A 72089-nucleotide genomic window follows, 5' to 3' on the forward strand; every position below is an offset into this window, starting at 1 on the left:
CCCCAGTTCCATCGATGCATTCAGGGGTGGCAACAAATTCCTCTTCCCTATGGCCTAAAGCCTGAAGTTCTTTATACATATTTTGAAAGACTAACCTAACTATACAAAGATAGAGAACCCCAAGCTTAAGCTAAACATACTTCTTGACTGAGAATATCCATCTTGGTATAGGCTTAAACCTCCATTAAGTTTTCTATCATTTTCCACCAAATTCAGTCACATCCAACCTAAGAAAGTAGAGTTCTTGGTTAAAAATAATTTTGTAAAATTGCTTTTCAAATCCACCATCTGCAAGCTCTCTGCCAATAACTGTTTATTTTTTTTCAAGAATCAATTGCACTCTGAACAAAAGACTTTTCCATTTTAGTCAATATACCATTCATCGCACACAGATAATGTTTATTGTTGAGACTTAAGGGACCAGAGTCAGCTTCTTTCATGGGGTTACCTGGAATCCATCCAAATAGCAGGGCTTTGGAGCATCATCTCCCAGATGGGATTTTCTGCCTTCCCGCAGTCCTAAGATAAAGGTGAGTACTCTGGGTGACATTTGCTGACTCAGCCTTGGGCTCCTAGTTAATACTGCCTAGCGATTCCCTCAGGGAATCATCTTTGGTGTGCACAGTGAACTTATTATTCTCAGGACAAAGGGAAGCCTGGGAAAGTAATTATATTGTGAAAGAACCATGGAAGGTGTGAGGACTTAAAAATCATCATCATATGAATCCCCCAAACTTGAACATTCATTGATTCATTCAACAGACACCTATTCAGTCCCTACTGTGTTACAGTCACCGTTCTAGGCATAGAAAGGGATGCTGCCATCCTGACGCCTGCAGTCATTGTGGGAATCAGAGAAGTAATATACTAACACAGCAATATATAATTGTGGGATGGATATGATGGATCATATGGGAGAGCGTTCAGTAGTAATGGTGAGTGCAGACTGGGTTGTCATCCAAGGCTGTTCAGAGGAGATAGTATTTTAGCAATGGCCTGGGAGGAGGGAGAGGAGGGAGCCTGTTGAAGAGCTGGAGTGCTCTCTGGGCAGTGTCCTGCATGTGTGAAACAAGAAAGCCTCGGAAGGGGCCAATGTGGATGGAGTCCAGGAGATGGCATGGAGATGAAGTTGGAGATGTAGGTGGGCAGGTGCTACAGAGCATATGGTAGGCCCCCATGGAGAATTTGAGCTTATTCTAGGGAGTAGAGGAGAGAGGCATTATCTGATATGGCCTGAGCCATATCTCAATTCACAAATTAAGGCTGTGTTTCAAGGGTGCTCATCTGTAGCTTTCTTGCACACACTCTCAAAGAGGTGACACTGGTGTAAATTACCGACATATTGTTTTGAGCTTCCTGGAAGAAAACGTGTCTGTGATACATCATATGGTGAAAGGTTGCCTCCTAAATATGCCCCAAAGGCTCATCATGATCAGAATACTATTGCTTCTCAAGCCACATCTCTTTGTACACCCCAGTCTCATATTTCTTGCTCTACTCAGACTGAACTGTGGTTTCCCAATGTACTAAGCTACGCCTTCCCCTGGGCCTTTGCACATGCCATTCCGTTAGTCTGTAAAACTCATCTCTGTCATCATTTCTTGGTCAGTTCCTTCCTACCCTTCAGGTGTTTTTTTTTGTTGTTGTTGTTATTGTTATTGTTCAGAGGCCAAGTCTGTTGGGAAGCCTTTCCTGCCTTCCCAAACCTGAGTCAGGTGTGCTTCTCTATGCTCTTAATCCTCCTTGGGTTTGCTTCTCTCATTCTCTTCATCCCTGCTTCTTGAGTTGCATGTTAAAATATTTACCCTTCTCTCCCACCTTGGTGTATGAGCTCCATGAGTTATATGGACTTCAGCTGGTGACTGTGGAAGTCACCAGTGCATTTCCATGTATCATACCTGCCTGGTACATTAGAAATCTCTAATTACATGTGGAATGAATAAATGAATGAATGAGACAATAGCTCCATCCCAATCTCTCTCTCTCTCTCTCTCTCTCTCTCTCTCTCTCTCTCTCTCTCTCTCTCTCTCTCTCTCTCTCTCTCCTCGCACACACACACACTTCAAGTGAAGACAAGCAGCATCTTTAGCATAAAACACGATACCACCCTCCTTAACAGGAAGAATCTCAGAGCCACTGCCAGGAAATCTCTGCGCGGATAAGAAATGGATCTACATCATTTGTGAAACTGGAATTATCTGAGGCGGGTTAAAGGTTTGGTCCATAGGGCTCAAGCAGTAATAAATCTATATTTCTTGGAGGCTTAAGATAGGATGTTTATTAAGCTACTTGCTGTTCGATAAGGCAAGATTGGATTTGGGGGGGTCTTACTGGAAGAACCCTCATTGTAAGCTCCTGGGGACAGGGTTTATTTGCCCAAGGAACACGTAACACTGTTAATCTCTGATGATTTTAGAAAGGTGAAAGCTATAGACAGGTGTTCGATCCACTAATCCATCTCCCATGGTTTACTATTGATTGAGTTTGGCTTGTAGTGGAAACTTTAGTGCCCTTCCACAAAAATCATTTTAAGTCCTGGAGAGTATTGTGCCTCTTCGCAGTCACCTGTCAGAGTGGTGGTTGCTCTGGCCTCAGTGCACCTTCTACCTGTTTGTGTGTGTGAGGAAAAAGAGAGACCCAGAGCGTGAATCCAGAAACCCGGAGAAAAAGAGTCTGAAATGAATAAGGGCTTATTGTAAACAATGGTTCTTTGGACTCTTCACAATGGCTTTTGTTTCTCAGGGAGTGCTATTATTTATGTTAGGATTAATAGAAAGAAATACATTCTTTTTACTTGTGAGTTCTGTAGAATACTACTGGGTTCCAGGATTGATGTGTGGGAATTAGAATGAAGAATATATTGTATTTAAAAGGCACCAGCTATTGGCCCTGGCTCAGCAGTTGAGTGGCGACCCAGGAACCAAGAGGTTCCCAGTCAGGGCACATACCTGGATTGTGGGCTTGAACCCCAGTAAGGAGTGTGTAGGAGGCAGCTGATTGATGATGTTTATCTCTCATTGATGTTTCTATCTCTCTATATCTCTTTCTCTCTCAAATATAAAATATTAAAAAAAAGACACCAATTGATTTTATATGAAAGCAGTTACCTTATCACAATGATGAAGACTCACTTTCCAGGCAATTTGGACCTTTAGTGTGCCAAGGTTACTTAAAAGAAGGTAGAGACCAGTGAACACAAGCCGTTTTATTATTTCACAAGGAAATTGGGCAGTATTCGGTTATAAGCCCGACTCAGGGAGAAGTACTTAAACACTTTACACAGCACTAATTTATATTATTTTCACCAATCTCCTTCAAGAGCACCACTCCCATCTCCATGACAATGCACATAATAAACAAAATGAGTGGAGAGGTTGCTGATGCCTTCTTCATTTGAAGTCTTATCTGTGCTTGTTTGGGGATGCTACCAATAGGCCAGCATCCTGAGTCCCATTTTTATCTTTTCCCCCTTTTAGGCTCTGAGGACACCAGAAGTGTCTCTATTCTGAGAGAACTCTAGACTTTAGCCAGATGTTTAGAAGCCTTCTAATATATTTGGTTTGGAATAACAAGGACATCATCACGTGCACCCAGTGCCTTTTAGCTTTGGGGGGAAATGGTCTGAAGTCTGGCACGGAATGTGATTGTGGACAGATTAAAACATTTTGTGCTCATCTCAGTTTACTCCATGCTATACTGTTATGCAGCCTATGATTAATATTAGGCCTCAAGCCCCCGGTTTGGCTCAGTGGATAGAGTGTTGGCCTGCGGACTCAAGGGTCCCAGGTTCGATTCCGGTCAAGGGCATGTACCTTGGTTGTGCGCACATCCCCAGTAGGGGGTGTGCAGGAGGCAGCTGATCGATGTGTCTCTCATTAATGTTTCTAACTCTCTATCCCTCTCCCTTCCTCTCTGTAAAAAATCAATAAAATATATTTTTAAAAAATTTTTTAAAAAATATTAGACCTCAATTGTTTCAGGTTTTTGTAACCTTAATTAACCATTATTTCTCAACAGAATCATAAAAACTCAAGAACTCTAAGGAAAGAACCTCTGACTCAGTCCTCTAGCAGAGGAAATGTGAGGCCCAGAGAGTAACTCTCTCACTCTATGTATCTCATGGTCTTGTCAGAGGAAATGCATGATGCTTAATTTGAAGGTTTCTGTCTTCTCAGAATTATCTGGGATTTCAGTGCAATTTTTTTTTTTTAATTAACAACAGTGACAGCAACAACAAAAATGTAAGCCCCAATCAGGTACTCATTGTGTTGGTTAATGAGTGTCTTCTTTCCAAGCCAAGATGTTTATTTACATGGTGTTTATGCTTTTATTTCACTGTATTCACCAGATATAGTGACATCTACTGTTAGGAATATCCTGACACATAAGTTACTGAATGCTGGGCTAGACTCATGGTTTTAGAGACTCTCTGGCAAACCACTCTGACCCAGCCAGGCAGAATCTAATTTCCCCTTTATCCACAAATGCTGTACCAGCAAGTAGGGAAGAGACAGCTCCAAGAATCCTGAGATTTGATTAATAGAAATTGTGTTATAACTTGTGATTAGATTCCTGGGCTAGGTCACAAAAGCTTATTTAATTTACAGTTTTTGTTGCTGTTAGGGTTCTTCATGTGTAATAAAAAGAAAATATTAATCAGACTTGCCTTAAAGCAGGGGACTATTTATTGGCATAGATCTAACATCAGTGATAGCGTGATCTAGGGGTTAACTTGACAGTCCAGAACCTAATCTTTCTCTCTTCTTCTCCTGGCTCTGCTTCATCTTTTTGGACTTCGTTCTTACACACTCTCTCTCTCCTCCAAAGGAGGCAGGTTGATTGCAGCAGATCTAGCCTACATTCTTGTTCAAATGGAAGAGCAATATCTCTTTTGTTTTTATTTTATTTTTTAAAAATTTATCTTTATTGTTGAAAGTATTACAGATGTTCTTTTTTCCGCCCCCCCATTGACCCCTTCTAGCCTGCACCTGCCCCCTGCTTTAGGCCTTCACCACACTATTGTCTGTGCCCATGGGTTATGCATATATACATATAAGTTCTTTGGTTAATCTCTTCCCACCCATCATCTACCCACTGTGCCTTTCCTCTGAGATTCAACAGTGTGTTCCATGTTTCTCTATCACACCACGGCGTACTATGCAGCAGTAAAAAAATAGGATCTCTTACCCTTTAAGACAGCATGGGAGGGACCTGGAGACTATTATGCTGAGTGAAATAAGCCAGGCAGAAAAAAGACAAGTGTCGCATGATCTCACTCATATGTGGAATCAAAGGAACAAAATAAAACTGAGGAACAAAAAAGATCCAGAGGCAATCTCTCTTTTGAAATATAATGAATTGACTGGCTGGATGGATTATAGGTTTCATCCTTGGAGTTTGGAGGGAATACATACTCAAAGCACATAACACGGGAGTAAAGTCTACAATAATAAAAGGATAATATGCTAATTCGACTGGACATCATTCCAGTTGAAGCCGGGGCCAGAGGGAAGCCAGCCTGGGTCCCAGGTGCCAGAGGGAAGCCGGTGCTGGCAGCCAGGAGAAGGAAGTCCTATTCTTACACAAATTTCATGCATGGGACCTCTAGTAAGGAGATAAAGTTTCAAAAGGAAACCAAAGTAAAATCACTGAATAAGAAGAAATAGCTAATAGCCAAAAAAATATCTACTCTGCTTGGCCAAAGGAATTTCAAAGTTATTTTTGTTTTGTTTTGTTTCAAGACTAAGCTCTTGTATAGCTTTCTATTGATGTATAACTAGTATGAAATTGACTGGAAACCAAACACTGTGATACTTCTTTTTTTAAAAATTGTTTTATTGCTTAAAGTATTACAAAGAGTATTATATATGTTTCCCTTTTTTCCCCCTTGACCCTCCCGTAGCCTCCTATGCCCCCCAGTGTCTTGTGTCCATTGGTTATGCTCGTATGCATGCATACAAGTCTTTTGGTTGATCTCTTACCCCCCCCCCCCCGCTCCCACCCCCCAACCCTGCCCAGGCTTCGCTGTAGTTTGACAGTCTTTTCGATGTTGCTCTGCCTCTGTATCTATTTTTTGTGATGCTTCTTTATATCTATCCCATCTCTTTCAATTGTGAGTCTTTGGATATCTTGAATTGATTTAGAAAAACAAAACAGTTTGACCATTAGAACCTTAGGACTTGTCTTCTCAAAAGTGTGTTTATCACACACACTAGCAGCATTACAACCACCTGAGAACTTCTTAGAAATGCAGAATTTCAGAGCCGACCCAGACCTACTGAATCAGAACCTGCATTGTAACTCATATTCACACTGAAGCTTTTTCATGACTCTTCTAAGATTTTTTTCCCTTTATTTCTGATTTTAAGCAATTAGATTATGTTGTAATATACCATAATGTAGTTATTTTCCTATTTCTTGAGCTTGGAGTTCATAGACCTTCTTAGATCAGCATATTTGAAAAAATTTTAGCTATTATTTCTTCAAATATTTTTTCAATGTTCCTCTTCCTCCTTTATCAAGAACACACATATATATATGTATACAGTTGTGCTACAACTCACTAATGCGAAGTTCTATTTTTTTTTTTTGTAAATTTTTTTCCGTGTTTCATTTTTGATACTTTTATTTCTATGTCTTCAAATTCACATCTTTTATTTTTTTAAAATATATTTTTATTGATTTCAGAGAGGAAGGGAGAAAGAGAGAGAGATAGAAACATTAATGATGAGAGAGAATCATTGATTGGTGTCTCCTGCATGATCGGGGATTAAGCCAGCAACCTGGGCATATGCCTCGACTGGGAATCAAACCATAATCTTCTGATTCTTAAGGTGACGCTCAACCACTGAACCACCACGGCTGCGCATGAATGTTTTCTTCACCAGTGTCTCTAAACCACTGTTAATTCTATCAAGTATATTTTTTTTTATCTGAGTCATTGCATTTTTCACCTCTAGAGGTTTAATTTGGATTGATTTTAATGTATTTTTCCACATCTGTCTTTAACATGCTTATGCTTTCCTCTGCCTTCTTCATTATATGGAATAGATTTATAATAAGTGTTTTAATTTTCTTGAGTGCTAATTCTATCATCTGTGTTATTTCTGAGTCTATTTTCATTGGTCGATTTTTTAAAATCCTCATCATGGGTGCTATTTTTCTGCATATTTACCTACCTGGATTTTTTATTAGATGTTAGACATTGTAGATTTTACCTTGTTGGTAGAATTTTTATATTCCTTTAAATATTTATGTACTTTGTCCTGAGATATGACATAATTTATTTTGAAACAGTTTGATTCTTTCAAGACTTGCTTTTAATAAACTTTGCAAGGTGGGACCAGAATAGTAGCCTTTAATCTAGGGCGAATTTTGTTCTATGTCCTCAGAATCCATGCCTTTCTGAGAACTCCATCTGATGTCACGTGTATTACAAGAATTTTCCCTCTCTGGCTGGTGGAAACATAAACTACGCCCAGCATGTGTGAACTCCAGGGATTACCCCATTTCCTTTCTCTGGGTTCTGGTAGTTTTCTTGCACATATGCACTGATCAGCACTCAGCTGAAAATTGGAGAGAAAATCTCTGCAGCTCTCTAGAGCTCTGTCTGTCTCTGCAGCCCTCTTCTCCCCAGTATTCTGCTCTACAAAACTTAGCCACCTTGGTCTCTTAAATTCCCAACCAAGTTTTCTCAACTGGACTTCATTTGCATTCCCCTTTCCAACACTGTGGGCCTCTCACCTCTTTCCAGGTCTGATTGCCAGGGCACTCACCTAGCTGGTTTACCTTCCGGTAGGGATCACTGTCCTATGCTGCTTGTTGTCCAATGTCTGGATACTGTTGTTTCATGTATTTTTTTCTATATTTATAGTTGTTAAGGTAGGATAGTAAATCCAGTCTCTGTACCCCCCCCCAAATTAGCCAAACTTGAAGTTTCTGAACATTCAAGCTCGAGAAACATTGTCTTAGAAGACCTCGCCAGCCTCAGATTTAATGAGCCCAATTACTTCTTTTTTTTCCATATTTTTTCTTAGTTGTTCCCCTTCCTCTGAAAAGAGGTTTCTGAAACCATTTGCTCTAGATTTATGAGACCATTAATAAGTTTGGTATTCTTCTTTAGAGAGCCTAAATACCTTGATACATGTATAATCAGGATTGTTTCCTACTAAAGAGACATAGAGGATAAAACTGATATTTTAAGGCAAATAGTTGGGGCAACAGAAAAAACAAAGAACATTTAAAGAAAAGCCATTAGGCACGTGTGTGACCGTTTAAAGCCATTCTGCTCTGAGAGTAGGTCAGATAAAGGGAAAAGGGCAGACCTTGGGCCCATCACCAGTATTAATAGTAGACTGATTCATTATTCATATAAATTCCCATTAGATGCTAATACCATATTTATGGGAAAATGTGGTCTGAGTTTGAAATAACTGATAAACTTTTGGCATACATACAGCTCATTCCTAACTAGAAGATGTCTTTACTCTGTTATGTATCCACACATCTGCAAAATAAAGACAGCCTTTTCCAGCCTATCCTACATTAATATCTAAGGAACACCATTTCTGCTTCTCCACTTCTCTGCTACCACTCTTGCCAAGCCAACATCATCTCCCACTTGGATTAGGCGATGGTAGTCACCTTATTCATAATCTCTTATTACTGAAGTCCTTTGTCCATATGATCAGCCAGAGTCATCTTTTAAAAGCTCATTTCTGATCCTATTACAGCTCTGTTTAATTTTTCTAATGGGTTCCCAAGGCACTTAGCGTGAAATTTAAGCTCCTTGCCATGGCCCCTTCTGGCACCTGGCTTCTTTTCTCACTAGTATTGCTTGTCTCCTCTGCGCCAAGCACACTGTCTTGCTTCCTGTTTCTTTCTGGAGTCAGGTCCTTTCTTCTCTCTGCTCCAGGTCGTTGTTTTCTGTCGCAACATAGTCTTCATCTAATTCTGTTCATGACTGTCTCCTCCTACTGACTTTAAGTCTTTGAAGAGCTCAAAGACTCTTGGGCCAATTTGGGCAGAGAACAGGGACTGGATTTACTCTCCTGCTTTAAAAACTTTAAGAGAGGGAGAGAACCAAGATGGCGGCATAGGTTAACGCCGGAGTTTGCTGCCTCGAACAACCACTTCAAAAGTGAAACTAAAAGACGGAGGGACATCACCCAGAACCACAGGAACGCTGGCTGAGTGGAAGTCCTACAACTAGGAGGAAAGAGAAACGCATACGGACACTCAGAGGAGGCGCAGTGCTGAAGTCAAATACTGAGGTGCGGAGTGCATGCAGAGCGGGCTGGTGGCTGAAGGCGCAGTTGGCGTTTTCAATCAGGAGGGAGTCGCAGACTCTGAGCTCCAGATCCGGGCAAGTCTTTAGGGACCCAGACTCAAATGGGAGAAGCGGGACTGTCTGGCTTCGGTCGGAGCGAGTGCAGCTTTCTCTCCGAGGTTTGCAGTGGTTGCTGGGACTCAGAGAGGCAGAGCCCCTGGGGACAGGACTGAGAGCAGCCATAACTGCTCTCTCCGGTCCACCCTGTTGATCCCATGCGACCCACCTGCCCCGCCCAAGCCCCGCACAGAGGCATTTGCCGGATAGCCTCAGGCAAACGCCAGATTAGCACCTCCCTAGAGGACAGAAGTTCTCTCACTGCAGACACAGCTGATTCTCACAGCCACTTGGCCTGGAGGTCAAATCCCCCCTAGTATTAGCTACAACAATCAAGGCTTAACTACAAGACTGTGCACAAAGACCACTAGGGGGTGCAGCAAGAAAGCATAACAAAATGCGGAGACAAAGAAACAGGACAAAATTGTCAATGGAAGATATAGAGTTCAGAACCACACTTTCAAGGTCTCTCAAGAACTGTCTAGAAGCTGCCGATAAACTTAATGAGATCCTCGAGAAATCTAATGAGACCCTCGATGTTGTGATAAAGAACCAACTAAAAATTAAGCATACACCAACTGAAATAAAGAATTCTATACAGACTCCCAACAGCAGACCAGAGGAGCGCAAGAATCAAGTCAAAGATTTGAAATGCGAAGAAGCAAAAAACACCCAACCGGAAAAGCAAAATGAAAAAAGAATCCGAAAATACGAAGATAGTGTAAGGAGCCTCTGGGACAGCTTCAAGCGTACCAACATCAGAATTATAGGGGTGCCAGAAAATGAGAGAGAGCAAGATACTGAAAACCTATTTGAAGAAATAATGACAGAAAACTTCCCCCACCTGGTGAAAGAAATAGACTTACAGGTCCAAGAAGCGCAGAGAACCCCAAACAAAAGGAATCCAAAGAGGACCACACCAAGACACATCATAATTAAAATGCCAAGAGCAAAAGATAAAGAGAGAATCTTAAAAGCAGCAAGAGAAAGAAAGTCAGTTACCTACAAGGGAATACCCATACGACTGTCAGCTGATTTCTCAACAGAAACTTTGCAGGCCAGAAGGGAGTGGCAAGAAATATTCAAAGTGATGAATACCAAGAACCTACAACCAAGATTACTTTATCCAGCAAAGCTATCATTCAGAATTGAAGGTCAGATAAAGAGCTTCACAGATAAGGAAAAGCTAAAGGAGTTCATCACCACCAAACCAGGATTATATGAAATGCTGAAAGGTATCCTTTAAGAAGAGGAAGAGGAAGAAAAAGGTAAAGATACAAATTATGAACAACAAATATGCATCTATTAACAAGTGAATCTAAGAATCAAGTGAATAAATAATCTGATGAACAGAATGAACTGGTAGTTGTAATAGAATCAGAGACATAGAAAGGGAATGGACTGACTATTTTTGGGGGGGAAAGGGGTGTGGGAGATGCGGAAGAGACTGGACAAAAATCGTGCTCCTATGGATGGGGACAGTGGGTGGGGATTGAGGGTGGAGGGTGGGGCGGGAACTGGGAGGAGGGGAGTTATGAGGGGGAAAAAGAGGAACAAATGTAATAATCTGAACAATAAAGATTTAATTAAAAAAAACAAACAAAAAAACTTTAAGAGCTCAGAGACCCCTTAGTGAAGCCTTCCTGACCTCACTACCTTCCCTGCACTGTCTATCAAATGGGTTTGTATAATTTCCTTAATTATTACAAACACATTACGATTTGGAACTTTATTGGTTTGTCTGTTTCCTATAGGAATGTTAGCTTAATGAGGATAGGTACCTTATCCATCTTACTCACAGTCATACCCTTATGCCTAGAATACTGGTTGGCACATGGCAGCTACTTGCTGGGTATTGCTGAATGAAAGAACCATAAGACCACCTTTGGTGCAAAAAATATTTAAGCTAATTTAATTGATATTAAACAGTTTGTTTGTTTTTTTGCACCAATTTATGTCAGATTTGATTGCCAAAGGCTAATCTAAATTACTGGCACATAAATTAATTAAATTTCTATCTTTGGCACTCTTACTATTCAGCTTAGTTAATGTATATACAATTTTAATATGTTTTGGTATGTGTTTTTCTCATAGTTCATTAAATATGTTTAGGCTCTAGAGCCAAGAATCTATGATGAAAAATGACATTCTTCTTTCGGAAGTAGATTCTACTTATGTCCCTGGTTCTGGAAACAAGTTGGAATGGGATACTAGAATTTTAGGAGACTTCAAAATCATGAAGGAACACATAAATATATGAGCATGTATTTTTCAAATATACATACACAGGCATACATTACCACATTCCCAACCATCAAAGATATGTGTGTAACTTTCATATAAAGTCACATGACATACTTAAGGGGAAAAAAAACATAACTTCCCTTTGATGCCTTTAGCAGAAATAAAGCATATAATCAGTTATTTGTAAAGATGATATTTTCAAAATTTACACTGTGAACTACTGCGGGGCTTGTCAGAGCATAACAGCATGGTGGGGATTCCCAGAACCTAGAAATTGATTTAGGGCCAAGTTTTATTTCGTTTTCAGACATCTGCTTTCTTCCTGACATGTGCTTTTCATGGGGCTGTAAAGAAGACTGAACTCACTGAGTTCAGTGGAATGGAAGGCTGAATAGCCCCGTTCTAGGGCCTCTCATGCTATTTTGGGCATGTGTTGATTTCAATTCAAATGATTCCCCATTTGTGGTTGCCTATTAGAGCAAAGATTCAACAGGGTCTTTTGGTAACCATGGAAGCCACTAGCTCTAGAATAAGTTATTTTTAGATTGCTTCACTGAATAAATTTTTCTTACTTCCCGAGAGGAAAATAATGTAACATCATCTTTATAACATAAGACCACAGTTATGGAAACAAAAAAAAGTGATGTTGAGAAGAGATCTTAAATTGCCTCATTGTACTGATAACCCAAATTTTGGTCCAAATGAAACTTGGGAAATTACACTAATGAGTAGGTACTTAGGAAAAAGTGGGAGTTATCCAAGAGCCCTCATTGGGTCTTCAAGTTTCAGAATCTTAGTTCTATCATTTCTTAATTTTTTTCCTACTAATCTGAGGCGCAAGGGGAAGCCTTGGGTAAATCCTGCTAATAATTCAATCGAAGAAACTGAGAAAGCAGTTATACCTGTGACTCTTGGGTCAATTAGGGCATAGTGTCATTCCTATTGGTTGTTCAGTTCAGACTTGGGTCTCTCTTTCAGCCCAAGTTTAAGAAGAAGAAGAAAAAGCGACTGTGATGAGATAGCATTTCTAAGCAATAAGCTCTTGCTTCAGTGCTATCTTTGAGAATCTGCGTTGCTAGAAAATTCTAAAAACACTAATTATGAGTTCTCCCCTGACCAAAGGACAAATCTTATATTGCTTCTGGAAATGTTATTAATGTTATTTATAGAATTTATGAAGCGACCCAAGGGTGCATTCATGGGCATTGGAAGATGCTTAGAAGAAGCAGGATACCAGATTCCTTTCTAATTAGGTCAGCCAACACTAGAAAGTGATTACATTCATAGTATTTTTAATTTTACCTGAATAGTCTTTTTAACAGGACTTAGAAACAATGGAGTGTTAGCCCTATAAAGAACCTTTAGCATAGGCCCTCATTTCTCAAAATGAGAGGTAGCCACAGCAAGTTAATGTCTCCCATTTCTCTTGGTGTTCTTCATGTCATTGATGAGTCCAATAGCATGTCAGAGGGGCTCAGTTAACATTAGTAGAATTCTAGTTACACATAAAATGAAGTTCAAATCATTTTCATAGACGCCAAGGTGGCCTGACTCCTGCCGATGACTCCTGTCTTATCTCCTTCTACACTTTGCCTTGTTCACCATGCTTCAGTAGACCAACCTTTTTTTCCTTTCCTGAAAATATCAAATTTGTTCTTTGCACTTTCTGATGACTCTGCCTGCCTGATTTTGAATGGCTGGTCCTCATCTATTCTGGGCAGAATTTTAAGAAGGCCTCCCAGATCCCCACCCTCTACTGTTCAAGCCCTGTATTATCCCCTCCCCTTGACTGGGTGGAATCAGTGAATATGATGCTGCCTAACATCTATGATAATGTTACTATTGATTTGACAGTGAGTCAATCAAAAGAGAAACTCCTAGGTGGGCCTGACCTAATCAAGTGAGTCCTTTAAAAGAAGGTAAAGTGTCAGAGAGATGCTTTCCCATTGGACTATTAGAAAGCAAGTTGTGCCCTGGCTGGTGGTTCAGTGGTTAGAGCCTTTGCCTGTGACCAAATGGTTAAGGGTTGGATTATGATCAAGGATACCTACCTGGGTTTCAGTTCGATCCCTGCCCCCAGTTGGGGTGTCTGTGGGAGGTAACCGAGCAATGTTTCTCTCTCCCCTCTGTTTTTCTGTTCCCCTTCCCCCCTCTCTTCCAATCTCTCTAAAAATCAATGGAAAAATATTCTCACTCTTCAGGTGGGGATTAAAAATATTACAGTAGATTGTAAAAAAAGGGGACCATGCAGCAAGACCCTAAGGATAATGTCTAAGAGCTCAGAGTTGTCCCCAGCTAACAACTAGCAGGAAAACAGGGGCCACAATAATACAGCCGTAAGAAAATAAATCTGGCTGACAACCAGTGAGCTTCGCAGAGAACTCCAAACCTCCGATGAGATCACAACCTCTTCTGGTGCTTTGGTTTCAGCTCGTGAGACCCTGAACAGAGGACTTAGCTGATTCCTACCTGGACTCCTCACAGAAACTCTGAGACAGTGAATTTGTGGCAACTTGTTATGCAGCAATAGAAAACTGATACATCATCTCTCCTTTCTTAGCTCGTGTCACTGCCTCAGAGAGGCCTTTCCTAAGCACTCTATTGCTAGGCGCTCCTGTGCCCCCCATTACCCTGTCTTATTCTGTGCACTTCACAGAATCTGAGGTCACCTTATTTGCTTACTGGCCTGGTGGTGGTTGTATTCCTCAGCCCCTACTGTGCTGTTGTACACACAGTAGGCACTCAGTAAATATTCCTTAAATGAAATCACTGAATCTAAATTAAGTTTTTATCAGCTGCCCATGACTAAACTTCTGAATGATTCCCTGGGCCACCAGGTGGCAGATAATTTAGAGAATAAAGTAACTCGAAGAACCTTGGCCTGGTGACAGAACGTCAATTCTCTCATGGCAGTGTCGCCATCCAGACTTTAATCTAAAACCATCTGCCTTTATTTTTCTTAACCTGGTCAGTTGGACAGCACATCTGCCGTTGCTCATGTTGCTGTAGCCAAATTATATGATTAACTCTTATAAAACAGGAGCTTAGACGCAGAATGGATCGACACCGTCATCAACTGTACAACCAGCCACAGAGTGTCATCTTGACTACTCACTGTCATTGCCGTGATTTTTATTTTTCCTGTGTGGTTTCGCTTTGGGAGTGAAGATCTGGTTAATTTGTTCTCTAGCTTTTAGTTGTTGATTTCCTTTCTTGATGGCTTTGGAGCAGGTGTTCTTATGCTTTGAGAGAATGGATTATTGTCATAATGTATCTCTCATCATAACTTTGCTAACCTGACACACTCACTATTATAGGTACCCAGAGGACTGAGGACCTGGCTGATCTGGGAGCCAGTTTTGCATGCAAGCATTTCAACACACAAAGAGAGTTTTATTAGAATGTATAGGGGAGGAAAAGAATAACTTTTCCTCTACCCTTTGAGTTCTTGGCTGAGACCCCATGTAGTAAAAGATTAATGAAAGGAAAACAGCAGACATTTATTAGCATGTATATCTTATGTATACATGGGAGACACTCAGAAAAATTGATTAGCTTCCAGAGATGGCCCGAGCCACCATCTCAAATAACATCTTCAGCTAAAGACAAAATAAAGATGTTGGGGGTTGGGAAGGCCAGTTATGGGAGTTTACCAGGAAAAGCACAGTAAATAAGGGATAGGTTTGTTATACAGTCAGTGCCTTTTCCACTAATAGAGTTCCTTGTGATTTATTTATTTATTTTTAATTTATTCTTCTTGTTGAAAGTATTACAAATGCCCCCCCTTTTTTGCTCCCTTGACCCTCTCCACTCTGCTTTGTTCTCCTCCCCAGGCCTTCCCCACACTATTGCACTATTGTCTGTCCTAGGCTATGCATATATGCATATAAGTTAATTGATTAAACTCTTCCTGACCCCACCCTGAGACACTTCAGTCTGTTCCATGCTTCAATATCTCTGGATCTGTTTTGTTCATCAGTTTATTTTATTCATTAAATTCCACATATAATGAGATCATGTAATGTTTGTCTTTCTATGACTGGCTTATTTTGCGGAGCATAAATACTCTCCAAGCCCATCCACGCTGTCTCAAAGGATAAGAGCACCTTCTTTTTTGCAGCTGCATAGTATTCCATTCTGTAAATGTACCACAGCTTTTTTAGCCACTCATCTACTGGTGAGTACTTGGGCTGTTTCCAGATCTTAGCTATTATAAATTGTACTGCTATGAACATAGGGGTGTATATATTCTTTCTGGATTGGTGTTTCTGGCTTCTTAGGATATATTCCTAGAAGTGGGATCACTGGGTCAAATGGCAGTTCCTTTTTTAATTTTTTGAGAGAACTCCACACTATTTTCCATAATGGTTATACTAGTCTGCATTCCCACCAACAGCGTACTAAGGTCCCTTTTTTCTCCACATAGAGTTCCTTGTGATTTGGAGTCATCCTTCTTATCTCGATGCAGAGGGAAGCACACTTAAAAATGGAGATTTCCTTTATCAATGTAAACTTTCCTTACTGAAGGGTAACTTCTCTGTTTTCATAGCTTCTCCTGTGTAGGCTGTTTCTCAAAAAAAAAAAAAAATCAGCTCAAAATAATCTTTAAGCTAAAGAGATGTATTCTGGGTTGGTACATTCCAGTTCCCGTCAAATGTAAGAGTCACAAACACAGAGACCTCATCTGGGGGTTTTTTTGGTGGTTGTTGTTGCCTTGATCCCTTGGAATGGTGCCAGCCATACAACAGGTACTCAATAAAGAGCTTTGAAGAAACGAATAAATACATGAATAAAATATCTCACCAAGTCATGGCAGATCTGCTCTGTAGGATGCCTCCAGTGGGAAATTACCCTCTTCCATTTGGAGAAGCTAATCACTCAAGTCCCATTCGGCTGTCATCTCCTTGGATGATAGCTATTAAAATGGTCATTTATATGTCTCCCTTTATTAAACATCTACCCTGTGCCTGATATGGTATGAAGTGCTGAGGACACAAAGGTAGATAAGACTCCTGCCCCAAGTAAATTGAGTTTTGTGAGTCTTATCTATTACCACCTGCTTTCAGGATTGGGACATAATGTAATTCCAATAAAGAGGCAAAGGTTCATTGAAGTGTAGACCCAGGGAATTCTGAAGATGGTCTTAGTGAGTGTCTGGGTTTGTACTATTTATATCCGTTTCCATGGTTTTATTAGCTAAGGTAATGCTAGCTGCTGAAACAGATAAGCCTCAGTGGCTTAACATAATAGAAATGTATTTCTTGCTCATTTAATTTCCAAAATGGATATTTCAGAGCAATTGGCAGTTTCATCTAAAGTTAAGATTTAGGAATCGAGGTCCCTTCTATTTTATAGATTTGCCATCTTCTAATGTTGCTGCTTAAGGGGAGAGGATGACCTCCTGGATCAGGCCTGGAAATGCCACAAATCATTCTGCCCATGATCCGCTGACCAGAGCTCAGCCACGTGGTCACACCTAACTGCAAGGGAGATGCAATGATGTATAAATGTACACTTGCAGTCCATTTATGTTCACTAGAGCATAAGGGAAGAGATGATTTTTATGTATCAAGCTAAAAGAATATTAATATTTTTTTCTTTAAAAAGATTATCCTGGTATTTTTTTTTAGTTAAAAATTCTTTACTTCCAGGATTTAGGTATTTTGAATGGATTTTTAAAAGGGGGAAACATCATTATATTAATAAATCAAAATGCAGAAAATTGTCAGCCTTTCTGAGAAAAAAAACTTTCAGATACTTTTAAAAATGTAGTGACTTTAGTGAAGGAAATGTAGTAAAGGCATGTTCCAGGAAAAGAAGAAACGAGGTTTGGTGAATAGCCAGCAAGCCTGTCAAACCGATTCTCTGGTATTAAGCAAATTCCCTGAAGTCCTATCCATGTGGAGGGATAAAGAGCCAGGAGTCAGAATAATTGGGCTTTGTTTGTTTTCCTGTTGCTTGTCAGCCTGTGGACTTTTTCCAGGTACTTATACTCTCTGGGCCTCTGAAGATTTATGCAAAATGGGAACAAGACACAGACATCACATATTTGCCATATCTTTGTTTGGAGACTGAATAACATAATGGCTGTGAAAGTATGTCATGAAGTGCAAATTGCAATGTAAATGCAAGGTGATACCTTTCTTCTCCTCCTCCTCACCCTCACCATCAGGATCATGGAATATTAGGTTGGCATCAGCTTTATCTTGAACCACTGTCTGTCATCTTCCCTTGTCGTATTGAAATCCTTGCTGCCATTAATAAGTCATGCCATGCCAACGCCATGCATTAACCCTTGACAGACTTATTGAGAACCTAATAATAAACAACCATTGTTACTATTTTTTGAGCTCTGACTCAATGGCTGGCACTAGCCGAAGCATGCATTTTACCCACATGATGTCGCATTTGACCTTCCCCCGCAAATCTAGGAGGCAGATTCTATTATCCCCTCCCATTTTAACAGGTGGCAAAAACAAAGCTCACAGAGGCGAAACCAGTTGTTTGAAGTCACATAGCTCAACACTGCAGTCTGACTCCCAAGACCGTGTTTGTGGCTACAGTACTCTGTTGACTCGTCATGTGGCTGTTATATACAAGGCACCGAGGGCTTCCATGAACAAGAAAACATGATTCCTGACTCAAAGGAGCTTTCCTGCTCTGCACACATCATTTCTTGTGTCTGTAATGCTCTCCCTACAGCACCCCTTTCTACTTTCTCAACGTAGTTAAGTTCTTCTTACCCTGAAGAATGAGGTCAGACCTCACCTTCTCCAGCCTCACCTGACTGCTCAGGGACTTCCTTAATGGTGTCTCATATGTGCTTGTGAGCAGAGGCAGTATTGCCTGTTGGTGAAAGTCCTAGGTTTAGATGCAGACTTGGCTCCAATTCTGGCTGCATCACTGCAAAACACTGTGATTTGGGGTAAGTTACTTCATTTCTCTGGGTCTTAGTTTGTGTATGTATAAAATAGGATTATTGTAAGGATGAAATCCAGTAAGAAATGTTGACTAGTTTGGCACTTGCGTGTGGTTAGTTAACTTAGTTGACGCTCATTAACCACCATTATGAAGACTAATTAGTGACCATGTAACATGCTCATTTCTTCCTCCTGCCTGCTGTGAATGACAATGTTGACTTGTAATCTTCTTTCAATTTCAGCAGCTTAGAATTTGAACTGAAAGGCCACCCAACATCTCTGAACCCAGAAGACTGGTAACTTGAACTAAACATAGAGAAGGCCTGTGATTGACCAAAGCTACCAGTTATTTTTTTTAATATTTTTAATTGATTTCAGAGAAGAAGGGAGAGAGAGAGAGAGAGAGAGAGAGAGAGAGAGAGAGAGAGAGAATGAATCATTGATTGGCTGCCTCCTACATGCCCCCTACTGGGGATCAAGCTTGCAAGCCAGGCATGTGACCTGACTGGGAACCTAACCATGACCTCCTGGTTCATGGGTCGATGCTCAACCACTGAGCCACACCTACTGGGCAAAGCCTCCAGTTTTGATGATAATGTATAGCTTAATGAACACACCCAGCTCCATACCCTTCCCACAGAAACACAGAGTTGATTTGTGAGTTTAATCAGATCAGCCTCTGCTGATGTGCAGTGAGGAATAATTTGCTGGGGATTGTTGCAGAGAACTCCACTACTCTCAGCCAAGAGGGGGGTCCTTCTTCTAGCATTTCAATTCCCTTGCTGAGGTAGCTCTCTTTTCCTCTCCTTTCCTTTGTTGCTCAGAAGTTGAACTTGATGGTTCTCAGAAGGAAGCATAGTTGTCTCTTCCTTTGCATCTTTTCTCCCGGGCTCAGGCATGTTTACAGTGTCCAGGGAGAATGAGGACATGTCTAGGTAACCAATTAGCCACAACAGAGCACTGGAAGACTTATAGAACACATATAAGTTTCAGTGGGTTAAAGGTCAGTGTCCAATAAATTGGTCTGCGCAAGACTCTCCCAGGGTTTGGAGTGCTGCAGAGTTTAATATTGGAGCTCCTAGGGTCTTTCAAAGGAAGCAGCAGGTGTCCAGAATGTCAGTCTTTGTTCCACTCCAAAGGCATATGAGCTCTTGGCTCCAAAAAATCTCTGGCATGACCACTGGAAGCTTTGGTTCTCTCCTTTCTTCCCTGTTGCGCTTAGAAGCCTGGCCTCTGTTTGTAAGCTACACAGGTACATAACTTTACTTCCAGCAGAGTCAGAAAATTTAGAAGAAGAAAATGAAAACTTGGTTGCTGTTATCTAAAATGTAAAAATATATGCCATAGGGAATGTGGCAACTTTAAAATGCAGCTGCATGTTCTTTGACATCTCTCCTATTGGAAGGTCAGATCTGTGGCTCCTCTCCTTAAATCAGGGCAGGTCTATGACAGATTCAACCTATAAAAAGTGATGCTAATGACTTCCAAGGATAGGTCATGAAAGACCATAAGTTTCCACCTTGTTCAACAGGAACACTTGGCTTGTAGAGCCCAAGCCCCTGTGGAAGAACTTTAACTGCCACCATATAGTGAGGAAGCCGAGGCCCCATGGAGAAGCTTCCTGATGATCCAGTCAACAGTTTGAGCTGAAACTAGCTTCTCAGTCATCCCAGCACAGGTACCAAATATGTGAGTGTGGAAGCTTCTAGCACAGCGGTTCTCAGCCTGTGGGTCGCGACCCCTTTGGCGGTCGAATGACCCTTTCACAGGGGTCGCCTAAGACCATCCTGCATATCAGATATTTACATGACGATTCATAACAGTAGCAACATTACAGTTATGACGTAGCAACGAAAATAATTTTATGGTTGGGTCACAACATGAGGAACTGTATTTAAAGGGCCAGAAGGTTGAGAACCACTGTTCTAGAGGATTCCAGCCCCCAGTGGTTGGAGCCATTTCTAAACTTTTGCGTCACCCCTAGTCATCATCCATGTCTCCCCAATAGAGGCCCAGAAACTAAAGAGCAGAGATAAGCTTGTCCTATTGTTTCCTGTCCAAATTCCTCACCTGCAGAAACCATGAGCATAATAAAATGGTTGTTGCTTTATATCACTATGTTTTGGAATCATTTGTTAATGGATAGCTGAAACAATGGGTTTCATGGAACCATCCCCAGGTGCCAAGTAAGAGGAGTTGGCCAACTGCAGACTCAGCTAATGAAAGACTACAGGAATCATGGGATTAGTAGTTTCAGAATTATAATGGATCCTGTGTGTCATCTAGTAAATCACAACCTTGCAGTTGCCACAAGTCTGATTTTCCATTTAACATCTTCAAGCAAATACCTTACTCTTTGCTTACCTACTTCCAATGATGAAGAACTCAGAACTTCAGGAAGCATTCTCTTTTGCAGAAGTACATTGGGATACACTGAGGAAAGATGTGTCCACTGCTACATAAGTGATAGTTGGTGACAACAAACACAGCAGCTTAAGAGAAAGGGACTGCAAGGAAAGGCTCCACTTATACAAGTTGTAGCCCATGAAAAAATGGCAAACACTGTGATGTCTGCTGTTTGGACTACTCAGCTGGAATTTGTCACATACTGCTTCCTGCTCCTCTCTCTCTTCCTTCTCCTCTTCTACCCCTCCTCCTCCTTGTTTTTCTTCTTCTTCAGGCTTTTGTGATATGTAGAGGGCTTCTATTTCCAATATTCATGATATGATATTGGATTCCAGTGGTTAAGGATAGGGAGAAATCAAAGCTAATCAGAGTGGCATTCTTAAGAAACATAAAGCCTGGTGTATAGGCTCAAAGAATGTCTAAGGCTGGAAGGGAAATCAGATTTCTCCACAAGTTGAAGGTAAAGAAACAGTGCAATGCTGCTACAGAAAATGCTAGTTTATTCTTCCATAGACAGCAGGGTAGAGAGTTTATAGGTGCCAGTTGTTAAATCGTCTAGCCAATAAGTCAAATGCCATTTAAAGAATTTTCTTCAAATCTGGGAGCCCTTAAGAGGGATAGTGACAACCCAGAAATGTTTCAGAAGTCTTTGTTGACAAGGTAGAGAGGAGCCTAGAAACCATGTCACATAGGATTTAATGAAAGGGTCTGGGCATATTTAGCAGAAAGAGGAAAATAATATGGAATGATATGATAAAGCCTCAAATACTTCAAGGGTTCTAAGCAGAAAAATAAATGAGCTTCCACCAACTGTATTTTTGATAACTTAGTCCAATTTTCCATCGTTTCCTTGACCTCTCAGGCTTTTTGCTGGTTTCTCTGATTCCCTTCTTGCCTCCTTCAATCAGGGCTCCACAAAGGCAGATAGAAGCATGTAAAACTGCAAGTCCGATCACAGCACTCCCTTATTTCATATCCTCCAAACTTCTCATTGGACTGAGGATAGAATTCACCATGTTCTACAGACCTGGAGACTCCATTTAATAAACAGATACTTTAAATCACCCCCCGCCCCTTTACTCTCTCATATTGAAGTTTACAGAGAACATAATGTCTGGTCACTAATTAAAGAAAATAGAAATGACCCAATTTTATACAGTAACAAAATAGAAGTGATTTTTAAATAATGCAATATGAATTTCTATATGTACATGCACAGGTACAATTCCACTAGATGACATAGGGAATAAATGCCTATATCTACAGGTGAAGTCACCAGGAATATGTAAGCAACAAATGAAGACTGAGACATGTTTTTGTTTTGACTAGTGACATTATATCCTGAGAGGTTCTTGGTAATGTTCAGGACAAAAAAGTAGAGTCTTCCTTCAGTTCATAAGGTATTTGTATTTCTGGAAAATTCAGGAGTTATTAGATCTTCATTTAAAAAAAATTGTGTTGCCAGGTAAAATGGATTTAGGTTCTAGGCTGAGATAATTATAAGCAATGTCTTACCTAAATGAATATCCAGTGGGACATGAGAAAGTCATGTAGGTTGAACGACAACTCTTTGATGTATGAACTGTCCCAAGTGTACAGGAAACCCAGCATTCCTGGCCTGTGCCCTCTCAATGCCAGGAGGGAGTTCTGTCATTGCCACTAACAAAGAACACTCCAACAGTGTTCCAGAAATGCCCATGGCTCACATGACCTCCTGCTCCATGATATCTGGCTCCTGCCTTCTTCTCTAATTAATTCCCCAACCACTCCTCTATCCACCGCATGCTCCACATTCAATGCCTTCTTTCACTCAAAACAGCCAGTAGGTGAATTTGCCTTTTCTACACCTTGGATGGTTGTACCACCAAATCTTTGCCTGGCTTGATTCTTGTCATTCAGGTCTCAGCTTGAATGTTACCTTCTTGGGAAAGCACTCCTAGGCCACCTTGGCTCCAGTCGCATCCCTATCTGCTATCCTCTTACCCTGTTATACCTTCCTATCTCATATTTGTATCTTTGCAGCACTTACTGCCTGAGAAAAGAAATGTTTTATTTATTCATACCCTCGTTGTTTATTCTCTTTTCCCATTAAAATATATGCCCCTGGGGGGCAGGTACTCTTCTCTGCTATCAGCTACATTCTCAGTGCCTAGAAAAATGTCTGGCATATAATAGGTGCCTAATAAATATATTTATTTCATAAGCTAGTAACTCCTCCTGTGCTCCCTTCAAAACATACCCCAAACTCTTTAACATGGCACTTGATGTCTCTCAACATTGTGTCCAGTTTATTCCCCTATCCCTTCTCCCTTTCGCTCACCACTCTTTTCTGTTGTTTCTCAAATATGCCATGACATTTAATGTTTTACTCCTTTTCACATTGTGTTTCCTCTGCCTGAAGTTCAGCTGCGATGGGGCTCCCTCACTTCCCTGCTCCCTCATGACCCCTGGAGGGTTACACACCCTTCCTCCGGGTGTGGCCCTGCGACTGTGCTTATACCCCGGAACTGCCTTTGTTTATACAGGCTTCTTTCTTTCTAACTACCACTTCTGAGTCCTCTTTATATGCCCAGTGGTCAGTCTGAAGGCTGAGTCAGCATAAGTTGCAGAATTCAATTTTATTAGGTCAGGGCTGCAGTGTCACTTCAGCTTGTTGAGGACATTTGGAATCTCGGTTCTGTCATCCATGTCATGGAGTATTTTCCCTAGTATCATATCCACTCTAAACTGGATAAGTGTGCCCCTGTGGTAGAGACTTCACTGGTACACATAAAAGTAGGTTAATCCCTTGGAATTGAAATGACAAAATGATTTTAAGGTTGTTCTGTTATTAATAATAGTATTTCTTGAGCATGATGCTCCAGGCACATTTTAAGTGCTTTCTAAGCATTTTCTCATTGAAGCCTTCAGCAACTTAAGTGCTGAGAGTTACTGAGGTTAACCCCCTTTTTCAAACTTAGAGTGGACTTCACCAGGTCTCACCTGGAAAGTAAAAGGATTGATTAACCTTGATATCTGACCCTAGAGCCCAAGCTTTTAACCACTAGGCTAGGTCTCTCCTATGCCCTTTCTACACATCTGTATTTCTTAGACTCAACCACCCCTGAATCTAGCCTAAGTAGAGTTAATAGAATTGTTGTAAAGTTAATCCTATTTTCTCAGGGTAAAGAAGATTTCAGTTCTTCCTTCCCCCAAACAAGGCCTTTTTTGTTGTAGTTGTTGTTAACTATTACTTTTCCTTCTCCTTTCTCTCTGTCTGGGAAACTCAGTTTATTATGGGTCATTGTGGATGCAACCAAGGTAATGACAGTTGTGTCTGTCTCCTGCTCCTCATATTAGTGGCTCTGTATCAGCGGCCACTCCCTTTGCAGTGGACCTACCCTTCTCTATCACTTTTCCCCCATCAGCTGAGATTTTGCCGTAGCCAGTGAACTTTTAATCACTCTGAATAGCTAATCACCATAATTCCTCACTGTCCAAAGCTGCAAGTTCATCATGCAAATGGACCCGGTGTCCCTGTTAATCACAGTAATCGCTCACCACTGTTGGCTGTGAAAAGTAGTGACTACTCCCCTCATCACTCAGAGCGCTTGCCATCGAAGGCAGGCTGGGCGGATGTCATGAATCACCCAACAACACAGGCCGTGGACGGGGCTAGCGATGGGATGTCTACCAGAACTGCAAGTTTTACATCTCTGTGTATGATTGTGCTTTTCCCGACTTGGCAAGTCGGTTGGGACTGGCCCTCCATTGCTCACATCTTCACCCCCACCGTCTCTGATGTGAATCTTCCATAGCAGGGCTCCTTCGCAGGCTTCTCTTCCTCATGTCAAATGGTCCATCGTGACACACAGGTTCCCCTTTGTTGGCATTCTCCACTGGGCTTGCCCTCATCCCAAGGTTAACTAAAGGCCTTCTACTGGAATTGCTTTGCTAGCAACAAACCAAAAATCAGCCCATTGGCTCAATTTGATAGGGATTTGTTTTAAGGAATGAGGGGTATGTCTTTGAACTCAGTGCCTACAAATCTGACCATTCTTCAGGAGGTACATAAGTTCTATTAATCTTGCTTCCTCTCTAGGTCCTCATAGACGGCCCTCCACATGTGTGCTCCAGTATTCTGTGCTTCTAACTTGCTTAGTGGTTAATCTCTTTCAGCCTGATCATGGCACACAGACCGTAAATGGCTTTCCCAAAGCGGGACCCTCAGTGCACATGTCCTGAGCAGTCCAAGTTTCACAGGATCTGAATGTACTTTCTCAATCCCAGGTCCATTGTCATCTCGCTGCACTCCAAATTCTCTTTTATTAAACACTGCCCCCTCTTCCAGCTCCTGTTCACATTTGCATATCAAGCTGTCAGCCAAGCAAAGGGCCCCATGTTCATCAAAATCCATCCTCATGGAGGACAGCAGTTTATAGTTGGCAAAACAAACATTTCTGTTATTAGTATAACATTTCAGAAGTCTTAAAAAAAATTACCTGTGTCACAGGTTTATTCTTTCAAGCCAGAATGGCAATCTGAATATTGTTGAAAGCCATTGCTCTTTTTGAATATTCCTTTCTCCCTCCCTCCCTGGAGATAGAGATAGAGATAGAGATAGAGATAGAGATAGAGATAGAGATAGAGATAGAGATAGAGATAGAGATAGAGATAGGGGGAGGGGGAGGGGGAGGGGGAGGGGGAGGGGGAGGGAAGGGGGAGAGGGAGGGGGAGGGGGAGGGAAGGGGGAGAGGGAGGGGGAGGGGGAGAGGGAGAGGGAGAATGAATCTGAATGAGCAAACGAGAGAATCCAGCTCAAACCAACAATGAAGCTCCTTGAGGTCCCTCAAAGCCCTGGGATGCTGTGATGCATTTTCTTCAGCTTAGCACCTGTTTCCCACCCACACCGCCCTATGGAGAACTCTCTCTCCCCGGCTTTCTTTTGAATTCTTTGTGGTGCTGTCAACCAAGTTGCCCTGATCTTCCCTAGCCTAGAGGGACTGCAAGTGACCCACATAAGGCCAACGCAATTCTCACTTTGGGGACTTTAAGTATTGAGTGCAGTGGTGTCAGCAGGAAAAGATGATTGGAGGTGGTTCTTTGCAGTGTTGTCACCCTGACTGCCAACCAAATCCTGCTGACGGGCTCCCTGCTTACTTTTTTCTCCTAAGGTTGGCTCATTGGTAGTTTCTTTAATTCTTCGAGTGATCCTATATCCTCCCAATAAAGCTGTTTTGCTTAAGGTAGGCAGAGTCAGTTCTGTTGTTTATAAATTAAACAAAGTAAACAAAGACCCAACTGAGAGATATGTTACAGAAATTCTTGGTGCCAAAGACTTAGTTTTTAGAAACTAAGTCTGTTGCCTGACTCTCTGGACACAGTTTTTCTGTAACATTCCTGGGGCGTGCTGCACGTTTAACGGGCAGGGGATAGTGGCTTAGTGCCTTGTTTGTTTCAGGTGGAATTAACAAAGTGGGTCACAGTGAAATTGGAGCCCTACATGCTAATGGTTGTACAAAAGCTTATGGTTGTATGGCCACAGGAAATCACCCCAGGCGTGGTGATGAGTGACCTCCCTGTTTCCAAGCCCATTTTTCTCATTTTCAGAAGGGGGGCGGGGATGAAAGTACTCACCTCATATGTGGCTTACAAGGAAAGCACCTGATGTAGTGACTGGCCCGCAGTGGGTGCCCAAGGACTGGTAGCTATTTCCATTATTTCCTTCCCACAGAGAAGAAAAGTCCTTACCACTCATTCTCAGCACATGCTTGTTACAGGTATCTTTGCCTTCCTCCATTCAATTGTCCAATTAGTCTGTTCAGCCCTTTCCCCTCCCTTGCCCATCATAATGGGATTCAGAGGGAACCCACTCTGGAAATTCATTTCTAGGAGTATTTTAGTAATAAGGGAGAAATGTTAGCCTTTAGGAGAATCCTGCTGGATTTCCTTTTATATTGGGGAGACATTATTTGATTATTTTAGTAACTTTTTCCCAGAGTATTTCCCCTCTTCTATGTCTCATGTCCCATAATCTTTTGAGTACTCAGGTAAATTTCCAGATAAAAAGCTATTAAAGAAAAATATGAGATAGTAGATGTTGCAACCTAGGATTAAACTTCTAGGATTCAACATCTCGGAACAAGTTGTAAGTATAACAAGATTTTGGAAACTAAGTCCATTGTGGATAAGAGTCTCCCTATGTATTTATTACAATAAAAGTTATAATGAGCCCACGTTCCATAATCAGATTTTTGGAAATGCTTCATAGAAATTATTTTTCTCCTACTAAAGAAGATATTAACATTAATGTTAGAGTCTTTAAAAAACAGGTACATTTAAAAGATATCACTCTCTTCCCTTAAATGTCTCATTGTTGCTATAGTTGAGAAGTGGGTGTTGGGAAAACTTTTATTCTTTTCAGCCTGGCAATGTGCGAGAAATGCTATTTGTCTAGCGAAGGCAACCTCAACTTGGCTCTTTTCCTAGACTCCTGATTCTGCTTTAGTTTATGGCCAACACGTATGCATATTTCTTACAGATGCGTTCAACTTGGGGCTTATCAGTAGTTGGACTTGGAAGTACGGGGCTCTAATGGGAAAACCTTGCTTTGCTGAACCGTTAATGCTCAAGGTTTAAGTGTAAGAGCCCAACTGTGCTTAATCCACTCCCTATCACCGTTTCCATCTGGAGCTTGGAACATGCTCTAAGTCAGGAGCTGAGCGGAGGCAGGGATATAGTGACTTAAGAGGCTTGAAGAGATTTTCTCTCTCTACATTCTCTCCTCCTGCTGTGGGATTTGACGCTAAATCGCAGCATTCCAATCCCTGTTTAATGCAGGGACTCTGAAGGCATACACATTGTCAATCTTAGTTCTGTTTCCTTCTTACCGTGTACGACAATCAATTCTGTCTGATGGAACCCCGGGCGTTTTGCCTGATCGCCCTTCTCAAATAATGCTTGATGGTCCATTTCTCTACCAGTTTGCATTCCGATCCGTTTCACATCAACATGCATTTCTCTGACATGTGTAATCCTCCGTAAGCTTGACTGGAGAGCGTGGTTTCTCTTCCTCCCAGGATTTGTGTGTGCGTGAGACGGGTTCGGGGGTATAACTTCACTTTGAAGATGAGAGTTAGAGAAAAATCGAGGAGACTGAACACTGTTGTTTGGAGGCAGAAATAAAATGACAGAAAAATGATTTCGAGAAATAAGTGGGGAAAATAAATATAGGGGGAGGGGATAGAAAAGAAAGCAAAATTGCTTCACTTTTATGGTGAACTGTCGGTCAAATAAAAAACAAAACAAAACAAAAACCCTTCTTTTTGAAAACACAGACTCATCATAAAAATAGCCCAAGTATTCTGAGACAAATACAGGGAGCTGTGGAAGGCTCTGCTTCTCTCCCCTTCTTCCCTGGGGCAAGCGCGGTTACTGTGATATGTGTCCTTCCAGTCATCTGTTGGGTGATCTCGGGGAGTCGTTCATCTCCTCTGAGCCTTAGTTCCCACCTTTGTGAAGTCGGGATAACATTAGCTGCTTATCTGAAAGCACTGTTGAGAGGATTAAGAGGTATATGTCATTTGCATGTACCTGTAAGGCACAAAACAAGAGCTCAGTGAATAGTGGGTATTTTCCAAGGCAAACACAAACATGTGTACCTTTTAATAAATAAATATGGTGTCGCATTATGCATTGTGTGACAGAAATGACCACTTTTAACTGATATGCTGGGAACACTTAAAAATTCCTTATTGAAATGTGTACATGTGATCACATATAGTTGATGATGGTTTTTAGGCTCTCTTCTCTCTCTTCATGCTTCTTTTCAGCCATATGACCTGCCTGGAAAAAGTCCACCTAAGAACTTAGTATGTGTGTATATATATTTTCCTTTTTGCTCTTATTAATCATAGCCAAATCACATATGCATATTCATATACAGTTTTTGGTCATAGATCTACAAATATAAGATTCTATTTATACAAATGTAACACATTTTTATGAGATTTACAGATTATAAAACTCCTTTTCCTGAGCCTTTTTCTACTAATAGAGGCTGGGAAGCTTAAAATTTACACGACTCTAATGAACTAAATACACTGATGAACAAAATAGATGCAGAGTCATAGAAGCATGGAACAGACTGTCGAATCTCCGAGGGAAAGTGGAGGTGGGTGGGAAGAGATCAACCAAAGAACTTGTATGCATCGATGCATAACCCATGGACACAGACAATAGGGGGTGAAGGCCTGGGGGTGGGTTTGCTAAAGGGGTCAATGGGGGAAAAAGGGGGGCAAATGTAATACTTTCAACAATAAAGATTTTTTTAAAAATCTGAATGCACAGCAGACATCCTTACTGCTGAGATGAGGTGGGAGGAGTCCCAGTGCTGGTCAGCTATACCTGAAGAGAGTCTTTAGGAAGATTTCTAGAAGAACTTAGTTCCTGATAAATAGTATACATTTAATTTTACTAGTTTTTATTCTCCTTTCATCCTTTCTGGGAATGGAAATGGTACCTGAAATGACAAAGCCAACTTTGAGACATGATGGGACCAGGGTGAGGACATAAACTAGAATCTTGGTGGCGGCATGATGGAAAAATAAGAGCCTGGGTACCTGATAGTATTGGGGGTGGCTGAGTTAGGGCCCATAGTTGCTGACCTCTGGGGATTTCTGAAATAAACCGCTATTGGTTTAAGCCACAATCCTCCGGTTTTCTCTCCTTTACCATTAAACACTTTCTTAACTGATACACATATTCTTCTGCATTTGTTTTTGCTACTCAAAACGTGAAGTTCTAACTGGAGCATGCTGTTTCATAGTGTGAGTTATTATAACTTATTCAGCCTTCCTCCAATTGATGGGTATGAAATTTATATCCAGTGGGGTGTTTTCTTTGTCTTATTTTGTTTTCTTTGCCACTTTAAACAAGGTTGTATCAGACATCCTTAAATATGTATATGCCTTTATATACTGAGATTTTTATTTTTATGGAATAAATTCCCAAGAGTGGAATTGCTGGGTATAGATATTTTACTTGTAATAGTTATTGCTAGAGTGTACTCCAACAAAGCCTGTAACAATTTACTTTTTTACCAGCACTGTGTCAACATCACGCTATCCTTCCCATATCCCTTCTGGCAATAGTTGTTACTGGTCTTTTGCCAGTCTGATGTGTATACAGTCATAACTTACTGTTGGATTAAGTCACGTTTGGTGTTTTGTTTTTTTTTATGACCAGTGATTTTTGAGCGCTTTTTTCATATTCTGTTGGCTATTCAGATTTGTCCTACTGTGAATTTCTATTTATAACTTCAGTTATTTTTCTCTGAGTAGTTTTCCTCTTGTCAATTTAAAAGATATATAATATATATTTAAATATATTTTATTGCTTTCAGAGAGGAAGGGAGAGGGAGAGAGAGGCAGAAACATCAATGATGAGAAAGAACCATTGATTGGCTGCCTCCTGCACTCCCTACACTGGGGAACGGGCCTGAAATCCAGGCATGTGCCCTGAGTGGGAATCGAACCATGACCTCCTGGCTCATAGGTCAGCACTCAACCATTGAGCCACACTGGTGGAGCTATATATTTTTTTAATATGATAGGTACTAAATTTCCATCCTCAGCATTGGAATTTGTTATATTTTGCTATAAATACTTGGATTTGTATATGGCTAGATATGATTTATTAAACACCTTATTTTCTAGTCTTGGGTAGCAGTCTACTTTACCATGAAGTTACACGTGAAGTCACCTAATTTTTCTTGCAGCATTTCTATTTTCTTCCTTTTTTCTCCCCCTCTCTTCTATCTTTACTTTATATTTATATTATGTAAGTTAGGAGTTCAATTTTGTTTTTATCCCAAAGGATGACCAATTTTGCCAGTGACATTAAAAACAAATCTATCCTTCTTACTCTGAAATGAAATGTCAATTTGTCATACATTATATTTCCCTATATATTATTTCTTGAGTCAGCTGTGGTAATTTATATTGGTCAGGAAGTTATCCATTCCCTCTAGGTTTTGAGATGTATAGCCATATATTTGCCTGTAATATGTTTTCTATTATAATTTTAAAAATACCTCCTGTGCCTCGGGTTGCATTTCCTTTTCGTTCTGAACCACTTCCATATTTGTGCATGTATATTTATTTTCCCTAAGATTAGCTTTTTACATTTTTCTACAATTTCTTTCATATCTATCTAGTCCTTTTATCCATATAAATTTCAGCTTCCTGGTTTATTTTATTTTGTTGTTATTTTCCTATTTTTTTCAAAGATGAACTCTAAGTTTCTTTATTTTTCACTTTTTTTATTTAACAACGAAAATATTAAAGATATATATTTTCTTTTCAATAGAGTTTTCTTAATATAATGTTTTCTCTAGAAAATATAAAGTTTTGCTCTCTAGATCTTAATATAAAGTTTTCTTTTTAGTTTATAATTTCCTTTTGGTCTAAGAGTTAACCAGGGCTTTTTTAATAATATTATTTATAAAAGTATATAGCCTAAGAAATATATGGGTTTTATTGAAGTACATAGTTATTCCAGAATTTAAAAAATTATTTACAGAAAATGTAAGTCTGGTTTTTGAAAACATTATATAGCATGTAAAAATGTATACTTATTTCCCATCAAAAAGTTGTAAGATTCTCTGTATTCCTCTTAAGCCATGTTTTAAAACCTTATTTAGGCATAAGTTACACACAGTAAACTGACCGTATTTAAAATGTACAATTTAACTCTTACAACTTATCAAAAAGAAGGTAAACAATCCAATCAAAAAATGGGCAAAGGACCTAAATAGACACTTTTCAAAAGAGGACATTCAGAAAGCCAAGAGACATATGAAAACATGCTCAAAGTCACTAATCATCCGACAGCTGCAATTCAAAACAACAATGAGGTACCATCTCACACCTGTCAGAATGGCTATCATCAACAAATCAACAAATGACAAGTGCTGGAGAGGATGCAGAGAAAAAGGAACCCTCCTGCACTGCTGGTGGGAATGCAGACTGGTGCAGCCACTATGGAAGACAGTATGGAGTTTCCTCAAAAAGTTAAAAATGGAAGTCCCATTTGACCCAGTGATCCCACTTCTAGGAATATATCCCAAGAAACCAGAAACACCAATCAGAAAGGATATATGCATCCCTATGTTCATAGCAGCACAATTTACCATAGCTAAGATTTGGAAACAGCCTAAGTGCCCATCAACGGATGAATGGATTAGAAAACTATGGCACATCTACACAATGGAATACTACGCTGCTGTAAAAAAGAAGGAATTCTTACCATTTGCCACAGCATGGATGGAACTGGAGAGCGGATAAATACCACATGATCTCACTCATTTGTGGAATGTAATGAACAACATAAACTGATGAACAAGGACAGATCCAGAGACAGAGAGGCATTAATTGGACTGCCGGGCCTTGGAGGGAAGGTAGGGGAGGGTGGGGGTAAGGAGAGGAATCAACCAAAGGACTTATATGCAAGCATATAGACCTAACCAATGGACACGGACAACAGGGGGGTGAGGGCATGAGCGGGGGGATAGGGGGTAACATGGGGATAAGGACACATAGGTAATATTTTAATTAATAAAAATATTTAAAAAAATAAAATGTACAATTTGATGAGTTTTAATCAATATATAACCAACCACTGCCCCCATAGTCAAGACACCAACCATTTCCACTCCTCCCCAAAGCTTTCTTCCTCTGTAATCTATACTTTCCTCCACTCACACTGACAGGCAAGCACTGATCTGCTTTCTGTCACTAGAATCTCTCTATATAAAAAGCTAAGTGTCCGTCCATCTGTCCAACTGATAGATTAGATATGACATGCATTGACTATCAGGGGGCAGACGCTCAATGCAGGAGCTGCCATGACACACACTGACCATTTTAAAAAAATGGCACCACGGACCTGGCACCAGCAAACCAACACTCGGCTTCCCCAAAGTGGGACACAGGCCCCACCACCAACCTGAAGCGATTCCCCACCAAATTGCAGCCAATGCTGCCAAGACCCCATGGTGCAAAATGTGGCCCACAGCCCAGCCTAGCCCAGACTGGAAACGGTGGCTGTGGGCACCAGGTAATGGTATCACATAGCAATGCCCAGCTTCCTCTCTCTGTAGCAACTAGCCTCCTTAGAGTTTCTTCAGCCCAGGAACCCAACTTGCTTTATAGCCAGTTGCACACATTTTACAGTTTAATCAAATATTTGTGAAGCATTTTTCTGTGCCCCATCTCATTTGATACTCACAGAAGTCCTGGAGTAGGTAGATAGGAGACTCGATAGAATTCTATTTTGTTTTTATTAGCAAGATGCAAATAGCGATATTAAAATATTTCTTCTAATTAATTTCCTTTCAACGTGCAAGAATCCGTGCACTGGGACACCAGTTGTATATGAGTGAAATTTTATATAAATGAAATGATAGAGTCTGCACTACTTTTTAAAAAGATCTGCATTCTTTCATGCAGAATAATAAACTAGAGATATATTCATACTGTTACTTATGCCCATTGTTTGTTACCTTTTATTGTTGAAGAATGTTCCATCATATGGCAATACCACATTTTATATCCTCTGTTGAAAGATATTTTAGTTATCTCCAATTGCTAGCAATTATAAATATTGGCTAAGAACATTTCTGTACAATGTTCTATATAACATATTTTTACTTCTCTTAGGAATAGAATGACTGAGTTGTATAGTAGATTTATATTCAACTTTTTAAGAGACTGCCAAACTGACACCCAAAGTGGTTGTACCATTTTCCCTTCCTGCCATCTTTGTTATGAGAGCTCCATCCTCACCAACACTTGGTCCTGTCAGGTTTTCTAATATTAGCTACTAGTATTATCATTGTTATGTAATACTATCTCATTGTAATTTTAATTTGCATTTCCTTCATGATCAATGATGTTAAGCTTGTTTCTATGTGCTTTTTGGCCTTTAGTATATATTCTTTTGGGAGTTTTTGTCCAAATCTTTTGCCTATTTATTATTGGGTTGTTTGTCCTATTATCAAAATATAAGAGTTCTTTCTATATTCTTTTTTTTAAAAATATTTTTATTTGATTTCAGAGAGACGAAGTGAGAGGAAGAGAGAGAGAAGAAACATCAGTGATAAGAGAGAACTATGGATTGGTTGCCTCCTGCATGCCACCTACTGGGGATTGAGTCTGCAACCCAGGCATGTGCCCTGACCAGGAATCGAACCATGACCTCCAGGTTCATGGGTCAGTGCTCAACCAATGAGCCACACTGGCTGGCTCTTTCTATATTCTTCTTACAAGTCCTTTGCCTGGTATCTGTGTAGAGAATATATTCTTCTAGTATGTTGTCTCTTTTTTATGGTGAGTTTCAAATTTTAAAAAGTTTCTAATTTTATTAAAACCCAATATGTTCATTTTTTTATGGATTGTGCATTTTTATGTTTTATCCAGGGAAACTACCTAATTGAAAGGGGCAGGTGTTCTTCACTGTTTATTTTTAGGTCTTGTAGTTTCAGCTTCTACCTCTAGTTGTACAGTTTATTTCAAGTTAATTATTTTGTATGATGTCAGGTCATGGTTAGAGTTGTTCTAGTATCAATTATTGAAGTTTGTCATTTCTACCATTTAATTGTCTTGGACACTTTTACAAAATAATGCCCATTTCCAGATCTTCCATGCCACCAATCAGGGCATAACTAAAGCCTTCCCTTTTTCCACTACAAAGCTTTCCAGCACCCTGGTCTGCCTTAGAGTCTGTGCAACACAGGTTGGAGGCTGACTCCCTTGCTGTAGCAAACTCTGAATATATAGGTTTTGCTTGTTCTCATTTAGGTGGTATTCACTTCCACACAAGTTTTGAAATAAGATAGTGTAAGTCTTCTGACTTTGTTCTTACTAAAATTTGAACTGATTATTCTAAAGTGTTTGACTTTCTGGATAAACTTTGGAATCAGCGTTTCAATTTGTACAAAAAGCCTGTCAGAATTTTGATTGGAAAGGCATTGACTTTATAGATCTGTCTTTGTTTTGTCTTTGTCTCTCTTACACTGATCTTTTTTTTTCTGGAGCTCCTTTTATTTGTATGTTAAATCTTTCATATTCAGCTTCCGATTTATTATCATCTCCCCGCTGCCCCCCGTGACTTTTATCTTTTTATGTATTTCTTTATACTCTGAGCTTTTTTTTTTTTTTTTTAAATCCTCACCTGAGGATGTGTTCTTACTGACTTTTAGAGAGAGAAAGGGAGCGATGGAGAAAGAGAGAAACATTGGTGTGAAAGAGAACCATTGATCAGTTGCCTCCCATAGGCACCCTAACCAGGGATCAAATCCACAACCGAGGTATGTGCCCTGACTGAGAATTGAACCTATAAACTTTTGGTGTACAGGACAATGCTCCAACCAACTGAGCCACCCAGTCAGGGCTGAGTTGTTTTTCCCCATGCCACTAAACTGGGTCTCGACACTGAACTTGAACATCCTCTCCCTAAACTCTACTACTAAATCTACTAAATAGCTTAATTGCAAACCTTATCTTTGCAGGAGGTGGGGTGTTGAGAAGAGCAGGTAGGGTGTATGCAGGTATCCCTGAGTTCTCTTTTTCTTTTTCTTTGCAAATTGTCATCTTTGTCTTCTAGAATCTATCAATGGCTAGTTCTAGTTCCTTTGGTTTTGATTGATCTTTTGTTGGGCTTCTCTGCCCCTTGAGAGGGGAATTTGATATCTCTTCTGGATTAGAATTTGATATCTCTAGATTGGAATTTAATATCCACGCTAATACCTTGTCCTGTTTCTCTGATGGACAAGAATAGACCATAAGTGAACAACAGGATCTAAACTCTACTGTTAGTTTACTTTTACTATTGCTAAGTGTTAATTTATTTTCAGAGTTTACTCTGGACAGCAGCAACCTTTCTGCAGGGCCATTGGATTCTGTCGGAGAATCATGAGATGGAATCAATGGCCTCGTGAGATTGCTATGGTTGTAGAGTTTTTATTGACTGTGAGGTGTTGGAAAATATTTTCCTCTACCCTCTTAGGTTTGTGTCTGGAGCTTAGGTTTCTATTAAATTAACCAAAAGAAAAAAAAAAGATTAGCAGGAGAAAAGAAATGTGCACTTTCATTGATGTTAATATTTAAAATTTTATGTTCATGGAGGTTTCACAGAAAAGAAGTAAAACCTCAAAGAAGTGGCTGGACTAGTGGGCTTATTTACCCCTAAAACAAAGGGTGATGAATTACGGAGAGGTGACTAGACAAAGGAAAAGGAGGTTTGGGCTTTCAGGAATGATAAATTATGGAACTGGGGGCTAGGTGCTATCTGACGAAACTAATGATAGACATGAGTTATTTAGCAGGATTTGTTTACGCAGAGCCATCTCAGTGCCATCTCTGCCTCTGGTGACAAGGACTGTTCTCCTCTTCCTGGTATGGGAGAAGGGGGACCCCTTTGCAAGGGAAATTCATGCCTTATGGGGAGGGGAGGGCAAAGAGCTCTCCCTGTGTCCACTTTCTCTCAGTTGCCTTTGGCCCAAAATAACCCTATGTCAAAGTGGCACATGTTGAAGGTTGCCTTAAACTCCTACAGAGGGAACATGAAATTTTAGAATGTAAATGTGGATAAGGCCTCTAGCATTCAGGCCACTGAAACTTCCATCTGAATCTTGGATGCTGCCCACAACTAACCTCTTTATCCCTTCTCTTTGGTGTTCCTACTGTATTCTTACCTTCCCCCTTGGCCTCTTTTACTTCCCTCATTGTCTTCTTTGCTCTTTCCTCATTAATACATGGTGAGTACAGCTGACTCTGAAATACATATTTTTTACCTCTTGGCTGATTGTCTTCTTCTCTTTTTTTGTGTTAATCCTTACTCAAGAATATTTTCTCTATTGATTTTTAGAAAGAGTGGAAAGGAAGGAGGGTGAGGGATATATGTGTACATATAGATAGAAACATCAGTGTGAGAGAGAGATGCATCTCTTGGTTGCCTCCCGCATGCATTCTGATCGGGGCCAGAGATCGAACCTGAAACCCAGGTACCTGTCCTTAACCCAGGTACATGTCCTTGACCGGGAATCGAGCCAGTGACCCGTTGGTGTGAGGGCCGGTGCTCTATCCACTGAGAAACACTGGTCAGGGCTTGGCAAATTGTCTTCTAGGCCCTTGAAGGAAATGGTCGATATCACTTATCTTTCTATTGTTGCTATTGTTTTTTCTCTGTCAGGCAGCTCTGCTTGGGAAGCCGACTACATTTTACAATATTAATGATGTGCTGTAAGAACCTAACATAACATTTTATAACCCTATAACAAATCTTATTATCAAATGACAATGAGGTACAGTCCATTAAATATTCATCATCCTTGGTTTACTTTAAAACTTTAACAGGGGGTGAGGCACAGAGGCTGCTTCAGACTAATTACTGTTCTGAATAGATAGCTCAGTGTTCAATATTTAATACAGGCCTCATAAAACCATGATTGAAAACAATGCAGTGTATCAATCAAACGCCCTGCTGACATGCGCCATGAAAAAAACACACCCTGTTATTTTGTAGACAGTGCTGTTAAATTCCTGCCACAGTGGCAGCACTAACTCTCCCAGTTCTCACCTCCTGCCTCTCACATTCCTCAAGTTGAAGCTTTCCACTGTTGCCAGCCCAAATAGTGAAAGGCAGCATTTACCTTCAGCCTCAACGGTTTGTTGGTGTTTGTCGGAATAGCTAGGTGCTTATGACAGAATTTTACTATAGAAATGCAGGTGTAGTTCCATAACCAGAAACAAACAGCAAATGAAATTAAAGAGAAGATACCATTGTGGGAGCAAGTGTAATATCAAGAGCCCAACAATAATGAACCATGTGCAAAACCTCGATGAGAAAAGCTGTGCCGTTCGGATTGGGGCAAGAGTCTGAATAATGAGCTAAAGGCAGTTCAGCTAATTAAGACGGTTGGATGTGCAGGACCACACAGCGACAGCTGTAATGGGGGTGCTTTTGCAGCCTGCCAAAGTGCTAGTACACAGTGTGTGGCCAGCCTGGAAGACAGATGTGCGCTGAAAGGCCACATTTGACTGATGAAGTCCAGCCAGAAGCAAAGACCTGGATGTCAGCCAGGTGTTGACCCCTCCAGATGCTTAGCCAGATGGCACCTACACCGAGAGGACCCAGAAAGGCCAAAGTTAACCAGTGCCCAACTCTAGACCTCCCCAGGTTAGAATCAAGGAGAAGGCCAGTTCAGAGCTCTCCACCAGGTACTTGCTTCTGAGAAGAGTTTCTGAAGCATTATTCTGAGGCCAAGTCTTTGGGACTGATATTCAGCCCCAACTGTATTGATGCTGGGCATGAAATGGTCGATTGAGGGCCAGAGAAATAAGTTAGGTCAGGCTCCTGTGGGCCCAGAGGGGGATTCTTAGGACATGAGTCTTCCACGGGTCAAGTTGCATCACTTCCAACGCTCTGAGGAGTCATACTGTGTTTGGAGAAAAAAATATTTCTCGGTCTTCTGGACTGGGGAATTAATTAAAGTTACAAAATCCAAGAGCTTCTGGGGAGAAAATTTCAGCACTAACCCAAATGAAAGTAAAGCAAACGCAGCAAGAAAATCATTGACATTGTTGGTGTTTTTAGGACTTTGGGCTTGTGAAACCTCCTTGTCATACTGAATTATATTTGGAGCAAGCCTGCAATGAACCAGACACATGAACAAGGTAGCAAGCAAGCACACAAACAAACAGCTGTCTCTTCTCCATTCATGAAAATTTCACACTGGCACTTTGGCCAGCAGAAACAGGTCAGCTTTCTCTAAAACATGGGACAGTCTGCTTTGGGAAGCATGTGGTGAAAATGGAGATCACTGGGGATATTCAGGCTGAAGGGGGATTGTTAGTTTTCTGGATATAAAATAAGGGATTCACGCTCTAGGGTTGAACTACAAAATGTACACATTTCCTCCTAACACTTCGGTAGGGTCCCTCATTCTTAGATGAGGGAAAGGGACTTGGCTAAGCTCATTCTGGAGATGAGTGATAGAACAGAGCTATTTTCATCTAATGTCAAGTAGCACACACACATTTTCCTGAATAAGCACCTTCAGAAATCATCCTAAATCTTACCTTGAAAGGAAACTAGATTTCACTCATTTAAATTATCGAGAAAGGTGAAACCAAGCAACACAATGAGAACACACTTAAAATACAAAACCCTGTCTTAATGATATAATTTGAATGTTTGGACACATCTTGAAAGAGTTCTAAAATTTTTGGTTGTTTTATTCAATTCAAAAATTCTTGAATACTTTGCCTTGAATATTAAAGCAAAACAAAACAAAAAAATTGAATTATACCCCCTGTACTGTTTTGAAATTACAGCTCTGTTTCAACTACTTCTTGCAATGAGTCACTGAACAGGGTGTGCTCAGGGCATTTATAATATTCTTTAATTAAAGCTCACAAGAGTTTGTATTATATAATATCAAGAAAACCAATTATTCCCAGGTATTCCATTGCCAAAAGCTTTACATTGGTCCTGTCCCCTGAATGCTACCTGCCATCTTAGCTGAAATGACATCTACCTTCCTCTACCACTGAACTTGGCTTTAGCCCAAGTCCCCCTAAAGCAGTGGTTCTCAACCTTCCTAATGCCGTGACCCTTTAATACAGTTCCTCATGTTGTGGTAACCCCCAACCATAAAATCATTTTCGTTGCTACTTCATAACTGTAATTTTGCTACTGTTATGAATCGTAATATAAATATCTGATATGCAAGATGTATTTTCATTGTTACAAATTGAACATAATTAAAGCATAGTGATTAATCACAAAACAATATGTAATTATATATGTGTTTTCCGATGGTCTTAGGCGACCCCTGTGAAAGGGCTGTTCGACCCCCAAAGGGGTCGTGACCCACAGGTTGAGAACCGCTGCCCTAAAGCAAAACCTGATATGAAGGTTTCTGTGGGAGTTTGTGATTGTGTTCCCAGTTATCACGAGTGATGATGAGGATGACTGGATGCTATGGACTTAATGTGTGCCCCCAACATTCATATGTTGAAGCCTGATCCCCAGTGTGATGGTATTTAGAGCTGAGGGCTTTGGGAGGTGATTAGGTCATGAAGGTAGCACCTTCATAAATGGGATTAGTGCCCTTGTAGGAAGAGACAGTAGAAAGCTTTTGTTCTCTTTCTTCCCCCCTCCTTCCTTCCTTACCTCCCTCAGTCTCCCCCTTCCCCTCTTCCATATGTGAGGACACAGTGAGAAAGCAGTTGTCTATAAGCCAGGAAGTGGGTCCTCACCAGATCTGCTGGTGTCCTGATCTTGGACTTCTCAGCCTCCAGAACTTAGAGAAAGAAATGTTACTTGTTTAAGACATCCATTCCATAGTATTTTTGTTATAGCAGCCTGAACAGACTAAGACACTGGGGAAAGAGAAAGAGAAATAGAAGATTATGTCATTAAATAGGCCACCATTAGGGGAGACCATTGTTATATTGTGGGGCATTTTGAGAAGGCATATGAAGTTGTCTTAGAAGTGTACCCTTGGAGGGAATAAAGAGGGGACACATTTACCCATCAGCTCTTGTCCCCTTTAGTCAAGAGTTGCCCTGAGGAGTATTAACTCCCCTGCACTCCTGGCTTGCATATGGGTGCATGCCAAGCCAAGAGCAGGACCTGCACAAAACTGATTGAAGCCTGCATGGAGCTGGGTGCACCCAGGGTATTTGCACTGTTGCACCTGACATGTCCAATGTAACTGCCTTTAGAGTTTATATCAAGCCCTACTTCTAAGCCCACCAACCCCACCTGAATCATTCTACTGTCTGCCTTTTCAGCACAAACCATCCACTTGGGTACCTGTTACTGTACTATGTGAGTTACCTTTTCAGAGGTTTATATTCTGGCTCCAGAGTGGACAGGTATACTCTGAGGTCTATGTGTCTGAGATTCCGGACCCTCTCTATGCTTCAGTTTCTCCTCCTGTACAATGATGGGGTGGGAATAATCCAGGGCTACAAACTCAGATATCAATAGGGACCAAATAGGTGAGTCATGGCTAAAGCAGGCCATGTTGGGTTCAAAATGGTGTCTGTCTGAAATTGTATCCCTTCCACAAAGATAAGCTTTGGATAGAAATTACCCTCGCATATGAATATAAATTTGTTCTCTTTCATCTTTCTTGAAAAAAACAACAAGCTCTCCAGATCTATCTTGTATTCTACTTTTGTTAGGAATATGTTCACAGTAAATATTACAGCACAGTCTCTATAGTAAGTGATGAGCATCCCTTTAGCACTGATACTGAGGAGATTTCAAAGGTGGGGACCCTGATGAACCCTCGAAGGGTCATCTGATGCTCAGATTGTTGCCACTGGACCCAGGGTTGTCAATATCTTCAGAATCTTTATGAACAGCCAGGAAATGTAGATTTTTATCTGTGATTTCCCATATTTTAAATGTTAGCATCTCCTTCAAATTCATCTTAAAGACGATGTTTGTCAAACAAAACTCTCTTTGTGCTTATTCTGATTTGCAGGCCACCATTTTGCCAACTTGGAGTAACAGAATTCCCTGAAGCCTTTCCAGAGTCAAGACGCTCCAGTACATGCTCAGGGCTGCCAAGAACCTCTGTTTCCACCCCTCTCTTCCTGATCTGCATTGAGACAACCTCATAAATCCTTGTGCAGAACCCCAACTCCATTACCGTCTTAGCCCTGTCATGCCGGACCCTTGTCCCCAGCCTGGAACTGTCAGGTGAGTTACTTGGTCTTTAGTTCTAAGAAACTCTGAGATCCAAAAAGAACTGGCTGTGAAACGAGACACATCATTCTTCTCCCTAAAGATCATAACTTCGAGCCAAAAGGTAAAGGCATCGGAAACCACAGAAAGCCTAAGTCAGGGATGCTCTGCTGGCGGTAATGTGTTATTACAGTGACAGAATCAATTGCATTGTGTGGTGGGAACGATGGGACGCCAGAGGGACAGAGCTTTGATCTGCTCCAAACAGTCCTTTTGCTGCTACCATCTGGGCCACCCGTGTCTCTGGCAATTTATCTGATGGTCATTCTACTTTGTACCTTGGAAAGATTATAACATGCTGAGGCTGGGAGCAGCCCACCTGTCACTGTAGGTGTCTGGAGGGGTTGCAAGTCACTTGGCTCTTTTTTTGTAGTTATTTTATGCATCAGGTATCAGATACCTGATACAAACGGCATTTCAGATAAAGTAGTGATAAAAGAAAAAAATGCTATTGCCACTTTTTTACTTTTAAAGAGAAAAATTTGATGATTGTAAAACAGGACAAGTTGCCTCTTCGCCAGTGCTGCTGGAGAGGGGGTCGTGGGGTTCTCCATTGTTAATGGGTTCCTAATGATGACAGGACCAATTGCAAAGCAGTTAACATCTATGGAATACAACCCTATTCCTGGCACCAAGTGAAGTACTTAACATGTATCATTTCCCTTTATCTTCAGAATAACCCTAGCGATAAACACCATTATTGTTCCCATTTTTTTTTCTTTTTTAACAGATTATTTCTTTTTTTATATATATTTTTTTATTGATTAAGATATTACATATGTGTACCCTCAAACCCCCCCCCCCCCCCCCCCGCTCATCCCCTCACCCTCCCGTTGTCCGTGTCCATTGGTTAGGCCTATATGCTTGCATATAAGTCCTTTGGTTGATCCTTCCCCCTTGCCCCCACCCTCCCCTACCTTCCCTCCAAGGCCCGACAGTCCAATCAAAGCCTCTCCGTCTCTGGATCAGTCCTTGTTCATCAGTTTATGTTGTTCATTATATTCCACAAATAAGTGAGATCTTGTGGTATTTATCCGCTCTCCAGTTCCATCGATGCTGTGGCAAATGGTAAGAGTTCCTTTTTCTTCTTCCTCTTCTTAAAGAATACCTTTCAGCATTTCATATAATGCTGGTTTGGTGGTGATGAACTCCTTTAGCTTTTTCTTATCCGTGAAGCTCTTTATCTGACCTTCCATTCTGAATGATAGCTTTGCTGGATAAAGTAATCTTGGTTGCAGGTTCTTGCTATTCATCTCTTTGAATATTTCTTGCCACTCTCTTCTGGCCTGCATGGTTTCTGTTGAGAAATCAGCTGACAGTTGGATGGGTACTCCCTTGTAGGTAACTGACTGTCTTTCTCTTGCTGCTTTTAAGATTCTCTCTTTGTCTTTTGCTCTTGGCATTTTAATTATGATGTGTCTTGGTGTGGTCCTCTTTGGATTCCTTTTGTTTGGGGTTCTCTGCGCTTCCTGGACTTGTAGGTCCATTTCTTTCACCAGGTGGGGGAAGTTTTCTGTCATTATTTCTTCAAAAAGGTTTTCAATATCTTGCCCTCTCTCTCCTTCTGGTACCCCTATAATTCTGATGTTGGTACGCTTGAAGTTGTCCCAGAGGTTCCTTACACTATCTTCATATTTTTTGAATCTCTTTTCTTTTTTCTTTTTCGGTTGGGTATTTTTTGTTTCTTTGTATTTCAAATCTTTGACTTGATTCTTGGGATCCTCTTGTCTGCTGTTGGATCTCTGTAAATTATTCTTTATTTCAGTCAGTGTATGCTTAATTTCTAGTTGGTCCTTTTTCATGTCCTCCATGGTCTCACTATACTCCTTGAGGGATTCATTAAATTTATCGGCGGTTTCCATAAAATTCTTGACAAACCTTATAAACGTGGCCTTGAACTCTATATCCAGTCGTCTGCCCTCCTCCGTTTCTGCCAATTGTGACCTGTTTCTTTGTCTCCGCATTTTGGCTGCTTCCCTGTGTTGATAGAGTGGCCCTGCGCGCCAGGTGTCCTGTAGGGCCCAGTGGCTCAGCCTCCCCAGTTACCTGGGGTGGACACTCTTGGTGCACTCTTGGTGCCTTGGTTGATGTAGGATCACTGGGAGGAATTGACCTCCAGGCCAATTGGCTGTGGGAAGCAGCTGTGTCTGAAGTGGGAGAATGGTCCCCCTCTGACCACTGGGTACAGTGGCTCCTGGATCTAAGGAGGTGCTAATTCAGCCCCTGCCTGAGGCCTCACAGCCAGGGCCAAGAAGAGGCTCAGCTGTGAAGCAATGCAAGCCGCTGCGGGGCCTTGGGCCTTCTCTTGGAGGTTCCGGGTCTGCTTGGCTGGGCTATAGTTAGGTACATTCACATGCAAAAGCCTCTGCTGCAGCCTGGGTGGGGCGGGGTCTCAGGGAGTCAAAAGGCGGAGAAATCGGCTATGGTGATTCTCCTCGCCCGCCCGCAGCCTGGGTGGGGCGGGGTCTCAGGGAGTCAAAGGGCAGAGAAAGAAACAATGGCTGATTCTCAGCGGCCCGGAGTCGCGCGTCTCAGTGTCCTGGTAACGGCTGCAAGCACCTCTGAGGGAAATCCGCCCTCAAGTTCGCCCACTGCCGCCTGACAGAGCAGCCTCTGCCCGTATGAGTCCTGGGTCCCCAGAGACTTCCCAGAACCGGAGATCAGAGCAGTCGGGAGCTTGTGATTCAAAAAGACAGCCTCGTCCTCAGGTGCCACCCCCTTTCCGCGCGCGCGATCCGCCGCCGTACCTCTGCACTCAGCCTCCGCAGCTCCTCTGGCTCTCAGCGTGCCCCTCTTTTCTTCTAGTTGTAGAAATTACACTCAGCCAGCCTTCCTGTTTTTCTGGACGATGTTTGCTCCGTCCTTTGGGATAATTTTCAATTGCTGTGGGAGGCGACTATTTCCCGGTGTTTATCTATGCCGCCATCTTAGTTTCTCCCTATTGTTCCCATTTTATAGATCAGAAAACTGGAGCTTGGAGAGGTGACCTTCCTAAGATCATACAGTCACTCCGTGGTAGAACTATAACTATAATACCCACTTCTCCCCTCCCACAAAGAACAGGAGTATTAGGTAGAGAAGTTCTACTCAGGGTACAGAACATACTGAATAGATAGTGGCACCACAAATGCACTTATTAATCGCACTTATTGCTTTATGGCAGAGCTGTGTAAATACCTGACTGCAAACATTTTTCCTGGACACTTCTTTCTGGGAGGCGGAGACTGATCTTTTCCATGGCAGCCATCAAGGGTAGGGTAGGTACTGTCCTAGCTAACTGGGGAGCTTTGGATCAGCTGTGCCTAGAAATGAGACATCCAGGGCTGGCTTCAAGGCCCTGTCTCATCCTGAGTCTCTATAGTGCTTTGTTCTAGTAATTATAAGAGCCTGTTTCTTTTCAATTTATTTCCAGCTTTTCAAATGTAATACTGTAAAAAGAAGAATCTAAATATAATCCAAGTTAGCAGAAGCCGTTTGCCAGCAAAATGGGAAGCCTTCATAACTGTACATATATGTTTCCACCTCATCATTCATCCGTTTATTCATGCCACACATGGTTGTATTCTACTCTTTGCTATGTGTTTATCACTGTGCTTGTAATGTACTCACCCCATGCCCCATTTTTCTTGCTTTGGTGGTCACATTCCATCCTTCCTTCCTTGTTGGTTCCTGCAGGTGGGCTTCAGGCTGGCCACATGCCTTCAGTGGAAGTTGGGCTCTAAGGATGACCATATCAGACAGATCTGCCAACTTATCCAGGGAGCCTGTCCTTCTCAGTGCAAGCCTGGGCTCAGCTCTGAAGTATCCTATTGGGCTTGGGGTCCCTCAGAGGCAGGGTAGAATAGAGGTCACATATTTGAGCTCTAGTACCAGCCAGCTTGGGTTCAAATTCTACTCTGTTCCTAGCTGTGTGATCTTGGACCTCACCTTCAACTTCTCTGAGTCTCAAAAAGAGGGAAAAACATCTCATAGAATTCTTGAAAGGCTTACATGAGATTATGCCTATAAATTCTCCACCATGGTACCTGGTACATGTTATATGTGCAAGAAAAAGAGTTGTGTGTTTTTTTTCTCCTCTCTTTTTCTTTGTTGTTACTATGAACATGCTGAGGTTGAAATTTTGAATCTAACATCATCTCGACGGCGTGCAGTTTGCTATGCCCATTCTTCCTTTAGGTGTGTAATTGCACACACCTCCCATCATTAGGTCTTCGCAAGGACGCTTTTACAAAGACAGAGCAGATAATTAATCCTCATTTCATGCATGGAGAGTCACCCTAGCACAGATGACCAGCCTCTCCATGGCAGCAGCCTGGTATTTTCCCCTCTGCCAACGCTGTCTTCCCAGAAGTGCAGTTGCAAATGAAGAGGGAGTGAAAATCCCTGGGGACTTCCGTCTAAGGTTTGCTTGGTGTGGCCTGAAGCTCCAAGAATTGGTTAGTCATTTTGGTGGCAAATGTTCTTTCTTCCAACTTGAAATACAGTAAGGAAGATCTTGGTTGATGGATAAAGGGAATAATTATAGAGGAGATTATATTATCTTTTTAAAAAAATTTATTTTTTAATCTTTATTAAATTTATTGGGGTGATATTGGTTCATAAAATTACATTTTCTTTTATACCATAAATCACAGACCACTCCAAGACTACTTGACGCCTCTTCAACCACACACTTCCTTGCTCAACAAACCACAATGGATTTTCATAGCATCCAGTCCACATCCAAGTTTGCTTAGATGATATTCAAGAATCTTATCCTTAATTCCACCGTATCCATCTGACTAAAGATCATCAACCTGACCTGCTAAGCTCTTCCAGCAGGCACTGTTAATCAGGCCTCAGAGCTACTATTTATGGTCTTTCTAGTATCTGGGATGCCCTTCCTTCCTCTCGTCCCTTCTCATTACGTATTCAGATTCTATGCAGCCTTCACGTTGAACTGGATTAGAGATGAATAGAAATACGTAGCAGAGTGCTGCCTCATCAGACAGTTTTAACATACTCTACCTTTATTTTCCCCTAAGATCTGTCTCTTCTTTCTTTGACAAACCCAGCCCACATGAATCCCTTCTTCATTTGGACTCAAACAAAGAAACTATCTCAAATGCATGCTGTAGGTGCAAAGCTTCCGTGGTAGTGTCCTTCTGACTCTTTTGTAATTGCCAGAATTCTGGTCCGAGGCATTCTTGCTAAACAGCACAACCTCTCAACTGCTCTCTTCATCTCCACTCTCAACGCCCTACAGAGTTATTTCCTTTCAGTGAAAATAAGACCGTTTCTTCCTTAACTCAAAAACCTTCTGTGGCTCTCCCATGGCCTGCAAAATAAAGCCAAATGCCTTAGTCCAGCCTTGGGAGTCCGCCAATGCCTGGCTCTAATCTGTCTTTCCAGCTTTCCTTTTTCTAAACGTACCACTTGCACCTTGTGCTAGAATCTTACTGGAACATGAAAGGGGTCTAAATAGCCTCATTTATTTTTTTTACCATCTCTTTTACTTTTATTTGTGTTTTTGTCTTATTTGAATATCACCCCTCCCATTTTTTCCCTCTCCCAGGGCATATCCACTCCTAAAGATTTACAGTGAATTTTACTTTCCCTGCACATCTTCCTAATCTCACAGAGTTAGCACCTCTTTTGTGCAAACTCTGATGACACTTTGTACCTCATTGTAGCCTTTTCCTCGCCTATTACCTTGGAAACTTCTTTGGGATCAGGACTACATGGTATTTCTGTAAAATACGTGTTAATTTACAGCACTTAGTATAGTTCCTGATTAATTTCTGGGAGAGAGAGGACTATTGAAAGAAGAAAAGTTCTTCAATCAATGCCATTCAGACTGTGAACAGTTAACACATCTGAGATGTGTGTAGCTACCGATTAGATCAGCAAGCAACAGGCTGCACAGGCTTTTTATGTCTCCTTAGAGATACACATTTATTAACTATGCCCTTCAAAAGAGTGTAAACTTCAGAGAGTTCTCGGTGAGTGTTTACATGGCACACAGTGGAGCCCAGAGGAGTTCCTTAAATCCTCTGTTTCTTTTCTCTCTCCCAGCGTCCCTCAGCTGCCTGCTGCATCCCCACCTCTCCCACCCATGGGGTAGCCAGGGGCAGGCAGGAGACATCAAAAGCCCAAAGAATCCAGTATGCCAAATAAGCTCACTTTTAGCTCTTTGTCAGGGCAGACCCTGAAGGAAAATGTTTTTTTACTATAAACAACGAGAAAGCCCAGTGTAGCCTCATGCATTAGCACAGGCTGGCCTCGGCTAAGTATGGTCTTGCAGAAATTGGGCAGAAAATGAGTAAGAAAAGCCATGGAAAAGAAAAATATAACTTCTAATCCAAGCACTGCATGGGGCCCAGCAGGAAAACTCATAGTTATTGGGGAAATCTTTGATAGAGGTTGGCATTTAGTGCAAAGAATAGTTGAGAAATTGAGCATTGGGAATGTGGGGAGGGTGGTATTATATTTATAACCTGTTATGGTGGATAATTTGGGGTTGTTTTCTAAGAGCGTGAGAAAATGAGCCCTATTTGGTTTTTTCTCTTGGATACTGCTTCTACCTCTGATATATATGGGTGAGGCCCAGGTTCACACTGGTGGGTTTCCAGCAGCAGTCACTTACTGTGTGACCCTCAACCCAGGCAGAGCTACATGGGCACCTGACTCAAACTAGTTGAAGTTGGCTTTATCTGGAGTCAGTCTCTCCAGGAGGCTGACCATGAAATTTAAAGGCCACCAATGGTCATCAGCTTCTATGTGGCATCAGGACCAGCAGCAGATATTCTGCAGCAAGAGAAAGATGGGGATGATACACAGCGAGGAGAGAAGGGCCACCTGGAGTGTCCTGGTGTGCTCCCACCTCCTTCCCCAGGTTTCCCATGACTGACCCACCAGAGCGATGAACCCTTCCACCACTGGTATCTCCTTCTTTTACATTCAGACAAGAATTCTTTTTCAGCCCAGTTGGTGTGGCTCAGTAGTTGAGCATCAACCTATGACCCAGGAGGTCACAGTTTAATTCTTGATCAGGGCACATGCCTGGGTTGCAGGCTTAATCCCCAGTGTGGGGCACGCAGGAGGCAGCCAATCAATGATTCGCTCTCATCATCAATGTTTCTATCTCTCTCTCCCTTTCCCTTCCTCTCTGAAATCAATAATATATATATATATATATATATATATATATATATATATATATAGAGAGAGAGAGAGAGAGAGAGAGAGAGAGAGAGAGAGAGAGAAAGAGAGAGAGAGAGAGAGAGAGAGAGAGAGAATTCTTTTTCAGAAACAGGGAAATATAATAATTTTCTCCCAACATTAAAAAAATAGTGCTCAGTAGAAAGTTATGCAGCCATTTATAAGGACATTTACAAAAGGTTTCTAATAACATGGAAAAATGCTTTGCTATAATGTTAAGTGACAAAAATGTCAGATGGAAAATTGGACATACATATAGTATGAGCTTAATTATATTAAAACTTCCCTAAAATGATAAATAAAAATACATAGAACAATAATCCCAATTATTAATAGTGGTTATCTCTGTCATTTTATACCTTTTTTGTATTTTCAAACATTTTTTCTAAGTATGCTTCTTGTTATAATAGCAAAGTCCAATTTTTTATGAAAACATATCTTTATATTACCTAGCTTCATGCATTATCAGCTAAGCTTGGAATTTGAAACAAAATCAACTGGAAGATCACAGAATGCTAACGTCGTAACAAACCTTATAAATTCTTGAGTCCAGAATGTTAAAATAGTTCTTTGGGATCACAGATATCTTGAGAATATGATGGAAATTTTGACTATTCTTTCAGGGAAAAGAATATGCATATAAAAATAAGTTTCTTAAGATGCTTTAGTTGCAAGTTATAGAAAAACCTGTGACACAGGCTTAAAATGTAAGGAAATTTATTGATTCATGTAACCAAAAAATCCAGGAGTATCTGGTTCCAGGGGAGGCTTGATCTATTATCTCAACAATGTGGCAAAGGCTGAGGTCTCCATTTCTGCTCTTTCTTCCCCAGGTTCAACTGCATCCAGAGGCTGATTGACCTTGGGGTCCCAGGATGGTTGTGACAGGCTCCTGGGGTTTTATACTTACTCATTTACCTCCAAAAGAAATAGAGAACCTTTGCCTCAGCATAGCCAGCAAATATCCTGTGATTCTTAAATTGACTGGTCACACAGAGGTTGCAAGCTCATTGCTGAGTTGGTCTCTGTGGCCAGATATTTGAATGTGCTTAGCCTAAGTCGTAAGTGCCATCCGGCTTCTTCATGTCATATTTATCCCCCAATAGAAACTGGACTCATGGCATTCCTAGTTCATGCTGCCCTGAGATCTCAGGCTAGAGTTTCTCTTATTCTAAGGGCAATGGAAAGGCACAGAGATTTGTAATCCTTCTAAATCACTCCCAGTGACACCCAGGTGGATGGATGAATAGAGTACTCAAAGTTGAGTGAAATGGTTTTGGTGAATGTGAAAAATGAGTCCTGCTGAAGGTTAAGGGCAATGAAACCTGAGTGAGAAAGCTTAACTCTGATGTTCCAGCTCCGAAACCCATTTACCTGATGGAAGCTCTGACTTGTCATCAAGACTACTCCATGGTCTGCCAATGACTTCACATGTACACCTTCTGGAGAGGTGGGCTCGCTCCTTTTTCAAATAGATAACAATATTAACAACAAGCATATTGGTGATAATGATAATACATTTATTAGCTCAAACTGTTTTGGCTGTAGTGGCAGAAACCTTGCTCAAACTAGTTTAAGAAGAAAAGCAGATCTATTGGCTCAGCAAGTCCAGTCACAGCTGGGGCCAGGGTTCTACTTCTTCAGCTCTCAGATGGCTCTACCCACGGGGTAGGCATGATGATCACTGTCAGATTAAGGCTGGTGTTGATTCTAGCTGTCATAACTGTAGAGAGAGTGGAAATGTTCACAGGGCTAGAGGATCAGGCTTGGGGAGATGACCATGGGTTTGGATACACCTACTCAGTGATGCTTTAGAGACCTCAGGGAAGGTACAAGACCTCTCTAAAGAAGGCCAAGCCAAGATTTGAAGGATAAGCTGACCAAGTGCAGGGTGGACAGGGGAAGAGAAAAGGGCAAAAGGGCATTCTGGACAACGGCCTCAAACAGGATAGAATTTATGAGAGCTCAGGAGCTGAAAGAAGGCCTGTGTGTCTGGAAGGTGAACAAGGGAGAGCATAGCACACGTTGATATAGTGGGGATAAGCGCATGACAGTTAGGATGTCACATCCCACAGTTTACAACTCTTATAAAAAAGAGCCTCTTACCTGGGAACTTGGGTATAGAGGATGACCCCAATTAGACCCCCTTAGGATACATCACCATGCCTGATGGCCTAATTGATGGTGGCTGGGGAACGGGGCCCTTTAATTGGCTACTTCTAGAGCTACAACTGTCTCAAAGGGGGAAGGTGGTGAGGAAAGACTAGTTCTATTATTTTAAAAAAATGTTAAGCAATGTGAGGCAGGCAAAACAGACACACAAAGTAAACCTCCAAGATGTTTCCTGTGTCAATAATATTTATGATAATAATGATGGTTATTGGTTACTAATAATGTGCCAGAAACTATGATGAAAATTTTTCCTATGTTATTTCATTTAGAATTCACAATGACCTTCTGAGTTAGTTGCTATTATAATTATTTCTAGTATTATTTCCATTTTATAGAAGAGGAAATTGAGGTCCAAAGAAGTTAATTAACTGACCGAAATTGCACAGCTGGTGAGTAACAGCACCAGAACTAATGCCTAGGTCTAGTCTGTCTGACTGGGGAGGCAAATTCTTAACTATTATGTACATGGTAACTTCCTTTAAAAAATTCCAAAAATCTATCTTAGACTAACATTTAGCAAGATCTCAATGGTATAAGCAAGGCAAGAGTGTGGAGGGAATGAAAATGCATCACTCAGGTCTCTGATTGTTCCAACTGCCATGCTCTGCAGTTTACCACTGCATTGGTACTAAAGTCACACTTCCCATGGGCTGTGACAGAGCATGACAACGACACCAATGCAGGCCATTCCTGGGAGACATGGGACTTCTCTGATGGGCAAATTTGGTTCAAGGACTCCCCATCTTCTTTTGCCAAACTTTCTTAGAATTGAAATGCAGTGTAAGGCTCTTCCACTTAGCCAACCACCCTTTCCTCCCTCCCTGCCACCCTCCTGTGGTTCATAAAGAACAGACCTGCATGGCACTCTGATTAATTTTAGGAAAATTAATTTCTTACAGGTCTAATCTATTGTATTAGTTTCCTAGGGTTGCCTTAACAAAGTACAATAAGTCCTCACTTAATGTCATGGATAGGTTCTGAAATTTTAAGCAAAATAACATATAACAAAAGCAATTTTACCATAGGCTAATTGATATAAACAAGAGTAAAGTTCCTACAGCATCTCATCAGTGTTATAATGAAATGACTTGGAATGAAAGTATTCGAGGACCTTTAGGCCACAGACTGAGTGGCTTAAACATACACTTATTTCACATCCTGGAGGCCAGCAGCCAAGATCAAGGTTTTGGTTGCTTCTAAGGGCTATGTTCCAGATTGTCTCCTAGCTTCTGATAGCTTCAGGTGTTTCTCGAATTGTAGATGGTCTTTTCTGTGTGTCTGTACATCATCTTTCCTCTGTGTATTTCTGACTTTGTGTCTAAATATCCCTTTTTAAAAAATAAGGACACCGTCAGATTAGGGCCCGACCCAATAAACTCAACTTAACTTAGTTATCTACAAAGATATTATTTCATAAGATCCTTTTCATAGATAGTGGGGATTGGGACTTTAAAATCTTTTGGGTGATCACAGTTCAATCCACAACATCTATTTTAGTGTGTCTTTGTTGGAGGACCTGGGCTAACACACAAGGGAATTCAGGAGTTTTACTAAATCTGTTTATATTTAAAACATCACTTCTAGAATTATCACTTGACCTAGGTGCATTTTTGAGGATGGAAAAATCCTGTATTCTTTAAACCATAAAAAGTGCTGGACATATTTAATTAATCTAATGGGAGTATAACTATACTAATTAGATGCATATAAAAATTTCATCAGAAATATCCCACAATATTAATTTTAATGAATAGCTATTTTAAGGTAGGCCAAAAATAGGATAATTTAAGTTTTCCTTTGTTTTGAATAATAGTGAGACTTTATTTGGCTTAGTTTTGCCCTTAATAAACTATTGTGTGGAATAGAATGTTTCTGTGATATATAATAGATATTAAACAGGGAAACAGAGTAGTTGTATGGTCAGAATGGTTTAGAAAATAGGATGAATTGGGTCTACATCTTAGAAATTTACTCAATCATTTGACAAACATTTTCTGGGCATCTGCAAGTGTCAGGGATTATACTAAGTAGTAAGGGTCCAGCACTGAATAAGCTAGTGACCTTGTCTTTCTGGACCTTGTGTCCTCATGTCTGCATGGGCCTTTTATTTAGAAAAAGGTCAATAGTCAAGTAAGTAAATAAATGAACAAGGTGTGTGAAGGAAATAAAAATGGTAATAGGATAGGGACAACTGGATGGGCCATGTGTGTTTCAGATAGGTTGGTGGGAGAAGCTTTCTGAAGGTATTGACATTTCAGCTGAGACCTGGAAGGTGAGAGGGAGGAGTCAGCCATGCAAAGAGCAGGAAGTGTATTGAGAGCAACATAGAGATGGCTGGTGGGAGCAACTGAAGGTGGGAGGAGCATAGTTGGAGCGTGGATATTGGAGGTGAGTGCAGGGGCTGGGGTTCTGGAAGCTCTGCAGAAGCCCGATCATGATGGGTGTGGTAGGCAATGCTACAGAGTTTACATTTTATCTTAAATGCAATTCACTTTGGCGTGTTAAAGACTCTGAGGAGTCCTGCGATAGAGCAACCTGTTCGACTGGGCTTATGTCCAAATTTCCAAAATGTAATTGACCAAATTGTTCTGCTAATAAATTATATCCGAGAGAACAATTGTATCCTATGAAAGAGAGTCTTGGAGATGCTGCTTTGTGAATTAAAGGTAGTTGCTACTTTAAGAACACAAGTGTCCCATGAAGGCTGGTCCCTGGGGCACCAGTTGATGCAGTGACGTTGGGGTTTTTAAAAATGGAATGTTTATGCTTGCCATCTCTGCACGTAGGTTGTCTGAGTTTATACTATTTAATAATTATGTCCTATGGGTAAGATACTTAATCTGTCTGTCTCAGTTTTCTCACCTGTAAAATGGTGGATAGAATATGTTATTTCAGATGATTGCTAGGAGGATTAATTGCAGAAATACATATTAAGTTTTCTGAACATGGTAAGTACTTGATAAATATTGCTATTTTCATTATTATTAATAGCCTAAATATGTCAGTTTTTTCCCCCCAGAGTGTCAAGCTTTATTTCTTGATGTTAATGAGCTTATGCACAAGAGATAAGATGTTTTGGGGAAATTTTATTTCTTTATTGTTTTTTGAATAAACTCATTAACACAAACCCATATGGATACAACTTTAACAAAACAATGGCAACCCTCATTTATATTCCACAGTACAATAAATATCATTTGATTATTAATTTCTCCATTCCCTACCTCTGTTTTCTTTCCTTTTACAGAACTACCAAGCATAAAATCTTAGGAAATTATATGGTCACTCAACACTCATTTGCAGTGTCAACTCTCAGGCATGGATATAGCTGTTTCTCTTTAAGAGAGTTTATGAAAACCTAAAAGTTCCTTCACTTCATTTTTAGCAACAGAAAGTGAGTGAGCATGCTTTGTCTCTTGGTCACTCACTGGGGATGTTAGAAATTTCTGAGTTCTGCATTCTCAGGGCTGGTTGGCTGCTTTGACTTCAGTGAGCTTCACTCAAGACACAGAACCTAACCTGGCTGATAGCATAGGTACAGAAACTTCGTGCACACAATGAGAGGAAACCAGTCAAATGATCAAACGGAAGTTGAGAATCACTGACATAATTTTGGTCCTAACACTTAAGATTTTTCTTTAACCTGCCTTGTCTAAGTGGATTTAATGTGTGTGTTTTTTGTTTTGTTTTTTCTCCTGACACTTTAACAGCTCAGGGGGAAAAAGAAAACTTAATTGCAACATTTCTGGATAATTGCTGGGTGATGAATGCTTGAGGAATTTTTACTTTGCAGACACGCCAAGACAACAAAAAAATCATACCACAATCAACATTTCTGGGTGAAATGAGAGATCCTCTCCCACATCCTGTGAGTGAGCATTTTGGATTTAATTGCCTCACTGCTTCATTTGTCATTTTTCTAAAAAAAGGCCTCCAAAGAAATTCTCTTCAAACAAGATGTTCTCATGGTCAGGGGTACAGAATGCATGAGTCAAGTACAGAAAATCAGTCTCTAAACCAGAGATGGGGAACATTGGGCCTGTGGGCCATGTAAGGCCTGCAAAATCATTTGGTCTGGCCCTGCCAAGGCATTTGGGGTTGTTAATTAAATGTTTGACCAAAAATAGCAGGCTAATTTTTTAAGTTGTTAATTTTGTATGGCCTGCAAATCCTATATAATAAAAGCCTAATATGCTTAGTGTCAGGTCATCTGGTGGGCTGTTCAACCAATCAAAGCATAATATGCTAATGAAATGCTAAGGCTGCTCAACCGCTCGCTATGACATGCTCTGACCACCAGGGGGAAGATGCCCTTGCTACTGGCATCTGACCAATCAGGACTGAGAAAGATGGGCCGGACACACCCTGGAGCCCTCCCCATCTGGCCAACCTCCTGCATCACTCCCCGACCCCGATCATGCACCATGATCGTGGGGTCCCTTCGCCTAACTTGTGCCTTCTTGCAATCCGGGACCCTTTGGGGGATGTCGGAGAGCTGGTTTTAGCCCAATCCCGCAGGCCAGGCCGAGGGACCCCTCTGGTGCATGAATTCATGCACCAAGCCTCTAGTGATGTTATAAATATCCAAATGGCCCTTGGCAGCAAAATGGTTCCCCATCCCTGCTCTAAACCAACCAGTGTGCCTGTGTCCTGCTCTCAAGGAGCTTATACCTCACAGCCCTCATTTGGGGAATAAGAGTGATGATGCATTTGAAATAATTGTGGGATAAAACAAGAGATTTGAGAGAGAGTTGAGTGCTTCCTAATGTAGCATAGACTCCAGGTATTAACTGATTCCTAATGAAGGATTTCTAGTAGAGCTGAAACAAAACAGAACAGGAAATAGCACGCTTCACATAATTTTCACTTAGGGTTCATGACCGTGTCATGGATCAGGTGATGTAAGTCAGGGTCTAGTGTGGAGGTCCATCCTGACATTGTTGCATTTACATTTGGTGTGCTATTATGTAGGTGTAATATTTTAGAAATCATGGTACCTAGCACGTGTCACTTTCAATTATACACCTCCATCCCACCACACTCCTCATGCATTTATATGAATTTCAGGTCACCCCACAGGCATTAGAATTTGAATTAGTAAATAATAAACCACAGATTGGGTGGGAGGGGGTAGGATTAGACTAGATGACATTTTAAACACCCTCCTTGATATTCTGTGCTCTGAAAACTCAGAAGAGAGAGATAAGTGTAAATTATGTATGACAGGAAGGAGGACTTTGTGGAGTAGTTAGGGCTTGAGATAGGTGCTGCAAGGGAGGCAAGGTTGGGACAGGTAGGTGAACAGCCAGTGTGGAGGAATCTGGAAATGTGAGGAAAGGGGATACTGGTCTAGCAAAGGTGATGACAGTGTGTTGACTACTGGGAAGGAAGCTAAGATCATTACATTGTGGCTAAATTCTGGAATAACCTCACGGTCAAAAAGGCCAATGACTTTCCTAAGACCACATGGCAATAATGAGCAGAGGGGAGATCTAGACCTCAGAGCTCTTGGCTTTCTTTGGCATTGGTCTTTGACACCTCTCCACTTCTGTAGAACTAAAAGGTAGCAAGTTTCACAGTTAATGAGACCCAATGAAGAAAACTCTAACCAATTTTAGACTCAGGTCATTTGAAGAAGGTGTATAAATACATTTATATATGTGCATCATTCCTAAATTTTATTTTCTTTTTTGCAACAATGGCCAATGATTTTCTTAGAGGGTAGGATAAGTCACATTTATCCTCTTTGTCTCACCTCATAGGTCATTCCCACCCAGGCATATCCACCATCACATTATGATAGAAACAGAAAAAATTATTCTGGGATTCCTGCCCATTTTCTCAATATATCATTTTTATTTTATTTTGGCGCTTGATTTATATATTATGTAAATAGAGGGTCCTGACTATTCATTTTCATGAAATTCTTCTTCTTCTGAGGTTCTTGACCTTTCTCTCCCAAGATGTACAGATGAACTAGATTGGAGAAACCCTCCCACCAGCCATGGATTTTTCTCTCCGTCTCATGGCCAACAACTTAACATCTGAGTTTCTATAATGATGGAAGGCATTGATAGAGATCGTATTAGGGTACTGTTGGCCACAAGTGACAGAGCACAGGCATATTTACTGAAAAAATGAATGCACTGGCTCACATAACGAACGAGTCAGGAGTTGCCTCAGGCATGCTTCCTCAAACTGCTTCAGCAGGACTTGGTGGTGCTTCATCCCTTGGCCCTCATTTACTCTGTGTTGTCGCCATTCTCAGGCAAGTTCTGTAAGTGTAGTGGTCAGATGGCCCGGAGCAGCTCCAGACACTCATCCTCCCAGCTTCAAGTCCAGACAAAAGAATGTCTCATTTCCGACGATCTGTTACTGTGTCCCAGTGGTCAGGCCTGGAGCATAGGCTTTCATTAGAGCCAGAAATGGAGTCAACCACGGAGTCACTGTGCAAGAGAGTATAAGAAGGGTGGTTCCTAGAGGACAGTCATGGTGCTACCATTAGGAGAAGGGTGGGGGAGCTTGGCTTCTGGGTGTGGGTTTAGCCCTTCTGGGAGATATGCCTGACCCAACATTTATTTGAATCCTCATCATGTTTTACCTTAAAAATTCATGTGACTTCTTTCTAATATGTGTTTTAGTGTAAAAATAATGTTTTCAGCCGAAACCAGTTTGGCTCAGTGGATAGAGCGTCGGCTTGCGGACTGGAGGGTCCCAGGTTCGATTCCGGTCAAAGGCATGTACCTGGGTTGCGGGCACATCCTCAGTGGGAGATGTGCAGGAGGCAGCTGATCGATGATTCTCTCTCATTGATGTTTCTAACTCTCTATCTCTCTCCTTTCCTCTCTGTAAAAAATCAATAAAATATCTTTTTTAAAAAATAATGTTTTCAAGTGCTAGTTGACTAACTATAATATTCCAGGATAGACATCACTTAAAACCCTATGGCTTTGGAGCCCCAGGCACTTCCCTGTGTTCCAGAGGCTCCAGCTTGAGAAGCCCCACTTCATGCAACTATCAGGCAATGTAGCCATTAACGGGTCTCTTTGCTGTTTCAAGAGAATTGCTTAAGCCGGGAGAAATAACAACAGGCGAAACTGCCATGCAGAGTGGCCATGAAGAGAGCAGGTGTTTGGTCAGATGGCCGTGGGCTGGATTCTGCCTTACTACTGATAATCTGTATGACCTTTGATAAATTACTTAACCTCTTTCAGCCATGGTTTCCGCATTGATTAACACCACTCATCCTTATAAATTGTGAGGACTGAATGAGCTAATGCTTATAAAACTAGCACAGTGTGTGGCACGGAGTAATTCTCAGGAATTGTGAGTTAATGTTACTATATTGAATAAAATAATTATTGATATTTTATATGTACTCTATGTAGAATAAGCTTTGAAAATGACCTTGTTTATTTCTACCAAGAACAATTTCATCTCGCAGTTCCAAATGGAAGTAAAAGATGGATGATAGATTTGCTTTTTGTTTTTCCATGACCTGCAACTAATTGAAAAAGACTCCAGGTATAAAACAAGGAGGCAGAGGACATTGCCTCTAGAGTGTAGTGTTTATTTTCATGCTATAAGCTTAGACTCACTGTCATATTTTTCTGCCTTTTAATTCCTACCCAGTTGTCATTAATTGTACATTTACCTCGCCAATTGACGCTACTTCTTATTTCCTAACCAATTCTTGCACAAAGCAATTAGCCAAAATACATCTTCCCTTTCATTTTCAACTGAAAGTCACCTGCTAGGCATTTTTCGCACTCTGAATAAAAACAAACCAAAGAGAGCAGCAGGAAATAGTTTAAGTGAGACAGATTATCTGACAATTATTGGCATCTTTTAATTCTAAGAGCTAATGGATCATTTGTAGCTTAAGAAAATGCCCACCACATTTGAGATGATAGGTGCTTTAAAAAGAAGGTTACAAAACATCAAATGGTAGAAGTAAAAAGGCTCCACAGGGCTCCTTTCATTTAAGCTTTGGAAACCCTAATCTCTTCTCATTTTAAGGTGTATCTTGTAACTTGGCTATCAGACTTTTAATTGCTACCTCCACTCTCTCTTTTCAAACGAAAAAATATTTTTATTGATTTCAGAGAGGAAGGGAGAGGGATAAAGAGAGAGAAACATCAATGATGAGAGAGATCATTGATGGACTGCCTCCTACATGCCCCACAATAGGGATTGAGCCCACAACCCAGGCATGTGCCCTGACTGGGAATCAAACCGTGACCTCCAGGTTTCTGGGTCGATGTTCAACCACTGAACCATGCCAGCTGGGCTACACTCTCTTTTTTCCATATTGTGTGCATGCTCACAAATGCAATTCCACACTGGGTACATCTGCTCCTATGGTAAAGATTGGAAATGTCTTCTATGAGGGTGCATATAAACAAAGTCAATTTGAACACATGGAAAGTTCCAGGTCGTTCATTTAATGAAAACTTTCCCCGACTCCTACTCAGTTTATGTAATGAAATTATGAATGATCCAAATCAGGGGAGGAATAATTCCCAGGGGAACACTTTGCACAGTAGACATGTTACCCTTGAAATTTAGATCCTTTAAATGTCTTCGGTACAGCATAGGGAATATAGTCAATAATATTGTAATAACTATGTATGGTGCCAGGTGGGTATTAGACTTATTGGGGGATCACTTTAAATTATATAAATGTCTAACCACTATACTATACACCTGAAACTAATATAAAATAATATTGAGTATCAACTGTAATTAAAGAAAAAACAAGAAGTATCTTCTGAATGAGGGAAGAGGGTTTCTGAATATTCAATATCCTCCCCCATCCTGTTCTTCCTTTTTTATTTTTAATTATTTTTTTCCCATAAAAGAGGGTTAAGAGTTGAAAACCTAATAGCTTAGCTGTGTTACCTAACATCTGTACATTTCACTTTTGTCATCTGTACTTCATAGGGTCTTTGTAAGGACTGAATGAATTCATCTTTGTAAACTATTAAAGTAGTGCCTAGCTCACAGTTGTTTCTAAACACATTTGCTGCTCGTGCTGTTGGTATAAGAGCATCCTGGGCCTTCAGCCCACAGGCTGGCAAACCAGACAGGCGTAAGTCTGACCCCAGCTCTGCCACATACTAGCTGTGTGACCTCGAGCTACCAAGTTTCTTAACTTTTTGGGTTTTCGTTCCTTCACTGGTGAGGTGGAAATAATAGTTCAATGATCAGGATTTGGCCTGAGTCTGTAGCCAGAAAGAATTGGGAAAAAATCTGGGCTTCCATCCTCATTCCTCTTTGATTTGGTCAAGTTACTTAGGGCTTAACATACTGCCTGGCACTTTGCAAGGGCTAAAAAAAATTTTAATTATTACTAGCGTTTATTCCTCTCACGTTAATATCCACATTTTAAAAATAATAGCGTGAATAGGAGAGGCTGCTTGCTCAATCCAAGTGACCAACACGTGCCAGACCTGGGATGTGACTCCAGGGTTTTACACCCTCTGGGCTGTGGACGTGGTTGGCCACAGATATGATCCAGGTGGTTGGCTTTGCCCACGAGTTTCTTCTGCCTGAAATGTCCACCTGCCCAGGTCCTTCAAGGTCCACTTGACACGCCACGTGCTTTCCCCCTGAAGACGCTCCTGCTTCTCAAAGCTGACCGTAATCCGTGACTGCATTAAACTGCGGCCTCTCTCAGCACTACTCATCTTCAATTACCATTACTGTACATATTTTTTTCTCCTCAAGGAGACTGTAATTACTGTGAAGGCCAGCTCTATGAATGATTCATCATGGTAATCTCCTCATTGCTGGAACAATGCTTGGAACATAAGGGAAATTTGGTCGATATGTGCTGAAGGAATGAACAAATGAGCGAATGAATGAAACAGCTAATGACTTGGATGATTATGGGCAAATTAGCCTGGGAGGGGATGGCACTGAGCACTTACAGGTATACTGAAGTTCCTGTTTCTCTTCTGGAACATCAGAACCACCGCTCTGAACAACTCTTCTGGCTGGGAGGCAGTCTGGGCGTGTGAACTGGGTGGAGTTTGTCAGTTCTCAACTTAAAATTCATTAGTTTGTTTGTTCATTCAACAAATTTTACTTATTGTGGGCTTTAGCACTTTTCCTAAGGATATGACAGCCTGTTTAGAAGCTTAATTTACAATGGGGTCATAGGCATCAGAGATGGACGGGGCCTTGGGATCATTCTAGATTAAAATTTCTCAGATGGTATAATGGGCAATATTAGCCCCCAATGAGACACTCAACAAGTAAATGAAGAAATAAGGCATGTTTAGCACCTTCTAGGTTTGGAAGATGCAATATTCTACATACCCGCCCCTTGTCAGATTAATAATAACGACGATGACAGCCATAACAATGAACGCTAACAACTATTTAGCTTTTAGAACTGACTTATTTAATTCTCACAAGAACTTTATGGCGTAGGCATTATCATCCCCCTATAAAGATGAAAAAAGAAAGCACACTTGAACTTCAAAGGCACTGAAAATTCTGAACTAAAGAAACCCATTTTGTTTTGCTTAATCCTACACTTTTCAAAATTAATTAACTACAGAAATGCATTTTAAAAATCTTTTTGCATACCACCTAATGATTTCCTGTGGATCCAGGGAATGCATTCTTCTTCTGGGAAATGCAGTTCTCAGCCTAATACTTTTTTTTTTTTTTACAGATTGAGAAACTGAGGCCCAGTGAGAAAAGAACCTCATCAGATTTTGTCCCTAGCAGGTTGCCAAGTGGGGCTAGAATTTGTCCTCTTGCCCCTTACTGAATTCATTTCCTTTTTCCCGTGGTACTTGTTACTGCCTTTTCCTTTGCTCTGTTTCTCCCCTCCCCTCTTCTCTGCTATGCTTTTCGGTACTTGAGAAGTAAAGTGGTCCTGGTTTGTCCTTGGTAAGCGTTGCTGATCATGTCCCTCAGTTTAGCCATCTGTAAGTACTTACTATTAACCAAGCACTTTAAGTCTCTTTTATTTTTTTAAACATGTTTTTGAGAAAGAGAGGAAGGGAGAAGGATAGAGAGATAGAAACATCAATGAGAATGAAACATCATCCATTGACTGCCCCCTGCATACCCCTACTGGGGATCAAGCCCACAACCCGAGCATATGCCCTGACTAGGAATCTAACCAGTGACCTCTTGGTTCCTGTGACCACACTCAAACACTGAGCGCTTAAAGTCTCTTAACAGCAAAACTTTCTGTGGCAATGGTGGCATACAGGATCTTCCTGGGATCACTCTGCATGTGTTTTGTCAGCTGCACAATGAAGTGAATTGCCTATTGAAGAACCATAATACCGCTTAATTAAATGAAGGCCTTTATCGCTTTCCTCCTTTTCTCCCTTCTCTAAGAATAAATTTTTAAGCAACAGTTTAGTAGAAGAAGGTTAATTCTAGACTAGCACTACTTACTAATTGAGCTATTTCTACTCTCTGTGATTAAAAAAAAAAGATATCTTCTCATCTCTTCAGGAATTTGAAACTGATACTCTCTAGACTTGTGCTCATTCATTTGTTCATTCATTTAACTTTTAATCCTTCCTTTTTGCAAAGCGCTGGCACCAGCCTCAATGAAGGTTAAAACAATGGTGGGCAAGGCATATTCTCTGTCCTCAAGGGTTTTAAAACCTAAGAGAAGAGATATATGTGTAAATAATAATAGACAGTGGCTTTCCAAGTAACTTCCCAGGAATTGGTCAACTTTTGTATTAAATTTTTTAGAATGTGCTACTATTTAACTCAGTTGGTTGCTAACATTTTGGAATTAGGGGTGAATTTTGGGAGAGAAAGATTCTAAGCAGTATTATTCAGTGAGAACCTTTTCTGGGCAGACATCCGTCCTCATAGAAAGGAAGAGTTGCTGTGCACAGTCTAATACAGTGCCTGATAGACACATCGGAGCCATTAGTAAGTTATGGTTGCACTTACCATTCTTAGCAATCTTTGTAAAGTACCAGCACCATTAGATTATCGAGATTTAAATGTCAGATTTTTTAAATTTACCAGCTGTGTGACATTGAGAAAGTAGCACAGTTTCTCTGAGTGTCAGTTTGGGAGGACTGAAATCAGAGGAAGCTAGTCAAGTGTCGAGTGCTTCACCAGTGTTTTACACGTTAAAAACCGTAAAGTGTCATCATTCCTTTGCCTTTCAACATTGCAAGAAAACCTATTGTTTTGGTTAGACCATATGTAGAATGCCTGGGTAATATCATATTTAGGGTTGCCAGATAAAATATAGGACACTCATTAAACTCTAATTTTATAAAAAAGTTTTGTGTGTGTATGTCTATGCACTAATACTAAAATTATTTGTTAGTTATTATATTTCCAATCTATAGGGCTTCCTATATTTTTTAATTCCTAAATCTGGCAACCCTAATTATATTTTTATGAACATATTTACAAACTGGAGCACAATTCCTGGATTTAATATTATCTGTACTTTCTTAGGGATGAGGAAACTGACTCGATAGCCTCTAACATGCATTTCAAATCTGAGGATTGTATAACTATAATAAGAAAAGGAAGCTTCAAATCCCACTACCACCCCTTCCTATCTATGTGAATTTGGTTACATTAGCCTCTCTAAGCCTAGCCATTATTATTATTATGGAGAATTTTCTCCTAAGACAATTACTTTCTCCTTGATGGATTTGCATTATCCATTTTTAGGACTCTCTGTTATCAAAATTTTAATTTTCTCACTGTGAACAGAATAAATTCAGCTTTCTAGCTCTTGACCTTTATGGCTGAGAGTAAGTTAGTTTTTTCTGAAGGATTCTTTTTTTGTTATTGTTTACAATCTCTAATCTTAACAGGGACTCTAGGCTCAGCAGTCACACTTGAAAATTTTAAGCTGGTGCAGGGAGAGATTTCAAAGTTATCCTGCACTACTTAAAAAGGAGAGAGGGAATTTGGGGATTTGGAGTTAATGTCTCCTCCTCCCCTCTCCCCTGGGGACAGGAGAGAAACTGGGCTCAGGCCTGGCTGCAGACACACAGCTCCTAGTCATGACACACCTCTCTCTGTTCCAGTTACCAGGCTGAGCATCCCACATGCAGTACCTTATCTCATCCTCACATAGTCAGGCCTGTTAAATAGACACATTATCCTCCTTAGCTAGGGCGAGGAAATGGTCCCACATGACTAGGCTAGGTCATGAGAGCAACGTCAGGCCACCAGAATTCCTGGTTAGTGAAGAGCTCGTTAGTAGTTCCCAACTAGCCTATGTTTCTCCCGGAGTCTCACTTAACGATGGGGATCTGCGTAGATGTCTTGGTCCCAGATGTGTGCTGTGACATTGGGTTGGACGAACTGTTTGGCATCCTCCTTTTGCCTTGCTCTCCATGTGGGAACTGGCTCTCTACACATCACCAAGTGGACAAAGTGCTTCTGGGTTGTTATTTTTAAATAGTTTGAAAACATACTACAAATAACATGTGCTCATTGTTTAAAATAGAATACAAAACTATATCTAAAACAAAATATATGCCCCCTCCCATGGGGGAGGGGGGACACTGTTAACATTTTGATGTAATCTTTTTCCGATAGGAATATATAAATAAAATTGATATTTAAGATGTAGTTGCTGTTTTACAGAAACAGGATCATATGGAACAAGTCATTTTGGAATCAACTTCCTTTTCCCCCACTCAACAATCAACCTTCCTAAAATATGTGCCTCAGTAGAATTTGCATTTTTGCTGAGGAGCTGGCCAACACATAACATACTTTTAAAAAGAGTATTATACTGACATTTGTCAGAGGGGATGGGGGTTTGGGGGCTGGATGAAAACGGTGAAGGGAGTAAGCAAACACACACACACACACACACCCCAAAAACTCACAGACATAGACAACAAACAGTATGGGGATTACCAGAGGGAAAGAGTGGTGGGAGATGGAGAAGAGGGTAAAGGGTGATAAATGGTGATGGAAGGAGACATGACTTGGGGTGGTGAACACACAATATAATATATAGATGATCTATTATAAAATTGTACACCTGAAGCCTATATAATTGTATTAACCAGCGTCACCCCAAAAAACTCAATAAAAAAGAGTATTATACTAAAATCTAAGTTCTGTGCTACAGATTCTATATTTGTAGATTTTTAAAAGTGAATCTCTTCTGAAAATATGGGTTGTGATTGGTCATAATCCATATTCTACTTTTGTGTAATTATAGAAATCTTCTTGGAGAGGAAAAACAGAGAAAATGTGGCAGGGAGTGTGACAGCTCTTTAATCCTTATGAACAGGACCCACAGGTGTTTTTTTTTATAGCTCCCTCATATCTGGAGGACTATTTACTGGCATGGTTTTCTGACTTAAATTTGCCTTGAAAGGTTTCTTGGATCTGTTGAAAGGCAAAATCTGCCCTCGCTCCATGAAAGACACCAAGGCTGTGCGCCTCAACAATTTCAGAGTGAAACAAAAAATTTAGACCTCAGCTTGAAAATTACATTCCAGAAGCACATTCCACCCCATTCCTCCAACCTGACAGAGCAAGCTATTTTAGGCACCAGAACCACATTGCCTGAGAAGTTGTTCCGATTCTTTAATTCCCTCCTTGATAGGGAGCCCGACTTGAAGTGATGGCTTCACTGTAGTGTACCTTCTAGGGTTTGTTCTCAGAAAAAATTCCACAGAGATCTGCTCTGTGGTCAGCTGAGGGAGCCGTGGATATTATTTGTACGTAGGGGAAAGGGCTTTGCACCCTCTGGGGGCTCCAGAATTGCTTATTGATGGTCATGAAAGATGAGACTCCAACTTCCTCTGCTCATTTTTTTTTTTTTTTTTTTTTTTTTTGCCAGTGGGAAGATTTCTTTTTTAGTGGGTGGCAATGATAAAAATAGGCAAGTGCATCCCCTGCCACAGCAAATGTAGTTTAGTGGAAGTAGCAATGAATGTGCCTGCAGACTTGACTTCGACTCCAGCTTTGCTATACCCTGGCCCATTAACCTTGGACAAGTTATCAGGCACAGTTTTCTTATCTGTAAAGTAGAAATAATGATCCTTGGTCTCTTTAGTGAAGGCCTGTGAAAATAATACACAGGAAATGCTTTGTACACTATAGATCACTTATAATAAAGATAGAGCTAATGTTTCTCCATCAAGGCATTCAAACCAGGGAGTGTGCCAAGACTTTGTAGGCATTCTCTCATCTAATATTCAAAAAGCCCTTGCCCATCTCGTTTTATAGATAAGACAACTAATGGTTGGAGGGTTTAAGTAACCTACCAAGGCCACAGAACTTGAAGATAGTGGAGCCAGGATGGAACACTATATAAATAGTGATTATATAATCCAGCCCCCCTTCCCCAAACTATGTTAGGTGTTCTTTATTTGCCTGTGGAATGTCTTCAGAAGAGGCACAAGTTCTATATTCATTTTAGCATTAAGAAATATTATTTTAACATTAAGATATATCTAGAAAATCAAACTCCTGATTTCAATATTGTGACTTTTAAGGATGAGGGTAAAATCCCAAATATTCAATTTAAAGAACTAAGGTGATTTGAAGATAAGTCTGAAATAATAGTACAGGTGATATGCAGTTATGGCGAAATCAGATACATGGTAAAAATGACTCAAGTGTGAGTCATTTCATTAAAGCCGAAAGGATAATAATATGCATGGCATTTATAAGTACCTACACTAATAAAAGACAAAGATGCTAATTGACTGTACCTTTGCTATGCCCTAAGCCACGCCCACCAGCCAATCAGAGCGACTATGTGCAAATTAACCCAACCAAGATGGCGGCCGGCAGCCATGGAGCTGGAGCAAGCAGGAGGCTTGGTTGCCCAGGCGATGAAGGAAGCCAAGCTTCCTGCCTGCCCTGAGCTGGCTGTGACCTCCGCTCATGGCAACAAAGTTTCAATTATAGAAGGAGCTTGGGTGGCTGAGGGTTGTGGCCAGCCATCAGCCCCTCACCCAGGCTGGCCACACTCTCATGGGGTGAGGGTCCCTGCTGGGCTTAGCCAGCCTGAAAACAGCCCTCACCTCCTCACCCAGACTGGCCAGGCACCCCAGCAGGACCCCCCACCATGAAGGGGCTGTGGCCAGCCTGCAAATGGCCCTCAGCTCCTCACCCAGGATGGCCAGGCACCCAGTGGGGACCCCCACACTGAAGGGGCTGTGACCAGCCTGCAAACAGCCATCAGCCCCTCACCCAGGCTGGCCAGGCACTCCTATATAATAAAAGGGTAATATGAAAATTGACCCTAACAGCAGAACAACTGGGAATGACTAGTCACTATGACACACACTGACCACCAGGGGGGAGATGCTCAATGCAGGAACTGCCCCCTGGTGGTCAGTGCGCTCCCACAGGGGTAGCTCTGCTCAGCCACAAGCCAGGCTGACGGCTGCCAGTACAGCGGTGCTGGTGGGAGCCTCTCCCGCCTCAGCAGCGCTAAGGATGTCCGACTGCAGCTTAGGCCTGCTCCCCGCTGGCAAGTGGACATCCCCCAAGGGCTCCTGGGCTGCCAGAGTGATGTCTGACTGCCAGCTTAGGCCCAATCCCCCATGAAGGCCTCTCTGCATGTAAAGATTCAAATATTATCATGAGGTAAAATCTGTACTCCTTTCTCCTGTTACTCTGTCAGTTGTCATTTAATTTGTAGGCCTCAGTTACTCAACCTAAGAGGGCAGAGGGAAAAAATTTTTTCTCCCCTATAGCTAGTAAGTCTAAAATACACATTGAATTTTGAAGATTTAATAGGAAAATAGGAATGCAAAAATCTCGATTGATTGCATATTGAAATGATAATATTTTAGATATATTGGTCTAACTATATCATCAAAATGAATTTCACTTGTTTATTGTCTTTAAGTGCTAGTCAATTAAAACTGCATAGGTTGCCCTAGCCAGTTTGGCTCAGTGGATAGAGTGTCAGCCTGCAGACCGAAGGGTCCTGGGTTCGAAACTGGTCAAGGGCAGATAGCTTGGTTGCAGACTCCTCCCCAGCATGGGTCCTGGTCAGGGTGCATGCAGGAGGCAACCAATTGATGTGTTTCTCTCACATCAATATTTCTCTCTGTCTTTCCCTCTCTCTTCCACTCTCTAAAAGTCAATGGAAAAATATCCTCAGGTGAGGATTAAAATTGCATAGGTTGCGCTCAATTCTGGCTCATGTTCTGTTTCTCTTGGACAGTGCTGCTCCACGTGAGGAGTACAACACCCTCACGGCTTATGCCCAGGCTGAGCTCCCAGGTTAGAATATTTTCAGCGGGGAAGATGAGATTTTCCCTGTGATTTAATTAGCAAATGTGTAAATGCAAATGCATCCAAGGTTTAACCACTCTGCTCTTGCATTTGCATTTTCCTGCAGAGGCCACCAGCTGCTGAAAAGCCAGAGAGGGAGAACTGAAGTCTGCTTCTTGCTGCTTTAGAGCCATTAAACTCTTAAGGTAGGACATTGCCCCTTGATTCTGTGTGCAAATAACAGAGTATTGCAATCAGCATTCATGTAGTTATTAAGAACAGTATTCTACGCACCCGTACCCGTAGGCCATGATCACTACTTGTTTTGTTCACATTTTCTGTGTCTTCGCTGATGTTTTGTGCATTTGCTCTATCAATTACTGAGAAAGGTGTATTTAAATCTAATCTGATTGTCAGTTGGTCTATTTCTCTTGTCATTATATTGCTTTTTATCTAGCATCTTTCTTCAGTTTTGCAAAATCCTCAGCCATGATCTGTTCAAATATTTCTTCTACTTCATCTCATCTTCTCTCTGCTTATTCTGCATCTCCAATTAAAGTACCATGCTAGACCTCTCCCTGCACTTCTACTTTTATCTCCAGAGGCAATACTATTTAGAATGTGTTTCTATGTATATTTTTGGCTATATGCATTTATATTGCTAGTAAATGTGATGTGATATTGATTTGTGTATTTTAATTTAGACAAACTCTAACATTGTATTTACTACTATTCTGCTACTTTTTCTTTTCATTCAACATTATGGCTTTGAATTGTATTCATCTATATAGATCTAGTTACTTTACTTAAATTAGAGCATTATGAAATGTCTTTGGGATATTCCATTTATGAAGATTCCGTAATTTATCAATCAATTTTTCTACTAGTGAACATTTAGGTTGTTAAAAGCAGTTGCCCTCCATTACAAACGTTGCTTCAATTAATGACCTTGCATGAAATATCTGGTATCCGCATGCCAGTGCTTCTCTACGGTTTAAAGTAAGAACCAGAATTGGTTGAGTCCTACACAGATCATGGCCATTTCAAACTTCACTAGATATCACCAAATTGGTATCTGATGTGAGTACTATAATGTATAATCATGTCTCTTTTCCCACATCCTTGCCAAAGTTTGGCATTATTGTACCTTCTGATTTTATTAATCTGAAGTATGTGAGAAATGGTTCCATATAAACTTACTTTTCTTAATGTGAGTGAGGCTGAACATTTTTCATATGGCCATTAGGTGTTCTGATTTGCTCTCTATGTCCTTTGCTACTTTTAATTTTTTCATACTAATTTGCAGGCATTCATGTAAATTCTTCTTACTAGCCCTTATTCTGTGTTGTAACTCCTCTTAGCTACATATCTTCTAAGTCTCTTTATGGCACATTTATCACCCAGAATTTTTTAATATTAACAAGGTCAAGTTTAAGATTTTTTTTTTCATTAACTGTGCTTTTTCTTTGGTCTTGTTAACTAATCTTTTTTTAAATCTCAATGTCAAAAAAACTTCTTTTTATATTTATTCAAATAGATCTAATTTTTTCCTTAACATTTAGTTCTCTAAATCTTCAGGAATATTTGTATATAGTGTGAAATGTAGGTTTATTTTTCCAGATGGAAAGGTTATTAAATAACCTTGCTTTTCCTTCATATTTCTGAAGCTATGTTTCTCATCTTCTAAGTCACCTAATGCTTTAGTTTGTTTCTAGACTCCCTATACTAGTCATTAATCTGTCTATCCATACACTAATGCCATATGCTGCAGTTTTATTTTTAATAGAAATTGTTTGGTTTTGGTTATAATGGTTATAATCTATAACTTCATAGATTAAGTTAGAGAAAAGTGTTTATATCTAAGATATTTAATCTTTCCATCCACAAACCAGATCATTCTTCCATTTATTCAGTTCTTCTTTTGTGACCTTCGATGGCATTTGAAAATTTTCTGCTCAAGATACTAATCAGCTTCTATTAGATCTCTTTCTTGATTTTTATTACAATTTTAAATGGTAATAGTTTTCCTCTTGTATTTATTAATTGGTTATTGTTAATACGTGAATATTTGTTGATTTTGTAGTTGGTTTTGTATATAGTAACCCCACTGAATATAAAATCATTATCTTATGAGTTCTAGTAGTTGGAATTTTTTTTAATTTTCCACATAAATCCATCATTAGCAAATATCAAAAATTTCTGATACTTATACCAGTTTTTTTTTCCACCCTGTTGTATTTCATTGGCTAAGACCTTCAGTAGGTGTTTTGTGAGACTCAGTGGTGTAGCCTCTTAGATCTCCTGAGCTGGGTGCTATAGGGATATCCCTTATCTGAGTTATTTGGGTTCTCCTATTGTAATTGGGTCTTGAATGTTGTTGGCCCATCTGTGGATGGAATCTCCTCTCATTCTGGCTTACTGTGAGCATCACCCCTGACCACATCATGTGAGCTGTTGTGGAGGAGCTGACAGAACAGAATAAAATACAACAAAACAAAACAGGAGACAAAAGAAACAAAACAAAAACATACGTAAAACTCCTACAACATCATCAAAAGCAACCACAAAATAAGAGAGAATTCGGAAAGAGAAAAGAGAGCAAGAATGATAGAAGAAAAGAAAAATATGAGGGGGAAAAGGAATATGAAGGGGCAGAGGTGTAATAAAGAAAATAAGAATAGGAATAGGGGAAGGAAGATGGTGTGAAAGAAAAGAGGAAGAAAAAATTTTTAAAGGAAAATAAAGGAGAAAGCAGATAGACAAAAACAAGAAAAAAAAAGATGAGGAAAGCAGAAGAAAAATAATAGAGTAGGAAAAGGGAAGAGAAAATCAGATATATGAAAGAAACAATAGAGACTAAAAGAATAACAGATCAATAAAACAGATAGAGAAAGAACATCTAAAAAAAGAGGCAGGAAAAAGAAACAAAAAAGTGAAGTGGCACTCAGGGTTTAGTGCCTTCTGGGAGCGCCATTTGGATTCTGCTCTTCTGATGGCTGTTCTGTCTGTCAATTCAGGGCTTCCTGGGAGGTACCTAGGTGCTAACCACTGTCAGAAACGGTCCTCCTCAGCTTTCAGCAACCTGTTTGAAGCTCCAAGCCATGCACAGTTTGACTCTGTCTCCACAGGACTTGGCTGAGTGGAGGCGGGAGCAGGGGTGGGGGTGGGGGTGGGGGTAGTGGGCAGGTGGCAAGCTGTACGCTAAGGCCTGCTTGTTAGCAGCACAGGGCCCAGGGCTGGGTCAGCAAACTTTCCCAGACTCCCTGGGCTCCGCCTCTGCCGCCTTCGCCTGCCAGCCAACTGTCAATCCTAACCACCAAAGGTCTGTCTCCGGAGTGTAGACTTCTGGGCATCAGCTGGAAACCAGGAGTTTCTATCAACTCTCCAGTGCAGGGGAACACCAGTCCGGTTCCCAGATAGTGGGGCAGACAGCCCACCCCCAGTCCAGGCACTGATGCTTCCTGGACTGTTCACAACCAGAGGCGTGGCGGGTGCTGCTGTCTCCTCTACAAGGATGGAGATGCAGGGTGTGGCAGGCAGGGCTCCTGAGGGTGTGACGGGGTGAGTTCTTTTCCTTTTCCTGAACTGCGGTTTCTAGAAGGGGCTAGTGCCTCTCAGGAAAAATGGCTGTTTTGGTTTTAGGGGGTGCAACTGACTGCAGGACTCCTGGCTGCTTCTTTTCCCTGTTTCCCTCCCCCTTTCCCTCTGCAGTGCTTCCAACCGCAGCCTCTCCTTAG

The sequence above is a fragment of the Myotis nattereri genome (assembly GCF_964212035.1).
Source record: "Myotis nattereri genome assembly, chromosome: 5".
NCBI classification, from domain to species: domain Eukaryota; kingdom Metazoa; phylum Chordata; class Mammalia; order Chiroptera; family Vespertilionidae; genus Myotis; species Myotis nattereri.